This window comes from Pyrus communis, chromosome 9, assembly GCF_963583255.1.
Source record: "Pyrus communis chromosome 9, drPyrComm1.1, whole genome shotgun sequence".
In the NCBI taxonomy this organism is placed as follows: Eukaryota; Viridiplantae; Streptophyta; class Magnoliopsida; order Rosales; family Rosaceae; genus Pyrus; species Pyrus communis.
In genome coordinates, this window is record NC_084811.1 from 16534016 (window position 1) to 16606104 (window position 72089).

Here is a 72089-nt window from a genome sequence, read left to right on the forward strand (position 1 = left end):
ATAAACCAAAGAGCATATCAAACTACAACTAAGCATCGTTTTTGTAAGCCGGGAAGATGACATGGTTTCCCATAGATAAGCCGAAATGGGGACACTCCAATTGGTGTTTTGTAGGCCGTATGATACGCCCACAATACATCATTCAAACGTAAGCTCTAATCTTTTCAGTTTAGCCCAACGGTCTTCTCCAAAATGTATTTGATTTCCCAATTAGAAACTTCGGCTTGCCCACTTGTTTGAGGATGATAAGTTGTGGCCACCTTATGCGTGACATTATACTTCTTGAGCAACGCCTCAATGGTTCAATTGCTAAAATGGGAACCCCCATCACTTATAAGAACCCTTAGCATTCCAAATCTTGCAAATATGTTAGTTCTCACAAAATCTGCAACTCGGCTTGCCCACTTGTTTGAGGATGATAAGCTGTGGCCACCTTATGCGTGACATTATACTTCTTGAGCAACGCCTCAATGGTTCAATTGCTAAAATGGGAACCCCCATCACTTATAAGAACCCTTAGCATTCCAAATCTTGCAAATATGTTAGTTCTCACAAAATCTGCAACCACTTTAGAATCATTAGTACGGGTGGCCTTTGCTTCCACCCATTTCGAAACATAATCAACCACAAGTAAAATATAAACAAAACCATAAGATGAAGAAAAAGGACCTGTAAAATCAATACCCCAAACATCAAAAATTTCGACAACAAAGATGGGATTTTGCGGAATTTGGTCCTTTGCACCTATATTGCCCATTCTTTGACAACGATCACAAATCACACAAAAAGTTCTAGCATCCTTAAATATAGTAGGCCAATAAAATCCACATTCTAAAACTTTATGTGCTGTTCTTTGAGTGCAAAAATGACCCCCATTTGCATAAGTGTGACAAAAAGTTAAAATTGAATTAAACTCCGATTCATGCACACACCTATGTAGAATCTGATCAGGGTAATATTTCCATAAATATGGGTCATCCCATACATTTTATCACGTTGGTGCTTATTTAGAGTGCTTGGAACTTGTTTAGACACCAAATAATTCACTAAATCGACATACCATGGCACACTTACCTCGATGGACAGCAACTACTCATCTGGGAATGTCTCTGGGATAGGCACGACATCCTCTTCATGCACCATACGACTCAAGTGGTCAACCACCACGTTTTCACTTCCTTTCTTGTCTCGGCTTTCGATATCGAACTCTTTGAGAAGAAGCATCCAATGAATAAGCCTTGGTTTGGCCTCCTTCTTCGTAAGTAAGTACTTCAACGTTGCATGATCAGAGTAGATTATAACTTTAGTGCCAAGTGAATAAGAGCAAAACTTATCTAAAGCAAAAACAACAGCAAAAAGATCTTTTTCTGTTGTGGAGTAGTTCAAGTAAGCATCATTCAAAGTCCGGGATGCATAATATATGACATGTGGCTGCTTGTTCTTCCTTTAGCCTAAAACAGCTCCTAATGCATAATACGAGGCATCACACATAAGCTCAAAAGGAAGACTCCAATCTGGTGGAACATGATAGGAGCATATTTATGTGACTTTGTTAGTTTAATTCCTTGCACTTACTTAGTTAGTTCTTAGTTATTTTAGTATTTTAAGCTATTTTCGTGTGTTTGTAGGTCCCATTGACTAAAGTGGCAAGAAAGTGCATTTTGGTGCATTTTGGAGTAGTTTTGGGCTTAGATTGGATAACATATGCTTGGAGCAAGATGGATGGACGAAATTGAAGTCCAAAGAAGCCTAGGAATCTGCTAAGGAGTTGGAAGAAATTAATTCAAGACTTGGAAGAAAAGGAATCAACTACAAAGAACGAAAATTAAGTCAAACTTCCTTATTTTGACTTAGTCAATCCTAATTTTTTCCTACTTAATTCCCAGCTGCAAAGAGGGTTCCTAATTGATTTGGGACACTTAAATATATGTTCTAGAAGCCTTAATCCCAGTCCAAGATGGAGCCGCACCCTTCTTACCCTTTTCTTCCAAAATCTGCCACATATCTTCTTTTCCCTTTTCTCCTAGTCAATGCTGCACCTTTTTCGTCCCTTTTCTGTTGAGATTCTGATTTGTTACCCTTTTTCCTTGAGGATTTGGAGCCCAATTCTTTCCCAAAACATTTAATTAATACTTTGCCCTTTCTTCCAATATATTACATAATCTGCCACACATATTAGGGATCCAAGACATCCATACTCATTATTCATCACTCTCCATTCATTCAGCCGTCATCCACCCCCTACCACCATCCAACCTATCCATCCACCACCATAATTCATACCCAAACACTCTTGTGCCACAGCAAAGAAGGAGAAAGAAGAAAGGAGAAGCCCTGGACGTTTTGGCCATTCAAGCTTGGATTGTTGGAGCGTTTCTAGGTGTAATCTATCTTAGTTTTTAATGTTTAATTTAAGTTTTCTTTGTTTTGCTATAAACATGAGGAACTAATTTCGTTTTGGCTAGAGGAGACTTCAAAAGCATGATTATATTTGCAATATGAATTGATTACTTCTAGTTGTGGTTTCATAAATCGTGAATGCAATTTGCTTAACTGTTGGGATTAAGAACTTATTATTGTATGTTCATTAAAGGTGCACACTTAATTTGCATGCATGAATTTGATGCTAGAATATAAAGGAGTTTCACTTAATCGTTATGAACTTATATTCACAAGTAATGGAGGTTGCTTATAAATGATCGCGTTAGGTAAATTCCTGGCAGGAGTATCATGTTGTTCATAGTTACGAATGCCTTGTCAATGCTTATGGTTTTCACAAAGCTTAATAATTTGGGTTGACGATGCGTATCCCATCCAATTCAACGACCAAAGGAAAATATGAGGTTAATTAGTGATGTCATGGTTAATCTGGGGTGTTGAGGTTCATGGTTTATTGAAAAAGCAACTGGAAATCAATTAGTGTTCAAGTGTGTCACGTGTGGAAAAGGACCCTGTAGCTAGCTTATCACCCATAGTTTTCCCCAAATTCGTCCAAACTTTGTTTAAGTCTTTAAATTCGTCAAAACCAATTCCCCCTTTAATTAAGTGTGTTAGATTAGTTAGAAACGCGTTATAATCTGTCCAATTTAGTGTTTTGAGTCTTATTAGTTTAGAATTCGTTCAAATAACTCCTTAGAGTCTGTTTGAGTCTTTTTGGTTTGTTTTGAGTCATATAAGTTTAGTTAAGAGTCTTTGAGTTTATTTAAGTGTTTTTAAGCTTAGTTTTTTATTCTTGAGTCAGTTTTTATTAGATTAGCAATCCCTCCTAATCCCCAGCCTAGAACGATCCCTACTTACATCTTTACTACAATTGTCAATAAGAGGGTTTAATTTGTGTGCTATTATTTATCACATCAGAACAATGATGGGGGTCGAAGTGAGCATCTCCTTAAGGTGTTTGAAGGCTTTCTCACATGCTTCATCAAACTTGAAAGGTACATCTTTTTGGAGAAGTCGGCATAGGGGTTGGGAAATCTTAGAAAAATCTTTGATGAATCGTCTATAAAATCATACATGTCTAAGAAAAGAACGAACCTCTCTCACTGAAGTAGGAGAGGGTAAGTAACGTACAAGATCTATTTTCGATTTATCAACCTCAATACCCTTCCCCGAAACAATGTGACCTAAAACTATGCCTTGTTTTACCATGAAATGACATTTTTCCCAATTTAAAACAAGGTTAGTTTCAATGCATCCTTTCAAGATTAAAGTGAGATTATGTAAACAATCATCAAATGAATCACCAAAAACACTAAAATCATCCATGAAAACTTCAATAATTTTCTCCAAAAAATCTAAAAAGATACTTACCATGCATCTTTGAAAAGTGGCTGGTGCATTACATAAACCAAATGGCATTCGACGATAAGCAAAAGTACCAAATGGACAAGTAAAAGTAGTCTTTTATTGATCATCTGGAGCTATAACAATTTGATTATATCCCGAATAAACATCAAGAAAACAATAAAAAGAATGACCGGCTAACCTTTCAAGTATTTGATCAATAAATGGCAAAAGGAAGTGATCTTTCCTTGTGGTGGCGTTGAGCTTCCTATAATCAATGCAAACTCTCCAACCTATTTGGATACGGGTTAGCACAAGCTCATTCTTGGCATTTTTCACCACTGCAAACTCCCGATTTGTTTGGAACAACTTGAACCGGCGAAACCCAATGGCTATCCGAGATAGGACAAATCACTCAAGCTTGATAATTTCCTTCTTCACAACTTCCATCATTGGAAGGTTAAGTCGGCGTTGAGCCTTTCAAGTTGGTTTAGCCCCCTCCTCTAGAAGTATGCGATGCATGCATGTTGTAGGGCTAATTCCCTGAATGTCGGCCAAAGTCCATCCAATGGTTGTTTTGTAATCTTTTAACACCCGCACCAACTTCTCCTCCTCCATTGTCGTGAGGGATGAAGAAACAATAATGGGCAACATCTCTTTTTCTCCCAAATAGACATACTTCAAATGATCCGGCAATGGTTTAAGCTCAAGAATGGGTGCCTGAATCACCGAAGGTAACAACTTGTTAGTAAAAACGGGAATTGGAATTGGGATTGGAGGGTGACCAAGGTGTTGTGGCAATGACTCAAGTGTAGCAACCATCTGGCCTCTTCTTCACATGTAGGCACGGCAAGGACTTCCTTATGCATGCCGTGAGTGTGGTCCTTTCCTGCCCCTTTGTTTTTAAGTGCCATTCCTTTTGTAATGGTCCTTTCAAGGGGATCCCTCTCCAAAGAGTCAAGATAATCCTGCGCCAATGAATCAAATACATCACTAGAAAAACAAGAATAATCATCTTTAGGATATTTTATAGTTTCAGAAAGATTGAAATCAATAACTTCCCCATCAAATTCCATTGTTAACGTCCCCTTGAACACATCTATCTTGGTGCGGGTTGTTGATAGGAGCATATTTATGCAACTTTGTTAGCTTGTTTCTTTGCATTTAGTAAGTTAGTTTCTATTTATTATAGTGATTTAAGCTATTTTCGTGTGTTTGTAGGTTTAAATGGCAAAAGAGGCAAGAAAGTGCACTTTGGTGCATTTTAGAGCAGTTTTGGGCTTGGAATGGATTGCACATGCATGGAGCAAGGTGGATGACGAATTTGAAGATCAAGAAAGGTTAGGAATGTGCTTAATATCTGGAGAAACAAATTTGGAAGCATTGAAGATAAGGAATCAGCTACAAAGAAGGAACATTATCTAAACAACCTTATCTTATCCAAACCTTATCCAATCTGATCTTATCTTATCCTATCCTAATCTTTTCCTACCTTAATTCCAGCTACAAAGAGGACTCATTTTCACATTAAATCACCTAAATATCAGGTTCTAGAAGCCCTATTTTCGTGCCCTAAGTTTGTGCCACGTATCTTATCCCTTGTCCTTCTAGAAACCTGTCACAAAACCTCTTTCTAGAAGCCTAAGAACCTGCCGCACCTCTTTCTCCTTTTCCTCTTTGGTTTTTTCCATATAGTTGACCTTTTCCTTATGGATTTGTGGTGCTAAAATCCTTTTCCTAAGCTACATTGGTGCCGCATCCCTGCCCTATAAATATATGATGCCACACCCATTATTTAGCACCACCCTCTACAATCAGATCACCACACCATCCACCACACCTGAAGAGCTTAAATTCAAAAAATCCCCATTATGCCTCAGCAAGGAAGGAAGGAGGAGCCACCTGGAGCCGTGCTTGCCATTCAAGACATTGGATTGTTGGAGCATTTATAGGTGTATTCTATCTTTGTTTTCAATGTTTAAATTTAATTATCTTTGTTTAATTGCGAACATGAGGAGCTAAACTCGTTTTAGCAAGAGGAGACTTTGAGACCATGATTATATTTGCAATAAGAATTGATTACTTTTAGTTGTGATTTCATATATCGTGAATACAATTTACTTAACTGTTTGATTAAGAACTTATTCTTGTGTGTTGATTAAGAGGGCCAGCTTAGTTTGCATGCATGAATTTGATGCTGGAATATAAGGGAGTTTCACCTAATCGTTATGAACTTATATTCATAAGTAGTGGAGGTTGCTAGTCACAATCGTATCAAGTAAATTCTTGGCAAGAGTATCATGTTGTTCATAGTTACGAATGCCTTGTCAAGGCTTATGATTTTCACAAAGCTTAATGATCTTTGATTGTATCTCTATTATGTTGTTCATGTAGGGAACTATTGAAGAATAATTTGGTTGCTGATGTGTATTCCATCCAATTCAATGACTTAAGGAAAATCTAAGGGTTAATTAGTATTGTTCATGGTTAATCTAGGGCGTTGAGGTTCATGGTTTATTGGAAAAACAACTGGAAATGAATTTGTATGCAAGTGTGTCATGTGTGGAGAAGGACCCTCTAGCTAGCCATTCACCCATATTTCACCCAATTTCGTCGAAATTGTTTAGAGTCTTTAAATTTGTTTGTTTTTACTTTAATTTTGTCCAAATCAATCTCCCCTTTAATGAAGTGTGTTAGATTAGCTAGAAACGTGTTCAAATCTGTCCAATTTAGTGTTTTGAGTCTTACTAGTCTAAAATTCATCCAAATAACTTCTTAGAGTCTATGTCAAGTCAATTTAACTTAGTTTGTGTGTTTTGAGTCTATTTAGTTTGTTTTAAGTCACTAGAGTCTAGTTAAGTGTTTTTAAGCTTAGTTTAGTGTTTTTGAGTCAGTTTTAAGTAGATTGGCGTCCCTTCTAATCCCCGGCCTAAAATGATCCCTACTTACATATACTACAATTATAGGGTTTAATTTATGTGTTAGAATATATCACATCAACTGTTTTCATGAAAGGTTTCCCAAGTAGGATCGACAATGGGGTAGATTGGGCTGAATCTTCCATGTCAAGCACGTAAAAGTCCGCTGGAAAGATCAAATTATTAACCTGCACCAAAACATCTTCCAAAACTCATTTTGGATATGCATTAGAACGATCGGCCAGTTGAATAATCACACCATCGTTTTTGAACTCTCCTAAGTTCATAGATGCATAAATTAAGTAAGGCATGACATTAATTGAAGCTCCTAAGTCTAACATAGCATGTTCAAACTTAGTACTGGCAATAACACAAGGAATTGTAATACTATCCGAATCTTTGCATTTTGGTGGTAGTTTCCTTTGTAACACTGTAGAAACATTCTCACTTACCGGGACCACTTCCTTGTTCGAAATTCTCTTCCTTGTTGTGAAAAGGTCTTTCAAGAATTTGGCATACTTAGGAACTTGCTTGATTGCATCAAGGAGCGGGATATTGACTTGAACTTTCCTAAAGGTTTCCAAAATGTCCTTCTCATTCTCTTCTTTCTTTGATTGCTTAAACCTGCTAGGAAAGGGCACATTTAGTGGAATAGAACTAGAAAAATTCGAATTTGGACTTACCTTGGTGGTTTGGGACGGTTTTGGGGCCTTAGGGGGCTGCGACAAAGATTGGTCTTCCCTTGCCGTGGCCCTTGCTTTCTGTTCTTCTCCTTGCAGCAGTTTTTCCTCCTCGTTAAGGCCTTGTTTGGATGGTTTTGGGTGATTTCCAAGCTCTTTGCCACTTCTCAACGTAATGGCCTTGGCGGTTTCAAAGCCTCATTTTGGATTCACAACGGTTGAACTAGGAAGTTTGCCTTGTTCTCGAAACTGCCCAAGGAACTCTGAAATATGCCCCATTTGCTTCTCTAATTCATCCACCTTTTTGGCTTGATTTTGCATTGCTTGGGAATGATTTTGGACTCCCTGTGCCAAAGTGGTTAATAATTGAACAATTTGATCATTATCCATGGACGAACCTGTTGTTGGTTAGGCATATTGTGGTTGGTTTTGAATTGGTGCGTATGGCTTTGGAAACATCCCAAGGGGTGGTGGACGAAATCCTTCTTGTTGTTGAGTTTGTTGAGCGTCCCTCCACTTCATATTTGGATGACTCCACCCTGGATTGTAAGTATTGGTGTATGGATCATGCCTAGGTTGATTTTGGCCTTAATAACCCACGACATTCGCAAATTCCCATCCTCCATTTTCAATCAATTGAGGGCATTGCTCCGAGGGGTGTCATTGCATGGTGCACACGCCACATACATTAGCTTTTTCCACTTTGAATCCATCAACAGCCTGTGACACAAGAACAGTGAGATTAGCGAATTGAGATTGAATTTCAGAAATTGCACTTACCTCATTCACTTGTTGTTGCTGTGGGGGCTCTCTTTGTCCAACTCCCTCTTATTGTTGTGCATTCAAGGCTCGATTTGCAATTAAGATCTTGGCAGCCACCGGTGTTTTGTCAACCAAAACACCCCCTACTGAGGCATCTAGCATTTGCCTCTCAATTGGAAGGAGTTCCTCATAGAAATATTGAATTAAAAGTTCTTCCTTCATTTGATGTTGAGGGCACGATGCAACTAGAGTCTTGAAATGCTCATAGTACGCTGGCAAAAACTCCTCTTGGTTTTGTTGGATTCCACTAATTCTCTTCCTTAAGAAAATGACTCTCGAGGTTGGGAAAAACTTCTCTAAGAATGCTTGTTTCATGCTTTCCCAAAAGGTGACGGTTCCGGGTGCCAATTCGTATAGCCAATATTTAGCCTTTTCCAAAAGAGATAATGGAAAGGCCTTCATCTTCAAAATGTTCCCATCGACATTGATGGGTGTCATGCTCAAACATACCACTTCAAACTCCTTAAGATGCTTGTTTGGATCTTCCATGGACAACCCACGGTATTTGGGAATATGATGCAGCAAGCTAGACTTCAATTCGAACTCATCGATCTTGCCTTGAGCTGCCTTAGGATATTGAATGCATAAGGGCACGACATTGTCTAATCCCGAGGTTGAAAGTTCCTTGATTGTTCAATTATCCGTAGCCATGGCTTGTTCTTCCTCTTCCACTTCTTCTTCTTCAGATTCGGCCTCAGAACTAGGTGGACTAGGTTCTGGATGCCTTTTCTTTCTTCTCAACTTTCGTTCAAAGTCGTCGTCAAACTCCAATATATGCTCACGAACAGGTTGAGAACTACGAGTCATAAACTAGTACCTAAAACAAAGCAAACAAAACAAAATAAAATCAGAAAACAAAACAAAAACACACAGAGAGAAACAAAGAGGAACACACGACACTAACTAAGGGAAGATTAGCAATTTTGCTAATCCCCGGCAACGGCGCCAAAATTTGATGTGAAAATTAACTTGACACACAAATTAAACCCTAATGTTGACAATTGCAGTATATATGTAAGTAGGGATCGTTCTAAACCGGGGATTAACTAGGGATGCTAACCAACACAAACAAGACTTAAAAACACTAAACTAGACCCTAAGAACTCAAAACAAGCTAAATAGACTCAAAACACATAAACTAAGTTGAATTGACTCAAAACAGGTCTTAGAAAGTGATTTGGGTGAAAATTGAACCAAAAAGACTCAAAACACTCAATATGGACAGATTCTGACGAATTGAAACTAAACTAACACAAATAAGAACTAAAAGGGTATTTAGACGAATTTTAGACATTGCTTGACTCAAAACACTAATATAACTAAACTTAAACAGATTCTAACTAAGTTCAAACACAAAATATTAAAGGGGGATTGGTTTTGATGAATTTAAGACTTAAACAATCAAATTGCATAGATAAACTAAAAGGTACGAAATTAAGGTGAATGAATGGGTGAAAGGCTAGTTAAAGGGTCCTTCTCCACACATGACATATGCATACAAACCAATTTCCGGTTACTATTTCTTTAGACTATGAATGACAATGCCCCAAATTAATCGTGAAAAGCACCAATTAACTCTCAGATTTTCCTAACTCATTGAATTGGACGGAATACGCGTCGCTACCAAATTATCCTTATCAAGTTCCCTAACTATGAAAAGCATGACAGAAAGACATATCAAAGGTCATTAAGTTCTTTGAAAACCATAAGCATTGACTAGGCCTTCGTAACTATGAAAAGCATGATACTCATACCAAGGATTTACTTAACACAATCATGATTAGTGACTTCCACTACTTGTGAATATAAGTTCATAACTATTAGGTGAAACTCCCTTATACTCTAGCATCAAATTCATGCATGCAAATTAAGTGTCGATCCTTAATCAACATACATAAACAAGTTTTGATAACTCAGATAAACAAATCACATTCAAGACTTAAGAAACAATAACTGGATGTAATCAATTCATAGAAAACATATAATCATGGCTTCGAATTCACCTCCAACTATAAAGAAATTAGTTCCTCATGTTCATCATAATTGAAAACCAAATTAAAATAAACATTGAACTAAAACTAAGGATAGAAAGAACCTAGAAGCAGTCCACACTCCAATGGCAGGGACAACACTCCCTTGGATGATGGCAAGCATGGCACAAGTGCTCTTCTCCTTCCTTCCTTGTTACGGCACTAGGGTGAATTAGGTGTATGTGGTGTGAATTATAGTGTGAGATGGCTGAATGTATGAATGAATGAGTGAATGAATGAATGGGGGGGATGGTTTTCTGCGGCATAAGCAAGTATATATATAGGTATCATGCATGGCAAACCCTAGGGAAGTCAAACTAGGGTTCGAAGTTAGCAGAAATAAAGGATTAAGGCCTTAAGGTGCGGCACAAGACTTGGGCCTCAAGAAAAGGCTCAAAACCTAATTAATTTCTTAAAAGGCTTTACACAATCCAAATCCACAAGGAAAAAGGCTAATTCAATTCAGAATCCAACAGGGAAAAGGGCCATAAGGTGCGGCACAACCCTTGGATTTAGGAATAGGTCTTCTAGAAAGGGTATTTGATAGGAGAATATTTATGCTACTTAGTTATGTTGTTTCTTTGCATTTAGTGAGTTAATTACTATTTATTTTAGTCTTTTAAGCTATTTTCGTATGTTTTTAGGTCCTAATGGCAAAAGGAGCAAGAAAGGGCATTTTGAAGCTAAATGGAGCAGTTTTGGGCATGGATTGGATAGCTTAACTATGAAGCATAGAGGATGGACGAAACTGAAGTCAAGAAGGGCTAGGAAAGGCTACAAATCTGGTGGAGGAAGTCCTAATGCAAGGAAGATAAGGAAATAGCAAGAAATAAGGAACCTTATCCAACCTTATCCTTTCCTAACTCTAACATTATCCTATCTTATCCTATCCAAATCAGGTTAGGACTTAAATCTAGCTAATTAGAGGGGATTAATTACACATTTAAACACCTATTTCAATTTCTAGAAGCCTTATCCATTTGTTTGCCGCATATGGACCATTCCTTGTAGGTTTAGGAGTTGCAATCCTTCCTCTACACCTATATCATGAGTCCTTATCCATTTAGGTCCAGAAATCTACCCTTTACCCCTTCTAGAAGTCTAAAGTCTGCCAAAAAATACCTAGTTTCTAGAAGCCCTTAATTTCTGGCGAAAATTACCTATCCCATTCCCCTTTGGTTTCTACCTAGACTTAACCCTTTTTCCATGGGATTGTACAATCCTTGTCCTTCACTAAGTGTGCATAATTAGCCTATATAAACAGCCAATGCCTCACCATTTAATCCATCCATTCACTCATTCATTCATTCATACTTTCAGCCATCAAACACCACCATTCACCCTACACCACCCTAGTGCCGCAAACAAGGAAGGAAGGAGAAGAAGACTTGTGCAATCTGCCATCCAATGAGGGTTTGAAATCTGCCATTGGAGTGTGGAGAGTTTCTAGGTGTATTCTATCCTTTGTCTTAATTCAATGTTTAAATTTAATTATCTTTGTTTTGCGAACATGAGGAACTAATTTCTTTTAGTTGGAGGTGAATTCTAAGGCATGTTACTACATTCAAAATCATGTTTTAATTGATTAAATGGGAGTTAGTGTGTGGTAACTATGGTAACGTATATGCTCGAGGGTAGGGATAACTAAAATCTATGTATGTGGTGTTCTTTAATGTGCCAAGTTCATTGGAAATCCCTGAGGTACATGCTGGAAGGTCTAGATTGTGTTTTGTTTATTTCGTTTTGCTCGAGGACTAGCAAAGGCTAAGTGTGGGGGAATTTGGTTCCGTTGCCGAGAATTAGCAAAATCGCTAATCCTTTTTGTTTGTGTCGTGTCAAAGTGAGTCTTAAGGTCAAGTGTGCCACATGTTTTCTTTTCTTTTGTGTCTTTTTGTGGTGTTTGCCGTGCCTTTTAAAGTGGTTACTGATTTGTTTTTGTTATTTGTCTCAGGTACTAGTTTATGACTCGTCGTTCTCAACCCATTCGTGCAAACATATTGGAATTTGACGACGATTTTGAACGAACTTTGAGAAGAAAGAGAAAGCAACCAGAACCTAATCCACCTAGTTCGAGTTCAGAGTCCGAATCTGAATTTGAAGAAGAAGAAAACATGGCGGTGGACAATCGAACAATCAAAGAACTTTCAGCCTCGGGGTTGGACAATGCCGTGCCTATTTGCATTCAATATCCTAGGGCAGCCCCGGACAAGACCGATGAGTTTGAATTAAAGTCAAGCTTGCTGCATCATATTCTTAAATACCATGGGTTGTCCATGGAAGATCCAAACAAGCATTTGAAGGAGTTTGAAGTTGTATGCTCAAGCATGACACCCATTAACGTGGATGGGAATATTTTGAAGATGAAAGCCTTTCATTCTCTCTTTTGGAAAAGGCTAAAGATTGGCTATACGAATTGGCACCCGAAACAGTTACTTCTTGGGAAAGTATGAAACGAGCGTTCTTGGAGAAATTCTTTCCAACTTCAAGAGTAATTCTTTTGAGAAAGAAAATTAGTGGCATTCAACAAAACCAAGGGGAGTTTTTTCCAGCATATTATGAGCGTTTCAAAGCCCTTGTTGCATCTTGCCCACAACACCAAATGAAGGAAGAGCTTCTAATTCAATACTTTTACGAATGACTCCTTCCAATTGAGAGACAAATGCTAGATGCTTCAGCGGGAGGTGCTTTGGTTGACAAAACACCGGTGGCTGCCAAGGTCCTAATTGCAAATCGAGCCTTGAATGCACAACAATACGAGGGAGTTGAACAAAGAGACCCCCCATAACAACAAGTGAATGAGGTAAGTGCAATTTCTGAAATTCAATCTCAATTAGCTAATCTCACTATGCTTGTGTCTTAGGTTGTTGAAGGATCCAAAATGCAAGGTGCGGCCATATGTGGAGTGTGCTCTATGCAAGGACATCTCAATGATCAATGTCCTCAATTGATAGAGAATGGAGGATGGGAAAGTGCCCATGTCGTGGGGTACCAAAGTCAAAACCAACCAAGGAATGATCCATACTCAAATACATACAATCCGGGATGGAGAGATCACCCAAATTTCAAGTGGAGGGAGCCTTAACAACCTCAACAACAAGGAGGAATTCGACAGCCACCCCCAGGGATATATTAGAGGCCATTTGCACAATCTCAACCTCAATCACAAACTGCCCAACAAAACTCAGGTTCGCTAATTGATAATGATCAAACTTTTCAATTACTAACTTCTATATCGCAGGGATTACAAAATCAAAATAATAGAATAGCGAACCAAGAAAAAGAGATGAGTGACGTAAAGAAGCAAATAGGGCAGATTTCAGAGTTCCTTAGGCAGTTTAGAGAACAAGGCAAACTTCCAAGTTCAACCATTGTGAATCCAAAGGGAAGCTTTGAAACCGCCAAAGCCATTACGTTGAGAAGTGGTAAGGAGCTTGGAAGTCATCCAAAACCATCCGAACAAGGCCTTAATGAGGAGGAAAAACTGCTGCAAGAAGAAGAACATGGAGTAAAGGCCACGGCAAGGGAAGCCAAAACCTTGCCGCAACCCTCTAGTGCACCAAAACCATCCCAAGCCACCAAGGTGAGTCCAAATTCGAATTTGTCTAGTTCTATTCCACTAAATGTGCCCTTTCCTATCAGGTTTATGCAATCTAAGACAGATGAGGATGAAAAAGACATCCTGGAGGCGTTTAGGAAGGTGCATGTCAATATCCTGCTCCTTGATGCAATAAAGCAAATTCCGAAGTACGCTAAGTTTTTGAGGAAGATTTGTACAACAAGGAAATGGATTCGGGAGAAAGACCACACATGTAAGTGAGAATGTCTCTGCAATGTTGCAAAGAGAGCTGCCACCTAAATGCAAAGATCCAGGTAGTTTCACTATCCCTTGTGTAATTGGTAATACAAGGTTCGAACATGTTATGCTAGATTTAGGTGCATCAATTAATGTCATGCCATACTCTGTTTATGCGTCTATGAATCTAGGAGAGCTTAAAAATGATGGTGTTATTATTCAATTAGCCGATTGATCTAATGCATACCCGAGAGGAGTTTTGGAAGATGTTTTGGTGCAGGTAGACCACTTGATTTTTCTTGCAGATTTCTATGTGCTTGACATGGAGGATTCAACCCACTCTCCACCATCGCCACTCTTACTTGGACGACCTTTTGATAGGAGCATATTTAGGCGACTTACTTAGCTTGTTTTCATGCATTTATATTGTTAATTCATAGTTGTTTTAGTAGTTTAAGCCATTTTCGTGTGTTTTTAGGTTCATATGGCTAAGGAAGCAAAAAAATGCATTTTGGAGCATTTTGGAGCAAAATTGGACTTGGAATGGATAGCTTATGTTTGGAGCAAAAGGAATGGACGAAATTGAAGGATTCCTAATCCATTGCAGTCACATGCACCCATAATCATTCACACCTTGCAGCCACATGCATTCACTCTTCATAAATCAGCCACATGCACATTCAATCATTCACACCACAACCTTGCACATGCTTTCCCATTTCATTATTCATTCACTTTGCACCACCAATTCAGCCACATGCACTTATTCCTTCATTATTTCACCCACATGCTCTCCCATTTCAGATTGCATTCACCCTTTAATCCATTGCAGCCACATGCACTCCCATTTTCTCCCAAAACATTGCACATGCATTTTCAGCTTTCCACCAAGTTCCTAGCTGTCATATTCCCTCTTCTTCACCTATAAATAAGCATCCATTGCAGCCACAATTCACACACACTTCCATATTCAGAAAATCATCTCTCATACACATTCATTCACGCCAGAAATTCATTCCCTCTCTCTAACACTGCCATACTTCACCATTCTTCATATTTTCTGCCCAAAAACACTCCTTGCCTTCCCCTACATCCATCCCTACCCTAAACACATCATTCTACATCATCCATAACCCCCAAAACTCACCAAAACCCCTTGTGTTGCAGCAACTAGAGGAGAAGAGGCCTAAACGTTCATACAATTCAAGATTGAGTTGTTGGGATTTTTAGGTGTTCTTCGTTCTTGTTTTCAATGTTTACTTTGTTATTACTCTCTAAGTTTGTTGTAATCATGAGTGGCTAAACCCCTAATTAGTTAGGGGAAAGTTTGAAGCCATGGACATATGTTGGTTATGATTTGATTTACTCCAGTTATGAATTCATGAACTTTAGATGTGGTTTACTTTTCTGTTTTGATTAAGAACTTGTTTATGTATGTGGGTTGAGGGTCGACACTTAATTTGCATGCCTAAACTTGATGCTAGGATATAAGGGAATTTCACCTAATCGTTATGAACTTATATTCATGAGTAGTAAAAATCGCTAGTCACGATTGTGTTTAGTAACCCTAGGCTGGATTAACATGCGTATTCCATAGTTATGAATGCCTAGTCGATGTTTATGATTTCCGTTGAACTTAATGATCCTTGTTGAATGTCTCTATCATGCGTATTCCATAGTTAGGGACTTTGATTAGGAATAATTTGGTTGTAATGCGTATTCCATTCAATCCAATGAATCTAGGGAAATCTGAAAGTTAATTTAAGCGGACCTAATTAACTTGGAGCATTGTCATTCATCGTTTGTTGAAGTCATAACTGGGAATCAAATTATATGCATATGTTCATGTGTGGATAAGGAACCCTCTAACTAGTTTCTCATCATTCTATTTCATCAATTTCGTTTTTACAATCTGCCCTTAATTAGAATCTGTGCATTTAATTTAATTTCGTCAAAACCTTAATCCCCCTTTACTTTAGTGTCCAACTTAGTTAGAAAGTGTCTTAGTTTGTGTTTATAAGTGTTTTGATTCAATTTGTTACACAAATTCGTCCAAATTCACCAAAGTGTTCAAAACTGCCCAGAAAGTGTTTTTAAGGCAGTTTTGAGTGTTTTGGGTGATGTTTGAGTCTTTTAGTTTGTTTGAGTATTTTAAATTTTAGGTTTGCATTCATTAAGTCTAGTTTAGTGTTCTAAATATTGTTTTTACGTTTTTGAGTCAATTTCACATTGGTTAGCATCCCTAGTTAATCCTCGGTCTAGAACGATCCCTATTTGCTCATATACTACAATTGTCATCCATAGGGTTTAATTTGTGTGTCAAGTTAATTTTCATATCAAATTTTGGCGCCGTTGCCGGGGATTAGCAAAATTGCTAATCCCTTGTGTTTTTGCCGTATGTTTTTAGTGTAATTTACCTAGTTTTCTTATTTTGTTTTGTTTTCTTGGTTTAGGTACTAGTGCATGACGCGGAGTTCTCAAACTGTGCATGCACATATCTTGGACTTTAACGACGATTTTGAACGTGATTTGAGAAGAAAGAGGAGGCATCCCGAACCTAGTGAACCTAGTTCAAGTTCAGAGGCCGAATCTGAGTTTGAAAGTGTGGAAGAAGAAGTTATGGCAGCGGACAATCGGACCATTAAAGAGCTTTCGGCCTCGGGGTTGGCCAATGCCGCACCATTATACATTCAATACCCCGCGGCTGCCCAAGGCAAGACCGATGAATTCGAGTTGAAGTCAAGCTTGTTGCACCACATTCCAAAGTACCATGGGCTGTCCATGGACGATCCAAACAAGCATTTGAAGGAGTTTGAAGTTGTATGCTCAAGCATGACACCCATTAACGTTGATGGGAATATTATGAAGATGAAAGCTTTTCCATTCTCTCTTGTGGAAAAGGCTAAGGATTGGCTTTATGAATTGGCACCCGGGACCGTTACTTCTTGGGAGAGCATGAAGCGAGCATTCTTGGAGAAGTTCTTCCCTACTTCAAGAGTCATTCTCTTGAGGAAGAAAATTAGCGGAATCCAACAAAGTCAAGGAGAATCTTTTCCGGCATACTACGAGCGTTTTAAAGCCCTTGTTGCATCATGTCCTCAACATCAAATGAAGGAGGAGCTTCTCCTTTAATATTTCTATGAGGGCCTTCTTCCCATTGAAAGGCAAATGCTCGATGCTTCGGCGGGAGGTGCATTGGTGGACAAAACTCCTATGGCAGCCAAGACCCTAATTGCAAACCGTGCTCTAAATGCACAACAATATGAAGGACTTGGGCAAAGGGACCCCCCACGACAACACTTGAATGAGGTAAGTTCTCAATCTGATATTCAATCTCAGTTAGCTAATCTTACTTCTATTATGTCTCAGATGGCCGAAGGAATGAAGATACAAGGACCGATTGTATGTGGTGTATGTTCTATCCAAGGACACCCTTCGGAAAGATGCCCTCAATTGATTGAGAATGGGGGATGGGAGAGTGCAAATGCCATTGGATTTCCGAGCCACAATCAACCAAGGAATGATCAATATTCCAACACATACAATCCAGGTTGGAAAGACCATCCAAACTTCAAGTGGAGGGAGCCTCAACAACCTCACCAACAAGGAGGTTTTAGACAACAACCCCCGGGGTTCTACACCAAGCCATTCGGCCAAGACCAAACCCAACCCCAATCCGCCCAAAACCATCAAGGTACGTCTTTAGATAATGCTACTATTCTTAAGTTGCTTACTAGTTTGTCTCAGGGGCAAGAGAATCAAACCAAAGCCATGCAAAACCAAGACAAAAGGGTGGATCACTTGGAGAAACAAATTGGGCAGATTGCGGAGTTTGTAGGACAATTCCGAGACAAAGGCAAGCTCCCTAGCTCAACCATTGTCAATCCAAAGGGAGGGTTCGAATCTGCCAAGGCAATCATGTTGAGAAGTGGTAAGGAGGTCGGAACCACCTCAAGGCCGTCCAAAACAAGTCAAGAATAGGACATGTTGCTGCAAGAAGAGGAGGAACAAGGAATAAAGGCCACGGCAAGGGTGAAAGAAACTTTGCCGCAGCCCCCTATTGTGCCAAAACCGTCCAACACACCTAAGGTAAGTCCAAACTCGACTTTGACAAGTTCTATTCCACTAAACGTGCCCTTTCCTGGCAGGTTTAGGCAATCAAATAAGGAAGAAGCCGAGAAGGACATTCTAGAGACCTTTCGGAAAGTTCAAGTCAATATCCCGCTCCTAGATGCCATAAAGCAAGTGCCCAAATACGCTAAGTTCTTGAAGGAATTGTGCACTACAAGGAAGAGGGCGTCACATAAAGAGGTAGTAAGGGTAAGTGAGAACGTTTCCGCTGTTTTACAAAGAAAGTTACCACCAAAGTGCAAAGATCCAGGTAGCTTTACAATCCCTTGTATTATTGGTCAAACTAAGTTCGAACATGCTATGTTAGACTTAGGAGCTTCAATTAACGTCATGCCATACTCTATTTATGCTTCAATGAACCTTGGTGAATTGAAAAATGATGGTGTGATTATTCAGTTGGCCGATAGATCTAATGCCTATCCAAAGGGCGTATTGGAAGATGTCTTAGTGCAGGTGAATGATTTGATCTTCCCGGCGGATTTCTATGTCCTTGAAATGGAGGAAACCACCCATGCTCCATCCTTGCCGATTCTTCTTGGGAGGCCATTCATGAAGACGGCCCGAACTAAGATAGACGTGTTTAAAGGCACTTTAACAATGGAATTCGATGGGGAAGTGATTGATTTTAATATTTCTGAAACTATGAGATTTCCTAACGATGATCACTCATGTTTCTCTATTGATATTCTTGATTCTTTGGCGCAGGCACACTTTGATCAATTACATGGCGATGCACTTGAAACGGTCATTACAAATGGCATAGAAATGAAGGATCACATGGATGTCACCATAACAAACCACGGCACACAATTGAACACCCATGCCGAGGCCTTTGATGAAGATGTAATTGAGACCGTGGCAGCCCTAGAGTCATTGCCACGGCTCCAAGGTAAGTTCCCTAGTCCAATTTCAATTCCAATTTCAACTAATAAGTTGCTTCCTTCTATAGAACAACCACCTACACTTGAGCTCAAACCGTTGCCAAATCACTTGAAGTATGTGTTTTTGGGCGAGCAAGACACATTGCCCGTCATTATAGCTTCATCACTCACGGCACAAGAGGAGGAGAAGTTGGTGAGGGTTCTCAAAGAGCACAAGACGGCCATAGGGTGGACTTTGGCCGACATTAAGGGTATAAGTCCTACCACGTGCATGCATCGAATTCTCATGGAAGAAGGCGCCAAACCATCAAGGGAAGCCCAACGTCGACTCAACCCACCAATGATGGAAGTAGTGAAGAAGGAAATCATCAAATTGCTTGATTGTGGCGTCATCTATCCCATCTCGGATAGTTGTTGGGTTTCACCGGTCCAAGTGGTTCCCAAGAAGTCCGGAGTCACGGTGGTGAAAAATGAAGAAGATGAACTTGTGCCTACATGCATTCAAACCGGTTGGAGGGTGTGCATTGACTATAGGAAGCTAAATGCGGCAACAAGGAAAGATCACTTCCCTTTGCCATTCATCGATCAAATGCTTGAAAGGTTAGCCGGTCATTCTTTTTATTGCTTTCTTGATGGTTATTCGGGATATAATCAAATTGTCATAGCGCCGGATGATTAAGAAAAGACCACCTTTACTTGTCCATTTGGTACTTTTGCATATCGTCGTATGCCATTTGGTTTGTGCAATGCACCGGCCACTTTCCAACGATGCATGGTAAGTATCTTCTCTGATTACGTTGAAAAGATAATTGAAGTATTTATGGACGATTTTAGTGTGTTTGGAGACTCATTTGATGCTTGTTTGCATAATCTCACTTTAATCTTGAAAAGATGCATGGAAACTAACCTTGTTTTGAATTGGGAAAAATGTCATTTTATGGTTAAACAAGGTATAGTTTTGGGTTATATCATCTCTGAAAAAGGAATTGAAGTTGATAAGTCTAAAATAGATCTTGTACGTCACTTACCCTCTCCTACTTCGGTTAGAGAGGTTCGTTCTTTTCTTGGCCATGCAGGATTCTATCGTAGGTTTATCAAGGATTTCTCGAAGGTTGCACAACCTCTTTGCCGTCTCCTACAAAAAGACGTGACGTTTGAATTCACCAAGGAGTGCACGGCATCATTCAACCTACTTAAGGAGTTGTTGACCACGGCACCCATCATTGTTCCACCGGATTGGAGCCTACCTTTCGAGCTTATGTGCGATGCTTCCGATTATGCATTAGGAGCTGTTTTGGGGCAAAGGAAGGAAAAAAGGCCGCATGTTATCTATTATGCCTCTCGGACTTTAAATGATGCACAATTGAATTATTCTACCACTGAAAAAGAACTTCTTGCTGTTGTGTTTGCTTTAGATAAATTCCGTTCTTATTTGCTTGGTACTAAAGTTATTATTTATACTGACCATGCAGCATTGAAGTATTTGTTCACCAAGAAGGAGGCCAAACCACGACTCATTCGTTGGATGCTTCTTCTCCAAGAGTTCGATATCGAAATCCGGGACAAGAAGGGAAGTGAAAACGTGGTGGCTGACCACTTGAGCCGTATGGTGCATGAGGAGGATGCCGTGCCTATCATAGAGACATTCCCAGATGAGCAACTGATGTCCGTCAAGGTAAGTGAACCGTGGTATGCTGATTTGGTGAATTATTTGGTGTCTAAACATGTTCCTAGTGAATTACTTAAACACCAATGTGATAAATTAAAGAAAGAGGCACGATTTTATGTGTGGGATGACCCGTATTTATGGAAATATTGCCCTGACCAAGTTATACGTAGGTGTGTGCACGATTCTGAGTTTAATGCTATTCTAACCTTTTGTCACACTTATGCTTGTGGGGGACACTTTGGCACTCAAAGAACAGCACTTAAGGTGTTAGAATGTGGTTTCTATTGGCCTACCATCTTTAGGGATGCTAGAACATTTTGCATGTCTTGTGATAGATGCCAAAGAACGGGCAATATTGGTCCTAAACAACAAATGCCGCAAACCCCCATTTTTAGTGTTGAAATCTTTGATGTTTGGGGTATTGATTTTATGGGTCCCTTTCCTTTGTCACATGGGTTTCTTTATATATTGCTTGCTGTGGACTATGTGTCGAAATGGGTGGAAGCAAAAGCCACCCGAACTAATGATTCTCAAGTGGTTGCAGATTTTGTGAAAACTAACATTTTTGCAAGGTTTGGAATGCCACGAGTTCTAATCAGTGATGGAGGTTCCCATTTTTGTAGTCGAACCATCGAGGCGTTGCTCAAGAAATACAATGTCACGCATAAGGTGGCCACACCTTATCATCCTCAAACGAGTGGGCAAGCCGAGGTTTCGAATAGGGAAATCAAGCAAATTCTTGAGAAGACCGTGGGGCCTACAAGGAAGGATTGGAGTTTGCGCTTAAACGATGCATTGTGGGCGTATCGCACTGCCTACAAAACTCCCATTGGGATGTCACCTTTTCGGCTCATCTATGGGAAGCCATGCCATCTTCCCGTCGAACTAGAGCATCGTGCACATTGGGCCGTCAAAACGTTCAATATGGACCTTGATGCCGCAGGTTTACATAGGAAGCTTCAATTGTGTGAGCTTGATGAAATCCGAAATGAAGCATATGAGAATGCTCGGATTTACAAGGAGAAAACGAAGGCATTCCATGACAAGATGATTCGTGCCAAGACGTTCTCTATTGGGCAGAAAGTGTTGTTCAATTCTCGCCTTCGGTTGTTTCCAGGTAAGTTGCGTTCCAAATGGGTTGGTCCTTTTATTGTCACTAATGTTTTCCCTCATGGTGCAGTGCAAATCAAAAGTTCAAGGACGCAGCAAGAATTCAAAGTGAATGGGCATCGATTGAAGCCCTATTACGAGACATTTGAGGAGCATGTCGTGGAGGAGGTACCCCTCCATGCCGTGGAACCTAGTCAAGCTTAAACGGAGGTACCGTCCGGCTGGAAGACGTTAAAGCAAGCGCTTCTTGGGAGGCAACCCATGTGTTGAAACACGAGAAGAACGAACTTTCACTCCAAACCCAGATTTGCGTCCCTAACCTATCTCTTTATTGCTATTACTTTGCCATTTGTGTTATGTTTGCTAGTTGTGTTAGTTGATTGTTTTTGTGTTAATCTAAGTTTGAAACATTGAGGACAATGTTTGGTTTAAGTGTGGGGGGGGTAAACAAGCTGTTTTTGCATGAAATTCGTGGGATTTTATCACCTATCACTTCACATGTTGTTTCTCACCGTTTTAAAGTGTTTTTAGTGTGTTTTGATGTGTTTTAGTGTCATATAACAGAAAACCTTAGAAAAATTCGAAAAAGTTTGAAAAATACCAAAAAGAGTCGTTTTTGAGTCATTTTTGTGTTTTAGGGTACCTTCCAACACAATGATGAGGATTTGGTTTTAAATTACATGACTATTATAGAATGTTGTAAACATGGCTGGAAGTTGATTTATGCTTTGGTTTATGCTTGGTTATGGTTATAGCTTATGAATTCACATGTAATTACAAAGAGAAAATCTGTTTTTGTAACATGCTTGAACGAAGGAACTTAAACTAAAGCTACATCCTTGTGAGACTTGAGCCTATAACGTTCTTTGGAGAGTATAAATCTGTGATTTCTTGTTTTCTAAAGTCGTTGCATGATCTCATCATTCTTTGCTTGGTTGCTACTTGGAATGCATTTCATTATAGTTCCAAATACTAGAACTCATGCCCAATTCATTCAAAGCATGATATTGATTGCATAACATACAATAAGATGAAGTTGTTAGTCAAGCCAAAGCCAAAAAGCCTATCCCTTTTCACATGTATTGTAGGATTACCCCTTTTGAGCATTTTCAAGCTTATTTTCTTTGTTAACCACATTATCCTCACCTAGCTTAGATTAGAACTTTCCATACCCTTGTTCTTAAAGGATAGTGAAGCATGACTTAGAATGAACTCCTTTTGATCAATATATTGCAGAAAATAAGTGTGGGGGAAGATAATAGGGCACGGCCAAAGAATGAAATAAAGAAAAAAAAAAAAAAAAAAAAAAAAAAAAGAGTTGAAAAATAAAAAGAAATTAGAAAAGTGTTGAAAAGAAAAAAAAAAGAGTTGAAAAATAAGTGAGAATGATCTCACAAGTATTGGTTATTGAAGGAAGGGTCCAAAAGAGTGAATTTGACCCTAATTGTGCATGAATCTTCCCTTGTGTTTAAAAGTTGATTTCTGCCATTAAAAGTGAGTTTAAGTGTCAATTTCATTACTTTGCTTCCTATTGCTTTAAGAACCTTTGTTTGTCCTTTGCTTTTCCTTGTTAGCCATTACCCTTAGCCCCGTTACAACGCTCAACTTCTATCTTGATGTTATGTATTCAATATGTGGAGTTTGAATTTGGTATGAGCATATGGAATCACTGGTTCTCGTTCTAAGTAGTAGCATTCCATTCATGAGATCATATTCATGTCATTGTCGTAAATCCAGAAAATGCTTTCTTTGATATTGATAGGAGCATATTCATGCAACTTAAATGGCTTGTTCTCGTGCATTTACGTTATGTTTCTCTCGTTATTTTAGTCCTTTATGCTTCTTTTGTGTGTTTTCAGGTTCTAAGGGCCTAGGGAGCAAGAAAGTGCATTTTGAGGCCATTTGGAGCATTTTTGGGCATGGATTGGATAGCTTATCCATGGAGCCAAGAGGATGGACGAATTTGAAGGCCTTGTATGCACTTGAAGACACAAAACAATGGCTCTAGCCCAATCAAACACATTATGCCATACAAACCAACCTATTTTAGGCCCATTCTATGTACTTAAACCCTAGCCCTTTAAACTAATTCATTTATCACTTATCAAACCATTCACTTATCACTCACCACATATCATTCACTTATCACTTAACATATCATTCATTTATTTCACTTCCATACTCCTCTTAATTCCACATGCATTCTCACACATGCACATCATTCACTCACATTTCCACCATTCATTCTTTATTCCTTTCCAAACATCTCACATGCATTTCCACCTTCCTACTTCATCATTTCACCACATTCTCCCTCTTTAACTCACATGCATTCATCATAATTCACAACACAAAACAACTTCATTGCCATGGGTTCCCATTTCCTTTCCAAACATCTCACATGCATTTCTTCATTATTTCCTAACCCTACATGCATTATTTATTGCATCTTCACATGCATTCACACACACTTTACACATTCAAACCGTGAGCTCCCATTCCTATATGCCATTTTCAGATTTCCACCCACTAACCTAGTCATCAACACATGCACTTCCACCTTTCATCCACAATGATTCATGATTCATTCACTTTGCATCCTTTAAATCACATACTTTTCCATCATTAATTAGCCACTTGCATCTTAAACAAACAACCATATGTTCCCTCCACTACTCCTATAAATACCCTTGCATTCATTCATTCAATTCATATCTCATATTTCCATTCACAACACTTCACACAACACAAATACACATCCATTGCCGCAATTCCCCTTCCATTTTCTGTGCAGTTTTTCTCCTTCATTGCAGCCACTATCCAACCACTTCCCATCCCTCCAAAACACTTCACATAATCCCCAAAGCTCACCTTAGACCTTGTGCTACAACAACGAGGAAGAAAAGAGTGCTTAAACGTTCATACAATTCAAGTTTGAGTTGTTGGAATGTTTAGGTGTTTCTTTGATTTCAAAGTTTAAATTTAATTCTCTTTGTTTTGTACGTATGAGAAGGGAAGAGAAGAGTGCCTAAACGTTCATACAATTCACGTTTGAGTTGTTGGAATGTTTAGGTGTTTCTTTAATTTCAAAGTTATGAGGAACTAAACCCCCTTTAGCTAGGGGGTGATTCGAAACTATGTTTATATTTGCAATTTGAATTGATTACGTTTGGTTGGAATTTCATAAGTTGTGGATTCAATTCGTTTAACTGTTTGATTGATAACTTATTTATGTTTGTTCATTGAGATTGCAAGCTTAATTTTCATGCATAAATATGACGCTAGAATATAAGTGAATTTCACCTAATCGCTATGAACTTATATTCACAAGTAGTGGAGGTTGCTTATAAACAATCGCGTTAAACGAATTCTTGGCATAAGTTTCATGCGTATTCCATAGTAACGAATGCCTCGTCGATGTTTATGATTTCCGTTGAACTTAATGATCTTTGTTGAATGTCTCTATCATGCGTATTCCATAGTTAGGGACTTTGATTAAGAATAATTTGGTTGTAATGCGTATTCCATTCAATCCAACGAATTTAGGGAAATCTGAAAGTTAATCTAAGTGGATCTAATTAACTTGGAGCATTGAGTTTCACAACTTATCGAAAGACCAACTGAGAATCAATTTTGTTTTGCAAGTGTAACATGTGTGGAGAAGAACCCCTTGGCTATTCCATCATCCATATTTTTATCACATTCATATTTACATTTTGCCTTTAATTATATTCTGTCTTTTTAATTTAATATCGTCCAACCACAATTCCCCCCCTATTTTGTTAAGTCTTAATCATTCGTATTTGTTTTATTTTTGTATCTTTAAGCTTTTGGAGTCATAAACAATTGCAAATTCGTCTAAATCAAGTTCTAGCTTCTATTTGAGTCAATTTGATTGTTTTAGACAATTTGAGTTTTTCAAAGCCTTTCTGAGTCATAGTAGTCTTGTTAAGAGTATTTTAATTTAGTTTTTATGTTTTTAAGTCAATTTAGAAGGTTTTAGCAAGCCCTCCTAATCCCCGGTCTAGAACGATCCCTCACTTATCCATTCTACTACAATTGTCAAACGAGGGTTTAATTTGAGTGTCAAGTAAATCTCGCATCAAATTTTGGCGCCGTTGCCGGGGATTAGAAAATTTGCTAATCCCTTGGATTGTTTTATTTTCGTTTGTTTTTATTTTATTCCAGATTCTTAATCTTGTTTTGTTTCTTGTTTTAGGTACTTGTTTATGACTCGGAGTTCTCATCCGATTCGTGAACATATCCTGGAGTGATTGGGTTCTTCGTCCGGCTGTGATGCGAGAATTATACGCACACAAATTAAACCCTCTTTTTATCAATTGTAGTGAAGAATGTTCTAAGGGCAAAGTATGCAAAAGGATGCCTTTTGGAGCCTTTTGGAGCAAATTAGAGATTGGAATGGATATCATATGCTTGGAGCCAAGAGGATGGACGAAATTGAAGGATTCCTCCTCCATTGCAGCCACATGCACATTCAATCATTCACACCAAAACCTTGCACATGCTTTCCCATTTCATTATTCATTCACCTTGCAGCCACTCCACATGCATTTCTAGCTTTTCCTTTGCATTCCCCCTTTAATCAACACATACATCCATTCACCACAGAAATAAGGCCTTTGTGCCAGAAATTCACCCATTCCAAACACTCTTCCATAAACTCATCCATTGCAGAAATGTAGACCATCAAACTCCCTTGTGCCGTGCTCTCCCTTACAATCCAAACACCATCCTTCCATTTCCACCACTCCCCAAACCATTCACACCATCAAACTATCCCTAGACCTTGTGCTACAACGAAGAGGAAGAGAAGAGTGCCTAAACATTCATACAATTCAAGTTTGAGTTGTTGGAATGTTTAGGTGTTTCTTTGATTTCAACGTTTAATTTCAATACTCTTTGTTTTGTACGAATGAGGAATGGAAGATAAGAGGGCCTAAACGTTCATACAATTCAAGTTTGAGTTGTTGGAATGTTTAGGTGTTTCTTTGATTCTCTTTGTTTTGTACCATGAGGAACTAAACCCCCCTTGGTTAGGGGGTGATTCAAATATATGTTTATGCTTGCATTTTGATTTGATTACATCTAATTGCGTTTCATAAGTTGTGGATTCAATTTGTTTAACCGTTTGATTGATAACTTATTCATGTATGTTTATTGAGAATGCGCGCTTAATTTTCATGCATGAATATGACGCTAGAATATAAGTAAGTTTCACCTAATCGTTATGAACTTATATTCACAAGTAGTGGAGGTTGCTTATAAACAATCGCGTTAAACAAATTCTTGGCATAAGTTTCATGCAATCCATAGTAACGAATGCCTCGTCAACACTTATAATTTTCATAGAGCGTAATGATTCTTGCTTGTATCTCTTCTATGCATTCATGTTGAGGACTTGTGGGGAATGTTTTGAATTGTTGTATGCGCTAACCCATCCAATTCAATAACGTTAGGAAGATTTGAAGGTTAATTAGTGCATCACGGTTAACCCGGGGTGTTGAGTTTCATGGTTTATTGAAATGCAATTGGAAATCATTTTATTATGCAAGTATAACATGTATGGAGATGAACCCCTTAGCCATTCTATCATCCATTCATTCCATTCCATCAAATTCGTTTTACAAGCTGTTTAGTTTATTAACTTGTTTTGTTATTTCAATTTTCATATAAATCTAAATCCCCCTTTACTTTAATGTCCAATTTAGTTAGAAATCAATTTAGTTTGTGCTTTTAAGTGTTTTGATTCATTTTATTTCCCAATTTCGTCCAAATTCACCAAAGTGCTCAAAACTGCCCAGAAAGTGATTTTAAGGCAGTTTTGAGTGTTTTGGGTGATGTTTGAGTCTTTTGGTTTGTTTTAATGTTTTAAGTGTTTAGTTTTACATTCTTTGAGTTAGTTTAGTGTTTTATATTGTGTTTTTACGTTCTTGATTCATTTTATTACTTAATTTCGTCCAAATTTGTGTTTGTGCTCAAATCTGCCCAGAAAGTGGTTTTTAGGCAGATTTGAGTGTGTTTGTGTTGTTTTGAGTCTTTTGGTTTGTCTTAGAGTTTTAAAGTTTAGTTTTGCATTCTTTGAGTCTAGTATAGTGTTTCATATTGTTATTTTACGTTTTTGAGTCAAATCCAAGTGGTTAACAATCCCTCCTAATCCCCGGTCCAGAACGATCCCTACTTATACATATACTACAATTTGACGAAAAGAGGGTTTAATTTGTGTGCGTATAATTCTCGCATCAAATTTTGGCGCCGTTGCCGGGGATTAGCAACTTTGCTAATCCTTTGTCTTTATTTTTATATTTTGTTTTTCGTGCATTCTTATTTCAAATTCTTAGTTTGTTTGTTTCCTTGTTTTTTTTTAGGTACTGTGTATGACTCGTAGCTCTCGGCCTATTATAGAGAACATCTCCGACTTTGACGGTGATTTTGAACGCACTTTGAGGAGAACGAGGAGTCAACAAGAGCCACCACAACCTCCACCACAACCTGGGCTTGAAGAAGACGAAGTAGGTGTAGAAGAAAAGCCCACGGATCAGATTTTTGAAGAAGAACAAGCCATGGCAGCAGATAATAGAACCATCAAGGAGCTTTCGGCCTCGGGTTTGGATAATGCATTGCCTCTTTGTATCCAATACCCCACGGCTGCAGAGGGGAAGACTGAGGAATTTGAACTCAAATCCAGTTTATTACACCATATTCCGAAGTTCCATGGCTTGTCTATGGAAGACCCCAACAAACACTTGAAGGAGTTCGAGGTGGTTTGTTCGAGCATGACCCCCGTCAATGTGGATGGGAGTATATTGAAGATGAAGGCCTTTCCATTTTCACTTATGGACAAGGCCAAAGATTGGCTCTACGAACTAGCCCCGGGAACTGTGACTTCGTGGGAGAGTATGAAGCGTGCTTTCTTGGAGAAATTCTTCCCTACTTCGAGAGTGATTCTCCTACGGAAGAAAATTAGTGGTATTCAACAGAATCATGGCGAGACATTCCCGGCTTATTATGAGCGCTTCAAGGGCCTTGTAGCTTCATGTCCTCAACATCAAATGAAGGAGGAACTTCTCCTTCAATATTTCTATGAGGGCCTCCTTCCTATCGAACGTCAAATGCTTGATGCATCAGCGGGAGGAGCATTGGTGGACAAAACACCAAGGGATGCCAAGATTCTTATAGCCAACCGAGCGCTCAACGCTCAACAATATGAAGGAGTGGGTCAAAGGGAAGCCCCACGACAACAAAGTGTAAATGAGGTGAGTGCTATTTCTGAAATTCAATCACAACTTGCTAATCTTACTTCTCTTGTTTCTCAGGTTGTGATTGGTCCAAAAGCACAAGAACACCAAGTTTGTGGCGTGTGCTCAATTCAAGGGCATCCATCCGACAAGTGCCCTCAACTAATCGAGAATGGTGGGTGGGAATCTGCCAATGCAATTGGCTTCCAAGGACAAAATCAAAACAACCCATACTCGAACACTTACAATGCCGGATGGAGGGACCATCCAAACTTCAAATGGAGGGAGCCACAACAAGCTGCCCAACAAGGAGGATTTAGGCCAAACCCCCCTGGTTTTTATTCCAAGCCGTATGCACCCCAACAACCCCAACAACCCCAACAACCTTCGACATCATCTCATTCAGGTACGTCCTTGGAAAGTGATCAAGCTATGCAATTACTAACCTCTATTTCGCAGGGGTTGCAAAATCAAAACAACCGGATAGCAAATAACGAGAAGGAAATGACGGATATGAAGAAACAAATAGGGCAGATTTCTGAGTTCCTTGGACAGATTAGAGAGCAAGGAAAGCTTCCTAGCTCAACCACAGTCAATCCAAAGGGAGGATTCGAATCCGCCAAGGCCATCACCCTAAGGGGTGGAAAAGAAGTTGGGACCGAGCCAAACAATCCCAAATCTGCCCAGAAAGTAGATGAAGAGACGACACAACCTGAGGCAGATCACCCTAACTCGGCCAAATCAGGTAATTTAAGTTCAAATTCATGTACTTCACGTCCTAATCTGCCCAATGTACCTTTTCCTCGCAGGTTCATGCAAGAAAAAAAGGAAGAAAGCGAGAAGGACATTCTTGAAACGTTCCGGAAAGTGCAAGTGAACATACCGTTTCTCGATGCAATCAAACAGGTTCCAAAGTATGCTAAATTCCTCAAGGACCTATGCAATACAAAGAGAAGAAGGGCAAACAAAGAGGTAGTGAAGGTAAGCGAGAATGTGTCCGCTGTTTTGCAACGTAAGCTGCCTACCAAGTGCAAAGACCCCGGTAGTTTCACGATTCCTTGTGTGATTGGACATAATCGTTTTGAACATGCCATGCTTGATTTAGGTGCATCCATAAATGTCATGCCTTATTCTATTTATGCATCTATGAATTTGGGTGAATTAAAACAAGATGGTGTAATTATACAATTGGCCGATCGTTCTAACGCGTATCCAAAAGGAGTTTTGGAAGATGTGCTTGTGCAGGTGAACCATTTAATTTTTCCGGCTGATTTCTACGTCCTAGACATGGAGGATTCAGCCCATTCTACATCTTTGCCGATTCTCCTTGGTAGGCCATTCATGAAGACGGCCCGAACGAAGATTGATGTATATAAAGGCACCTTGACAATGGAATTCGATGGGGAAGTGATTGATTTTAATATTTCTGAAACTATGAGATATCCTGTTGATGACCATTCTTGTTTTTCCATTGATGTTATCGATTCTTTGGCGCAGGTATACCTTGAAGAATTGAACGAGGACGCCCTGGAAACAACCATCACTAAGGCCATAGAGCGCAAAAATGAAGGATTTGGGCCAATGCAAGGCCACGGCAAGGAGGAGGAATTCTTTGCAATGGGTTCTAGTGAAGAAATAATTGAGGTTGTGGCAGCCCTTGAGTCATTGCCACAACAATATGGTAAGGTTCCACTCTCACTTTCAAATTCAGTTTCCACTAAGATGCTACCTTCTGTTGTTCAGGCACCATCGCTTGAACTTAAGCCGTTGCCGGACCATTTGAAGTATGTGTTTTTGGGAAAAGGCGAAACATTGCCCGTCATCATTTCATCAAGTCTCACGGCAATGGAGGAGGAGAAGCTTGTGAGGGTGCTGCGAGAGCACAAAACGGCCATAGGGTGGACTTTGGCCGACATTAAAGGAATAAGCCCTACCACATGCATGCACCGTATACTTCTTGAGGAGGGGGCTAAACCAACTCGAGAGGCTCAACGCCGTCTCAACCCTCCGATGATGGAAGTGGTGAAGAAGGAAATAATCAAACTTTTGGATTGCGGAGTGATCTACCCTATCTCCGATAGCCGTTGGGTCTCTCCAGTTCAAGTCGTTCCCAAGAAGTCCGGAGTAACTGTTATCAAGAATGATGAGAATGAGCTCGTGCCTACACGCATTCAGACTGGATGGCGGGTATGTATCGATTACCGGAAGCTAAATGCCATGACTAGGAAAGATCACTTTCCTTTGCCATTCATCGACCAGATGCTCGAAAGGTTAGCCGGTCATGCTTTTTACTGTTTTCTTGATGGATACTCTGGATATAACCAAATTGTGATAGCCCCGGATGATCAAGAGAAGACCACATTCACATGTCCCTTTGGAACATTTGCTTTTCGTCGCATGCCATTTGGCTTATGCAACGCACCGGCCACTTTCCAAAGGTGTATGGTAAGTATATTTTCCGATTTTGTTGAAAAGATCATTGAGGTTTTCATGGATGATTTCAGTGTATTTGGGAGTTCATTTGATAATTGCTTGGATAATCTGACCTTAATTTTGAAACGATGTGCTGAAACTAACCTTGTCTTGAATTGGGAGAAATGTCACTTTATGGTGAAACAAGGTATAGTTTTAGGACATATTGTTTCAGAAAAAGGAATTGAAGTAGATAAATCGAAAATAGACCTTGTACGTCACTTACCCTCTCCTACTTCGGTTAGAGAGGTACGTTCGTTTCTTGGCCATGCAGGGTTCTATAGGCGTTTTATCAAGGACTTCTCCAAGATGTCCAACCCTCTTTGCCGATTGCTTCAAAAAGATGTGCCATTCAAGTTTGATGAAGAGTGTAATTCGGCATTTAACCAACTCAAGGAGAAGCTAGTCTCGGCCCCCATTATTGTACCTCCAGATTGGAGCCTTCCGTTCGAGCTCATGTGCGATGCATCCGACTATGCATTAGGAGCTGTTCTAGGACAAAGAAGAGACAAGCGGCCGCATGTCATATACTATGCCTCTCGGACACTTGCAAAACAAAATTGATTCTCAGTTGGTCTTTCGATAAGTTGTGAAACTCAATGCTCCAAGTTAATTAGATCCACTTAGATTAACTTTCAGATTTCCCTAAATTCGTTGGATTGAATGGAATACGCATTACAACCAAATTATTCTTAATCAAAGTCCCTAACTATGGAATACGCATGATAGAGACATTCAACAAAGATCATTAAGTTCAACGGAAATCATAAACATCGACGAGGCATTCGTTACTATGGAATACGCATGAAACTTATGCCAAGAATTCGTTTAACGCGATTGTTTATAAGCAACCTCCACTACTTGTGAATATAAGTTCATAGCGATTAGGTGAAATTCACTTATATTCTAGCGTCATATTTATGCATGAAAATTAAGCTTGCAATCTCAATGAACAAACATAAATAAGTTATCAATCAAACAGTTAAACGAATTGAATCCACAACTTATGAAATTCCAACCAAACGTAATCAATTCAAATTGCAAATATAAACATAGTTTCGAATCACCCCCTAGCTAAAGGGGGTTTAGTTCCTCATAACTTTGAAATTAAAGAAACACCTAAACATTCCAACAACTCAAACGTGAATTGTATGAACGTTTAGGCACTCTTCTCTTCCCTTCTCATACGTACAAAACAAAGAGAATTAAATTTAAACTTTGAAATCAAAGAAACACCTAAACATTCCAACAACTCAAACTTGAATTGTATGAACGTTTAAGCACTCTTTTCTTCCTCGTTGTTGTAGCACAAGGTCTAAGGTGAGCTTTGGGGATTATGTGAAGTGTTTTGGAGGGATGGGAAGTGGTTGGATAGTGGCTGCAATGAAGGAGAAAAACTGCACAGAAAATGGAAGGGGAATTGCGGCAATGGATGTGTATTTGTGTTGTGTGAAGTGTTGTGAATGGAAATATGAGATATGAATTGAATGAATGAATGCAAGGGTATTTATAGGAGTAGTGGAGGGAACATATGGTTGTTTGTTTAAGATGCAAGTGGCTAATTAATGATGGAAAAGTATGTGATTTAAAGGATGCAAAGTGAATGAATCATGAATCATTGTGGATGAAAGGTGGAAGTGCATGTGTTGATGACTAGGTTAGTGGGTGGAAATCTGAAAATGGCATATAGGAATGGGAGCTCACGGTTTGAATGTGTAAAGTGTGTGTGAATGCATGTGAAGATGCAATAAATAATGCATGTAGGGTTAGGAAATAATGAAGAAATGCATGTGAGATGTTTGGAAAGGAAATGGGAACCCATGGCAATGAAGTTGTTTTGTGTTGTGAATTATGATGAATGCATGTGAGTTAAAGAGGGAGAATGTGGTGAAATGATGAAGTAGGAAGGTGGAAATGCATGTGAGATGTTTGGAAAGGAATAAAGAATGAATGGTGGAAATGTGAGTGAATGATGTGCATGTGTGAGAATGCATGTGGAATTAAGAGGAGTATGGAAGTGAAATAAATGAATGATATGTTAAGTGATAAGTGAATGATATGTGGTGAGTGATAAGTGAATGGTTTGATAAGTGATAAATGAATTAGTTTAAAGGGCTAGGGTTTAAGTACATAGAATGGGCCTAAAATAGGTTGGTTTGTATGGCATAATGTGTTTGATTGGGCTAGAGCCATTGTTTTGTGTCTTCAAGTGCATACAAGGCCTTCAAATTCGTCCATCCTCTTGGCTCCATGGATAAGCTATCCAATCCATGCCCAAAAATGCTCCAAATGGCCTCAAAATGCACTTTCTTGCTCCCTAGGCCCTTAGAACCTGAAAACACACAAAAGAAGCATAAAGGACTAAAATAACGAGAGAAACATAACGTAAATGCACGAGAACAAGCCATTTAAGTCGCATGAATATGCTCCTATCAAATACCCCCACACTTAGCTTTTGCTAGTCCTCGAGCAAAACAGAATAAAAACAAATAAACAAAACGACACTAAACACGTAAAACACAACCTAAACCTTCCAACAACCGTCTTAGGGATTTCCAATGCACATGACAAGTTAAAAATCATCATTCTCACAGATTTTAGTCATCTTCACATTTAAGTACATTCTTAATCATAGTCACCATATACTAGTTCACAATTAAGCATTTAAAACCATGTTTTGAATGTAGTAACATGCCTTAGAGAATTTGCTCAATTCCTTTCAAGATATGCACTCAATTTTTACTCAGATTTTCTAACTACACACCCTAATCTAGTCATATGTGAGAAGATTGATGTAAACATGAAAACGACACTCACATATATGTATCACAAAGAACGCAAATTCTGGAGTTAATAATCAATTTTAGATATGATCTCATGAATAGAATGCTACTACTTAGACGCGAGAACCAGTGACACCATAAGCTCATACCAAGTTCAAACTCCACAAATTGAAATACACAACACTCAAGATAGAAGTCAAGGGTTGTAACGGGGCTTGGGGTATGTGGATAAAGAAGGGATATGGAAAACAAAGGTTCTTAAAGAAATAGTGAGCAAAGCATTTTAATCAACTTAGAATTCACTTTTGAATGAAAACTCAACTTTTGAACAAAAAGGGAGAATTTAGACAATTTACGCCCAGAATTGGTGTTTTGGAACCTTTCTTCAATCACTTATTTTTTTTTTTTTTTTTTTTTTTCTTTTGAATCTCAAAACAAAAACACTTAAACATTCTCTCCCCCACACTTATTTTCTTTCATAATGTAACTCAAAAGGAATTCAATTAAGTCATGCTCACTATCTTTTAAGAACAAGGGTAAGGACGGTCATATTCTAGGTTAGGTGAAGATAAAGTGGGTAAACAAAGAACATGGGTTAACATGGCTCAACGGGGGTAAAACTTACAACATATACGAAATATGGGAAGCGAGGCTATTTGGCTATGGTGGCAACTACACAACTTCATCTTGATATATGTTATGCAAATCAATAACATGCTTTGAATGAAATGGGCATGAGTTCTAGCATTTGGAACTATATGATGAAACGCCTTCTAAGTAGTAACCAAGCAAAGAATAATGAGATCATGCAACGATTTTAGAAAACAAGAAATCACAGATTATACTCTCCAAAGAACGTTATAGGCTCAAGTCTCTCAGGGTTGTAGCATTTGTTTGAGTTCCTTCCTTCAGGCATGTTACAAAAACTAAATTTTCTTTTATGATTGCATGTGAAGTTATACATTATAACCATAACCAAGCATATACCAAGAGTAAATCAAACTTTTCTCTATGTTAATAACTCTTTTTAACAGTCATGCAATTACAAACCAAATCCTTATCATTGTGTTGGAAGGTATCCTAAGACACAAACACACACACAAAAACAACTTTAAAACAACTCTTTTTGGGTTTTTCAAAACAATTTTTCAAATTTTTATGGGATTTTCGAATTTTTAAGACAAAACACACTAAAACAGTTTTAAAACAGTGAGAAACAACATGTGAAGTGATAGGTGATAAAATCCAACGAATTTGCATCAAATATACTTAGTTACTCCCCCACACTTAAATCAAACATTGTCCTCAATGTTTTAAGCATAGATTCACACAAAGCATAAGTAAATACACAAAAAGCACTTAAACATACTAAACATGGCATAATGTAATTAACAAAGAGAAGAGTTTAGAGACGCAAATCTGGTTATAGAGTGTAAATTCCATCTTCTCTTTGTTGATTGCATTGAGGCTTGATCTTGATGATTCCACAGGCTTACTCTTGAACTGGTTTCTGCCCATCGTTGATTTTCCTTTGTGCTACTTCTTGAACTGGGCAGCAGGATGGTTCTTTTGGTCTCCCCCGAAGGTCTGAGCTTATCCCTTTTATCTGTTTCTTTGTTCAATCTTTCCAATTCGTATTGAAAAGGGTTGGAGGATAACTCAGCCTATGTTTGTCTCCACATGCTTCAATGTATCATTTGCACTTGCCTTACTCGCTCCCCTTTGCAGAAGTGGTCCCTTCTCCGGAAGTGTATCAACCGTTGAAGATGACTACTCGAGAGCAACGCTAGGTAAGCAATCAGGAATAGATTCCAGACAGTTGGCTCCAGAACGGAAGACTGACTCCAAGTGCCGGCTGATTGCTTGTTTTACTTTGCCATGCGAGTAAGAACAAGGACAAAGAAAAAGACAGGGAAAGAGCATGATATGAGATACTTTTGCTTTTGACCTTGATGATATGAGATACCTTTGCTTTTGAAGAAGCGGTGAATGAATCAGCACATGTATTTGTTGTGCTGTTTCCTCCTGGGTCATATGTACTCCAGGCATCTGGTATCATCTTTGGGGAAGAAGAAAGAATTGAGTCTTTCGAAAGGCTTTGCTGGGAGTACGCCCTCAGAGGTGAGGGAGAGTTGGGCATTTTTCTTCAGGTTTGCCCTGCCATAAAAGACGAAGGTCGACATATATAGAGATAATATCAAGTGGTGGTACTTGTTACCTTTGTCGACAAACGTTTTGATCCCGCAAATCTGGCTTTTTGAAATAGTGGCGCCTCTTCGATCTCTGAACACGCCTCTTCGATTTCTGAGCAGGCGCCCCTTCGATTTCTGAACGACGCCCCTTCGCTTTCTGAACGACACCCCTTCGCTTTCTGAACGACACGTGGTAGTGCAGATGCGGCTCCTTTTGACAAAGCTGCACGCGTCTTCCGAAAAGCAGAGAAAGCGTCGCCGAACTTTGCGCTTGTCGGCTAAAGATGTGTAGTTGTGATGATGGCCTCCACGTGTTGTCTGAAAAGAAGAAATCTTTTGACAAAGTTGAACGCGCCTTCTGAAAAGCCGAGAAAGCGTCGCCTAAATTACGCCGGAGATTCCGGCTTTTTTTTTTTTTTTTTTTGAATTGGTGGACGCGTCGCCTTGGCTTTTTTATTGAGCTATCAATCACCACAACAAACACACTCTGCAGATTTCCCATTCTTGAAAATCGACTCCGGCCCTTTGAAATTTAACTCCATCCCTTTTCTTTGAACACTTTTGAAAAAATGGCAAACTCATCGAACCTTAGCTTGGAATTGAGCCTTAGCAGTGATACGGGCGCGCCGCGTCAAGGTAACATATGGCGCCCTTCTTTCTTTTCTTCTAACGGTCCTCTTTCAGGTGAAGACTCTGTGATGCAGGACGCCACAACAGCTACAATAGTAGCTAGGAACCTCCTCACTCCAAAAGATAGTAGGCTGCTGTCAGGACGGTCCGATGAGTTGGCCGTTCAAGAGTCCCTCGCACTTAGTGTTCAGTGTGCGAGTTCTGTGTCCAACATGGGCCAACGCCTGCTTGCCCGCTCCCGTCAGGTGGAATCATTGATGGCAGAGGTGGAAAGTCTCAAGCAGGAGATCCAGCAGCTGAAGTATGAGAATAGAAGTTTGCACGTGTTTGCAAACAACTATTCGACGGGCATGAAGAGGAAGCTTGATGAGCTGCAAGAGTCTGAAGGTCGGATTCACAGTGACCGTGAAAGGTTCTCGTCTTTCCTCCAGAGGCACCTTTTTCCTGGCTCATCCAGCGCTTGGCCAAGTATTGAGGCCTGGAATGCTCTATCTTCGATGCCTCCCGCTCCGATGCCTTCTGTTCCTACGCCTTCCGCTCCGATGCCTTCTGTTCCTACGCCTTCCGTTCCTACGCCTTCCGCTTCAAGAGTAAAGCCACGTAGTGGGGCCTCAAGCAAACAACCTTTATGAAGCATCATCTTTCTTTGTTTAGCACTGCCTATCAATAAATCAAACATTTTCTCAATGTTACAATCATAGACTCACACAATTAATAAACAAACAAACAATAACAACTAAACAACCTAACAAGGCAGAAACGAAATAGCAACAAAGAAAAGAATTTTTTTTTTTTTTCTTTTTTTTTTTTTTTTTTTCTTTTTTTTAAATTTTTATCAAATTTTCGGAGTTTTATACCAAGACACTATAAAACACACTAAAACACTCTAAAAACGCTTAAAACAGCAAGAAACCACATTCTAAGTGAAAGGTGAATAAATCCCACGAAATTCATGCAAATACAAATTGTTTACCCCCCCCACACTTAAATCAAACTTTGTCCTCAATGTTTTAAGCAGAAAGTCACAACAGAGCAAGCAAATAAACAAATACGAGAAAGAAAGCAAAGTAAAGGCAGTAAAGAAAAAGAAAGGAATAAAAATAAGTCTCTTAAAGGGGTTTCCAAGTTCTTCTCTATTCGGATGCATGGGTTGCCTCCCACGAAGCGTTTTCTTTTACGTCTTGCAGCCGGACGGTACCTCCGTTTAAGCTTGACTAGGTTCCACGGCATGGAGGGGTACCTCCTCCACGACATGCTCCTCAAACATCTCGTAATAGGGCTTCAATCGATGCCCATTCACTTTGAATTCTTGCTGCGTCCTTGAACTTTTGATTTGCACTGCACCATGAGGGAAAACATTAGTAACAACAAACGGGCCAATCCATTTAGAACGCAACTTACCAGGAAACAAACGTAGGCGAGAGTTGAAAAGTAACACTTTCTGCCCAACTGTGAAGGTCTTGGTTCGAATCATTTTATCATGGAATGCTTTGGTCTTGGCTTTGTACATTCGGGCATTCTCATAGGCTTCATTCCGAATCTCCTCAAGTTCATTCAATTGGAGCTTCCTATGAACTCCCGCTGCATCTATGTCCATGTTGAAAGTCTTCACGGCCCAATGTGCCTTGTGCTCTAACTCTACGGGCAAATGACATGGCTTACCATAGATGAGCCGAAAATGTGACATCCCAATGGGTGTTTTGTATGCCGTACGATATGCCCACAGTGCATCATCTAAACGTAAGCTCCAATCCCTCCTTGTTGGTCCAACGGTCTTCTCCAAAATTTGTTTGATTTCTCGGTTAGACACCTCGGCTTGGCCATTTGTTTGAGGATGGTAAGGTGTGGAGACCTTATGGTTGACATGGTACTTTCTTAGCAACGCCTCAATGGTCCGATTGCAAAAGTGAGACCCTCCATCACCACTCCCCAAACCATTCACACCATCAAACTATCCCTAGACCTTGTGCTACAACGAAGAGGAAGAGAAAAGTGCCTAAACATTCATACAATTCAAGTTTGAGTTGTTGGAATGTTTAGGTGTTTCTTTGATTTCAACGTTTAATTTCAATACTCTTTGTTTTGTACGAATGAGGAATGGAAGATAAGAGGGCCTAAACGTTCATACAATTCAAGTTTGAGTTGTTGGAATGTTTAGGTGTTTCTTTGATTCTCTTTGTTTTGTACCATGAGGAACTAAACCCCCCTTGGTTAGGGGGTGATTCAAATATATGTTTATGCTTGCATTTTGATTTGATTACATCTAATTGCGTTTCATAAGATGTGGATTCAATTTGTTTAACCGTTTGATTGATAACTTATTTATGTATGTTTATTGAGAATGCGCGCTTAATTTTCATGCATGAATATGACGCTAGAATATAAGTAAGTTTCACCTAATCGTTATGAACTTATATTCACAAGTAGTGGAGGTTGCTTATAAACAATCGCGTTAAACAAATTCTTGGCATAAGTTTCATGCAATCCATAGTAACGAATGTCTCGTCAACACTTATAATTTTCATAGAGCGTAATGATTCTTGCTTGTATCTCTTCTATGCATTCATGTTGAGGACTTGTGGGGAATGTTTTGAATGGTTGTAATGCGTATTCCATTCAATCCAACGAATTTAGGGAAATCTGAAAGTTAATCTAAGTGGATCTAATTAACTTGGAGCATTGAGTTTCACAACTTATCGAAAGACCAACTGAGAATCAATTTTGTTTTGCAAGTGTAACATGTGTGGAGAAGAACCCCTTGGCTATTCCATCATCCATATTTTTATCACATTCATATTTACATTTTGCCTTTAATTATATTCTGTCTTTTTAATTTAATATCGTCCAACCACAATTCCCCCCCCCCTATTTTGTTAAGTCTTAATCATTCGTATTTGTTTTATTTTTGTATCTTTAAGCTTTTGGAGTCATAAACAATTGCAAATTCGTCTAAATCAAGTTCTAGCTTCTATTTGAGTCAATTTGATTGTTTTAGACAATTTGAGTTTTTCAAAGCCTTTCTGAGTCATAGTAGTCTTGTTAAGAGTATTTTAATTTAGTTTTTATGTTTTTAAGTCAATTTAGAAGGTTTTAGCAAGCCCTCCTAATCCCCGGTCTAGAACGATCCCTCACTTATCCATTCTACTACAATTGTCAAACGAGGGTTTAATTTGAGTGTCAAGTAAATCTCGCATCAAATTTTGGCGCCGTTGCCGGGGATTAGAAAATTTGCTAATCCCTTGGATTGTTTTATTTTCGTTTGTTTTTATTTTATTCCAGATTCTTAATCTTGTTTTGTTTCTTGTTTTAGGTACTTGTTTATGACTCGGAGTTCTCATCCGATTCGTGAACATATCCTGGAGTGATTGGGTTCTTCGTCCGGCTGTGATGCGAGAATTATACGCACACAAATTAAACCCTCTTTTTATCAATTGTAGTGAAGAATGTTCTAAGGGCAAAGTATGCAAAAGGATGCCTTTTGGAGCCTTTTGGAGCAAATTAGAGATTGGAATGGATATCATATGCTTGGAGCCAAGAGGATGGACGAAATTGAAGGATTCCTCCTCCATTGCAGCCACATGCACATTCAATCATTCACACCAAAACCTTGCACATGCTTTCCCATTTCATTATTCATTCACCTTGCAGCCACTCCACATGCATTTCTAGCTTTTCCTTTGCATTCCCCCTTTAATCAACACATACATCCATTCACCACAGAAATAAGGCCTTTGTGCCAGAAATTCACCCATTCCAAACACTCTTCCATAAACTCATCCATTGCAGAAATGTAGACCATCAAACTCCCTTGTGCCGTGCTCTCCCTTACAATCCAAACACCATCCTTCCATTTCCACCACTCCCCAAACCATTCACACCATCAAACTATCCCTAGACCTTGTGCTACAACGAAGAGGAAGAGAAGAGTGCCTAAACATTCATACAATTCAAGTTTGAGTTGTTGGAATGTTTAGGTGTTTCTTTGATTTCAACGTTTAATTTCAATACTCTTTGTTTTGTACGAATGAGGAATGGAAGATAAGAGGGCCTAAACGTTCATACAATTCAAGTTTGAGTTGTTGGAATGTTTAGGTGTTTCTTTGATTCTCTTTGTTTTGTACCATGAGGAACTAAACCCCCCTTGGTTAGGGGGTGATTCAAATATATGTTTATGCTTGCATTTTGATTTGATTACATCTAATTGCGTTTCATAAGTTGTGGATTCAATTTGTTTAACCGTTTGATTGATAACTTATTTATGTATGTTTATTGAGAATGCGCGCTTAATTTTCATGCATGAATATGACGCTAGAATATAAGTAAGTTTCACCTAATCGTTATGAACTTATATTCACAAGTAGTGGAGGTTGCTTATAAACAATCGCGTTAAACAAATTCTTGGCATAAGTTTCATGCAATCCATAGTAACGAATGCCTCGTCAACACTTATAATTTTCATAGAGCGTAATGATTCTTGCTTGTATCTCTTCTATGCATTCATGTTGAGGACTTGTGGGGAATGTTTTGAATTGTTGTATGCGCTAACCCATCCAATTCAATAACGTTAGGAAGATTTGAAGGTTAATTAGTGCATCACGGTTAACCCGGGGTGTTGAGTTTCATGGTTTATTGAAATGCAATTGGAAATCATTTTATTATGCAAGTATAACATGTATGGAGATGAACCCCTTAGCCATTCTATCATCCATTCATTCTATTCCATCAAATTCGTTTTACAAGCTGTTTAGTTTATTAACTTGTTTTGTTATTTCAATTTTCGTATAAATCTAAATCCCCCTTTACTTTAATGTCCAATTTAGTTAGAAATCAATTTAGTTTGTGCTTTTAAGTGTTTTGATTCATTTTATTTCCCAATTTCGTCCAAATTCACCAAAGTGCTCAAAACTGCCCAGAAAGTGATTTTAAGGCAGTTTTGAGTGTTTTGGGTGATGTTTGAGTCTTTTGGTTTGTTTTAATGTTTTAAGTGTTTAGTTTTACATTCTTTGAGTTAGTTTAGTGTTTTATATTGTGTTTTTACGTTCTTGATTCATTTTATTACTTAATTTCGTCCAAATTTGTGTTTGTGCTCAAATCTGCCCAGAAAGTGGTTTTTAGGCAGATTTGAGTGTGTTTGTGTTGTTTTGAGTCTTTTGGTTTGTCTTAGTGTTTTAAAGTTTAGTTTTGCATTCTTTGAGTCTAGTATAGTGTTTCATATTGTTATTTTACGTTTTTGAGTCAAATCCAAGTGGTTAACAATCCCTCCTAATCCCCGGTCCAGAACGATCCCTACTTATACATATACTACAATTTGACGAAAAGAGGGTTTAATTTGTGTGCGTATAATTCTCGCATCAAATTTTGGCGCCGTTGCCGGGGATTAGCAACTTTGCTAATCCTTTGTCTTTATTTTTATATTTTGTTTTTCGTGCATTCTTATTTCAAATTCTTAGTTTGTTTGTTTCCTTGTTTTTTTTTAGGTACTGTGTATGACTCGTAGCTCTCGGCCTATTATAGAGAACATCTCCGACTTTGACGGTGATTTTGAACGCACTTTGAGGAGAACGAGGAGTCAACAAGAGCCACCACAACCACCACCACAACCTGGGCTTGAAGAAGACGAAGTAGGTGTAGAAGAAAAGCCCACGGATCAAATTTTTGAAGAAGAACAAGCCATGGCAGCAGATAATAGAACCATCAAGGAGCTTTCGGCCTCGGGTTTGGATAATGCATTGCCTCTTTGTATCCAATACCCCACGGCTGCAGAGGGGAAGATTGAGGAATTTGAACTCAAATCCAGTTTGTTACACCATATTCCGAAGTTCCATGGCTTGTCTATGGAAGACCCCAACAAACACTTGAAGGAGTTCGAGGTGGTTTGTTCGAGCATGACCCCCGTCAATGTGGATGGGAGTATATTGAAGATGAAGGCCTTTCCATTTTCACTTATGGACAAGGCCAAAGATTGGCTCTACGAACTAGCCCCGGGAACTGTGACTTCGTGGGAGAGTATGAAGCGTGCTTTCTTGGAGAAATTCTTCCCTACTTCGAGAGTGATTCTCCTACGGAAGAAAATTAGTGGTATTCAACAGAATCATGGCGAGACATTCCCGGCTTATTATGAGCGCTTCAAGGGCCTTGTAGCTTCATGTCCTCAACATCAAATGAAGGAGGAACTTCTCCTTCAATATTTCTATGAGGGCCTCCTTCCTATCGAACGTCAAATGCTTGATGCATCAGCGGGAGGAGCATTGGTGGACAAAACACCAAGGGATGCCAAGATTCTCATAGCCAACCGAGCGCTCAACGCTCAACAATATGAAGGAGTGGGTCAAAGGGAAGCCCCACGACAACAAAGTGTAAATGAGGTGAGTGCTATTTCTGAAATTCAATCACAACTTGCTAATCTTACTTCTCTTGTTTCTCAGGTTGTGATTGGTCCAAAAGCACAAGAACACCAAGTTTGTGGCGTGTGCTCAATTCAAGGGCATCCATCCGACAATGCCCTCAACTAATCGAGAATGGTGGGTGGGAATCTGCCAATCCAATTGGTTTCCAAGGACAAAATCAAAACAACCCATACTCGAACACTTACAATGCCGGATGAAGGGACCATCCAAACTTCAAATGGAGGGAGCCACAACAAGCTGCCCAACAAGGAGGATTTAGGCCAAACCCCCCTGGTTTTTATTCCAAGCCGTATGCACCCCAACAACCCCAACAACCCCAACAACCTTCGACATCATCTCATTCAGGTACGTCCTTGGAAAGTGATCAAGCTATGCAATTACTAACCTCTATTTCGCAGGGGTTGCAAAATCAAAACAACCGGATAGCAAATAACGAGAAGGAAATGACGGATATGAAGAAACAAATAGGGCAGATTTCTGAGTTCCTTGGACAGATTAGAGAGCAAGGAAAGCTTCCTAGCTCAACCACAGTCAATCCAAAGGGAGGATTCGAATCCGCCAAGGCCATCACCCTAAGGGGTGGAAAAGAAGTTGGGACCGAGCCAAACAATCCCAAATCTGCCCAGAAAGTAGATGAAGAGACGACACAACCTGAGGCAGATCACCCTAACTCGGCCAAATCAGGTAATTTAAGTTCAAATTCATGTACTTCACGTCCTAATCTGCCCAATGTACCTTTTCCTCGCAGGTTCATGCAAGAAAAAAAGGAAGAAAGCGAGAAGGACATTCTTGAAACGTTCCGGAAAGTGCAAGTGAACATACCGCTTCTCGATGCAATCAAACAGGTTCCAAAGTATGCTAAATTCCTCAAGGACCTATGCAATACAAAGAGAAGAAGGGCAAACAAAGAGGTAGTGAAGGTAAGCGAGAATGTGTCCGCTGTTTTGCAACGTAAACTGCCTACCAAGTGCAAAGACCCCGGTAGTTTCACGATTCCTTGTGTGATTGGACATAATCGTTTTGAACATGCCATGCTTGATTTAGGTGCATCCATAAATGTCATGCCTTATTCTATTTATGCATCTATGAATTTGGGTGAATTAAAACAAGATGGTGTAATTATACAATTGGCCGATCGTTCTAACGCGTATCCAAAAGGAGTTTTGGAAGATGTGCTTGTGCAGGTGAACCATTTAATTTTTCCGGCTGATTTCTACGTCCTAGACATGGAGGATTCAGCCCATTCTACATCTTTGCCGATTCTCCTTGGTAGGCCATTCATGAAGACGGCCCGAACGAAGATTGATGTATACAAAGGCACGTTGACAATGGAATTCGATGGGGAAGTGATTGATTTTAATATTTCTGAAACTATGAGATATCCTGTTGATGACCATTCTTGTTTTTCCATTGATGTTATCGATTCTTTGGCGCAGGTATACCTTGAAGAATTGAACGAGGACGCCCTGGAAACAACCATCACTAAGGCCATAGAGCGCAAAAATGAAGGATTTGGGCCAATGCAAGGCCACGGCAAGGAGGAGGAATTCTTTGCAATGGGTTCTAGTGAAGAAATAATTGAGGTTGTGGCAGCCCTTGAGTCATTGCCACAACAATATGGTAAGGTTCCACTCTCACTTTCAAATTCAGTTTCCACTAAGATGCTACCTTCTGTTGTTCAGGCACCATCGCTTGAACTTAAGCCGTTGCCGGACCATTTGAAGTATGTGTTTTTGGGAAAAGGCGAAACATTGCCCGTCATCATTTCATCAAGTCTCACGGCAATGGAGGAGGAGAAGCTTGTGAGGGTGCTGCGAGAGCACAAAACGGCCATAGGGTGGACTTTGGCCGACATTAAAGGAATAAGCCCTACCACATGCATGCACCGTATACTTCTTGAGGAGGGGGCTAAACCAACTCGAGAGGCTCAACGCCGTCTCAACCCTCCGATGATGGAAGTGGTGAAGAAGGAAATAATCAAACTTTTGGATTGCGGAGTGATCTACCCTATCTCCGATAGCCGTTGGGTCTCTCCAGTTCAAGTCGTTCCCAAGAAGTCCGGAGTAACTGTTATCAAGAATGATGAGAATGAGCTCGTGCCTACACGCATTCAGACTGGATGGCGGGTATGTATCGATTACCGGAAGCTAAATGCCATGACTAGGAAAGATCACTTTCCTTTGCCATTCATCGACCAGATGCTCGAAAGGTTAGCCGGTCATGCTTTTTACTGTTTTCTTGATGGATACTCTGGATATAACCAAATTGTGATAGCCCCGGATGATCAAGAGAAGACCACATTCACATGTCCCTTTGGAACATTTGCTTTTCGTCGCATGCCATTTGGCTTATGCAACGCACCGGCCACTTTCCAAAGGTGTATGGTAAGTATATTTTCCGATTTTGTTGAAAAGATCATTGAGGTTTTCATGGATGATTTCAGTGTATTTGGGAGTTCATTTGATAATTGCTTGGATAATCTGACCTTAATTTTGAAACGATGTGCTGAAACTAACCTTGTCTTGAATTGGGAGAAATGTCACTTTATGGTGAAACAAGGTATAGTTTTAGGACATATTGTTTCAGAAAAAGGAATTGAAGTAGATAAATCGAAAATAGACCTTGTACGTCACTTACCCTCTCCTACTTCGGTTAGAGAGGTACGTTCGTTTCTTGGCCATGCAGGGTTCTATAGGCGTTTTATCAAGGACTTCTCCAAGATGTCCAACCCTCTTTGCCGATTGCTTCAAAAAGATGTGCCATTCAAGTTTGATGAAGAGTGTAATTCGGCATTTAACCAACTCAAGGAGAAGCTAGTCTCGGCCCCCATTATTGTACCTCCAGATTGGAGCCTTCCGTTCGAGCTCATGTGCGATGCATCCGACTATGCATTAGGAGCTGTTCTAGGACAAAGAAGAGACAAGCGGCCGCATGTCATATACTATGCCTCTCGGACACTTGCAAAACAAAATTGATTCTCAGTTGGTCTTTCGATAAGTTGTGAAACTCAATGCTCCAAGTTAATTAGATCCACTTAGATTAACTTTCAGATTTCCCTAAATTCGTTGGATTGAATGGAATACGCATTACAACCAAATTATTCTTAATCAAAGTCCCTAACTATGGAATACGCATGATAGAGACATTCAACAAAGATCATTAAGTTCAACGGAAATCATAAACATCGACGAGGCATTCGTTACTATGGAATACGCATGAAACTTATGCCAAGAATTCGTTTAACGCGATTGTTTATAAGCAACCTCCACTACTTGTGAATATAAGTTCATAGCGATTAGGTGAAATTCACTTATATTCTAGCGTCATATTTATGCATGAAAATTAAGCTTGCAATCTCAATGAACAAACATAAATAAGTTATCAATCAAACAGTTAAACGAATTGAATCCACAACTTATGAAATTCCAACCAAACGTAATCAATTCAAATTGCAAATATAAACATAGTTTCGAATCACCCCCTAGCTAAAGGGGGTTTAGTTCCTCATAACTTTGAAATTAAAGAAACACCTAAACATTCCAACAACTCAAACGTGAATTGTATGAACGTTTAGGCACTCTTCTCTTCCCTTCTCATACGTACAAAACAAAGAGAATTAAATTTAAACTTTGAAATCAAAGAAACACCTAAACATTCCAACAACTCAAACTTGAATTGTATGAACGTTTAAGCACTCTTTTCTTCCTCGTTGTTGTAGCACAAGGTCTAAGGTGAGCTTTGGGGATTATGTGAAGTGTTTTGGAGGGATGGGAAGTGGTTGGATAGTGGCTGCAATGAAGGAGAAAAACTGCACAGAAAATGGAAGGGGAATTGCGGCAATGGATGTGTATTTGTGTTGTGTGAAGTGTTGTGAATGGAAATATGAGATATGAATTGAATGAATGAATGCAAGGGTATTTATAGGAGTAGTGGAGGGAACATATGGTTGTTTGTTTAAGATGCAAGTGGCTAATTAATGATGGAAAAGTATGTGATTTAAAGGATGCAAAGTGAATGAATCATGAATCATTGTGGATGAAAGGTGGAAGTGCATGTGTTGATGACTAGGTTAGTGGGTGGAAATCTGAAAATGGCATATAGGAATGGGAGCTCACGGTTTGAATGTGTAAAGTGTGTGTGAATGCATGTGAAGATGCAATAAATAATGCATGTAGGGTTAGGAAATAATGAAGAAATGCATGTGAGATGTTTGGAAAGGAAATGGGAACCCATGGCAATGAAGTTGTTTTGTGTTGTGAATTATGATGAATGCATGTGAGTTAAAGAGGGAGAATGTGGTGAAATGATGAAGTAGGAAGGTGGAAATGCATGTGAGATGTTTGGAAAGGAATAAAGAATGAATGGTGGAAATGTGAGTGAATGATGTGCATGTGTGAGAATGCATGTGGAATTAAGAGGAGTATGGAAGTGAAATAAATGAATGATATGTTAAGTGATAAGTGAATGATATGTGGTGAGTGATAAGTGAATGGTTTGATAAGTGATAAATGAATTAGTTTAAAGGGCTAGGGTTTAAGTACATAGAATGGGCCTAAAATAGGTTGGTTTGTATGGCATAATGTGTTTGATTGGGCTAGAGCCATTGTTTTGTGTCTTCAAGTGCATACAAGGCCTTCAAATTCGTCCATCCTCTTGGCTCCATGGATAAGCTATCCAATCCATGCCCAAAAATGCTCCAAATGGCCTCAAAATGCACTTTCTTGCTCCCTAGGCCCTTAGAACCTGAAAACACACAAAAGAAGCATAAAGGACTAAAATAACGAGAGAAACATAACGTAAATGCACGAGAACAAGCCATTTAAGTCGCATGAATATGCTCCTATCAAATACCCCCACACTTAGCTTTTGCTAGTCCTCGAGCAAAACAGAATAAAAACAAATAAACAAAACGACACTAAACACGTAAAACACAACCTAAACCTTCCAACAACCGTCTTAGGGATTTCCAATGCACATGACAAGTTAAAAATCATCATTCTCACAGATTTTAGTCATCTTCACATTTAAGTACATTCTTAATCATAGTCACCATATACTAGTTCACAATTAAGCATTTAAAACCATGTTTTGAATGTAGTAACATGCCTTAGAGAATTTGCTCAATTCCTTTCAAGATATGCACTCAATTTTTACTCAGATTTTCTAACTACACACCCTAATCTAGTCATATGTGAGAAGATTGATGTAAACATGAAAACGACACTCACATATATGTATCACAAAGAACGCAAATTCTGGAGTTAATAATCAATTTTAGATATGATCTCATGAATAGAATGCTACTACTTAGACGCGAGAACCAGTGACACCATAAGCTCATACCAAGTTCAAACTCCACAAATTGAAATACACAACACTCAAGATAGAAGTCAAGGGTTGTAACGGGGCTTGGGGTATGTGGATAAAGAAGGGATATGGAAAACAAAGGTTCTTAAAGAAATAGTGAGCAAAGCATTTTAATCAACTTAGAATTCACTTTTGAATGAAAACTCAACTTTTGAACAAAAAGGGAGAATTTAGACAATTTACGCCCAGAATTGGTGTTTTGGAACCTTTCTTCAATCACTTATTTTTTTTTTTTTTTTTTTTTTTCTTTTGAATCTCAAAACAAAAACACTTAAACATTCTCTCCCCCACACTTATTTTCTTTCATAATGTAACTCAAAAGGAATTCAATTAAGTCATGCTCACTATCTTTTAAGAACAAGGGTAAGGACGGTCATATTCTAGGTTAGGTGAAGATAAAGTGGGTAAACAAAGAACATGGGTTAACATGGCTCAACGGGGGTAAAACTTACAACATATACGAAATATGGGAAGCGAGGCTATTTGGCTATGGTGGCAACTACACAACTTCATCTTGATATATGTTATGCAAATCAATAACATGCTTTGAATGAAATGGGCATGAGTTCTAGCATTTGGAACTATATGATGAAACGCCTTCTAAGTAGTAACCAAGCAAAGAATAATGAGATCATGCAACGATTTTAGAAAACAAGAAATCACAGATTATACTCTCCAAAGAACGTTATAGGCTCAAGTCTCTCAGGGTTGTAGCATTTGTTTGAGTTCCTTCCTTCAGGCATGTTACAAAAACTAAATTTTCTTTTATGATTGCATGTGAAGTTATACATTATAACCATAACCAAGCATATACCAAGAGTAAATCAAACTTTTCTCTATGTTAATAACTCTTTTTAACAGTCATGCAATTACAAACCAAATCCTTATCATTGTGTTGGAAGGTATCCTAAGACACAAACACACACACAAAAACAACTTTAAAACAACTCTTTTTGGGTTTTTCAAAACAATTTTTCAAATTTTTATGGGATTTTCGAATTTTTAAGACAAAACACACTAAAACAGTTTTAAAACAGTGAGAAACAACATGTGAAGTGATAGGTGATAAAATCCAACGAATTTGCATCAAATATACTTAGTTACTCCCCCACACTTAAATCAAACATTGTCCTCAATGTTTTAAGCATAGATTCACACAAAGCATAAGTAAATACACAAAAAGCACTTAAACATACTAAACATGGCATAATGTAATTAACAAAGAGAAGAGTTTAGAGACGCAAATCTGGTTATAGAGTGTAAATTCCATCTTCTCTTTGTTGATTGCATTGAGGCTTGATCTTGATGATTCCACAGGCTTACTCTTGAACTGGTTTCTGCCCATCGTTGATTTTCCTTTGTGCTACTTCTTGAACTGGGCAGCAGGATGGTTCTTTTGGTCTCCCCCGAAGGTCTGAGCTTATCCCTTTTATCTGTTTCTTTGTTCAATCTTTCCAATTCGTATTGAAAAGGGTTGGAGGATAACTCAGCCTATGTTTGTCTCCACATGCTTCAATGTATCATTTGCACTTGCCTTACTCGCTCCCCTTTGCAGAAGTGGTCCCTTCTCCGGAAGTGTATCAACCGTTGAAGATGACTACTCGAGAGCAACGCTAGGTAAGCAATCAGGAATAGATTCCAGACAGTTGGCTCCAGAACGGAAGACTGACTCCAAGTGCCGGCTGATTGCTTGTTTTACTTTGCCATGCGAGTAAGAACAAGGACAAAGAAAAAGACAGGGAAAAAGCATGATATGAGATACTTTTGCTTTTGACCTTGATGATATGAGATACCTTTGCTTTTGAAGAAGCGGTGAATGAATCAGCACATGTATTTGTTGTGCTGTTTCCTCCTGGGTCATATGTACTCCAGGCATCTGGTATCATCTTTGGGGAAGAAGAAAGAATTGAGTCTTTCGAAAGGCTTTGCTGGGAGTACGCCCTCAGAGGTGAGGGAGAGTTGGGCATTTTTCTTCAGGTTTGCCCTGCCATAAAAGACGAAGGTCCACATATATAGAGATAATATCAAGTGGTGGTACTTGTTACCTTTGTCGACAAACGTTTTGATCCCGCAAATCTGGCTTTTTGAAATAGTGGCGCCTCTTCGATCTCTGAACACGCCTCTTCGATTTCTGAGCAGGCGCCCCTTCGATTTCTGAACGACGCCCCTTCGCTTTCTGAACGACACCCCTTCGCTTTCTGAACGACACGTGGTAGTGCAGATGCGGCTCCTTTTGACAAAGCTGCACGCGTCTTCCGAAAAGCAGAGAAAGCGTCGCCGAACTTTGCGCTTGTCGGCTAAAGATGTGTAGTTGTGATGATGGCCTCCACGTGTTGTCTGAAAAGAAGAAATCTTTTGACAAAGTTGAACGCGCCTTTTGAAAAGCCGAGAAAGCATCGCCTAAATTACGCCGGAGATTCCGGCTTTTTTTTTTTTTTTTTTTGAATTGGTGGACGCGTCGCCTTGGCTTTTTTATTGAGCTATCAATCACCACAACAAACACACTCTGCAGATTTCCCATTCTTGAAAATCGACTCCGGCCCTTTGAAATTTAACTCCATCCCTTTTCTTTGAACACTTTTGAAAAAATGGCAAACTCATCGAACCTTAGCTTGGAATTGAGCCTTAGCAGTGATACGGGCGCGCCGCGTCAAGGTAACATATGGCGCCCTTCTTTCTTTTCTTCTAACGGTCCTCTTTCAGGTGAAGACTCTGTGATGCAGGACGCCACAACAGCTACAATAGTAGCTAGGAACCTCCTCACTCCAAAAGATAGTAGGCTGCTGTCAGGACGGTCCGATGAGTTGGCCGTTCAAGAGTCCCTCGCACTTAGTGTTCAGTGTGCGAGTTCTGTGTCCAACATGGGCCAACGCCTGCTTGCCCACTCCCGTCAGGTGGAATCATTGATGGCAGAGGTGGAAAGTCTCAAGCAGGAGATCCAGCAGCTGAAGTATGAGAATAGAAGTTTGCACGTGTTTGCAAACAACTATTCGACGGGCATGAAGAGGAAGCTTGATGAGCTGCAAGAGTCTGAAGGTCGGATTCACAGTGACCGTGAAAGGTTCTCGTCTTTCCTCCAGAGGCACCTTTTTCCTGGCTCATCCAGCGCTTGGCCAAGTATTGAGGCCTGGAATGCTCTATCTTCGATGCCTCCCGCTCCGATGCCTTCTGTTCCTACGCCTTCCGCTCCGATGCCTTCTGTTCCTACGCCTTCCGTTCCTACGCCTTCCGCTTCAAGAGTAAAGCCACGTAGTGGGGCCTCAAGCAAACAACCTTTATGAAGCATCATCTTTCTTTGTTTAGCACTGCCTATCAATAAATCAAACATTTTCTCAATGTTACAATCATAGACTCACACAATTAATAAACAAACAAACAATAACAACTAAACAACCTAACAAGGCAGAAACGAAATAGCAACAAAGAAAAGAATTTTTTTTTTTTTCTTTTTTTTTTTTTTTTTTTTTTTTTTTTTAATTTTTATCAAATTTTCGGAGTTTTATACCAAGACACTATAAAACACACTAAAACACTCTAAAAACGCTTAAAACAACAAGAAACCACATTCTAAGTGAAAGGTGAATAAATCCCACGAAATTCATGCAAATACAAATTGTTTACCCCCCCCACACTTAAATCAAACTTTGTCCTCAATGTTTTAAGCAGAAAGTCACAACAGAGCAAGCAAATAAACAAATACGAGAAAGCAAAGTAAAGGCAGTAAAGAAAAAGAAAGGAATAAAAATAAGTCTCTTAAAGGGGTTTCCAAGTTCTTCTCTATTCGGATGCATGGGTTGCCTCCCACGAAGCGCTTTCTTTTACGTCTTGCAGCCGGACGGTACCTCCGTTTAAGCTTGACTAGGTTCCACGGCATGGAGGGGTACCTCCTCCACGACATGCTCCTCAAACATCTCGTAATAGGGCTTCAATCGATGCCCATTCACTTTGAATTCTTGCTGCGTCCTTGAACTTTTGATTTGCACTGCACCATGAGGGAAAACATTAGTAACAACAAACGGGCCAATCCATTTAGAACGCAACTTACCAGGAAACAAACGTAGGCGAGAGTTGAAAAGTAACACTTTCTGCCCAACTGTGAAGGTCTTGGTTCGAATCATTTTATCATGGAATGCTTTGGTCTTGGCTTTGTACATTCGGGCATTCTCATAGGCTTCATTCCGAATCTCCTCAAGTTCATTCAATTGGAGCTTCCTATGAACTCCCGCTGCATCTATGTCCATGTTGAAAGTCTTCACGGCCCAATGTGCCTTGTGCTCTAACTCTACGGGCAAATGACATGGCTTACCATAGACGAGCCGAAAAGGTGACATCCCAATGGGTGTTTTGTATGCCGTACGATATGCCCACAGTGCATCATCTAAACGTAAGCTCCAATCCCTCCTTGTTGGTCCAACGGTCTTCTCCAAAATTTGTTTGATTTCTCGGTTAGACACCTCGGCTTGGCCATTTGTTTGAGGATGGTAAGGTGTGGAGACCTTATGGTTGACATGGTACTTTCTTAGCAACGCCTCAATGGTCCGATTGCAAAAGTGAGACCCTCCATCACCACTCCCCAAACCATTCACACCATCAAACTATCCCTAGACCTTGTGCTACAACGAAGAGGAAGAGAAGAGTGCCTAAACATTCATACAATTCAAGTTTGAGTTGTTGGAATGTTTAGGTGTTTCTTTGATTTCAACGTTTAATTTCAATACTCTTTGTTTTGTACGAATGAGGAATGGAAGATAAGAGGGCCTAAACGTTCATACAATTCAAGTTTGAGTTGTTGGAATGTTTAGGTGTTTCTTTGATTCTCTTTGTTTTGTACCATGAGGAACTAAACCCCCCTTGGTTAGGGGGTGATTCAAATATATGTTTATGCTTGCATTTTGATTTGATTACATCTAATTGCGTTTCATAAGTTGTGGATTCAATTTGTTTAACCGTTTGATTGATAACTTATTTATGTATGTTTATTGAGAATGCGCGCTTAATTTTCATGCATGAATATGACGCTAGAATATAAGTAAGTTTCACCTAATCGTTATGAACTTATATTCACAAGTAGTGGAGGTTGCTTATAAACAATCGCGTTAAACAAATTCTTGGCATAAGTTTCATGCAATCCATAGTAACGAATGCCTCGTCAACACTTATAATTTTCATAGAGCGTAATGATTCTTGCTTGTATCTCTTCTATGCATTCATGTTGAGGACTTGTGGGGAATGTTTTGAATGGTTGTAATGCGTATTCCATTCAATCCAACGAATTTAGGGAAATCTGAAAGTTAATCTAAGTGGATCTAATTAACTTGGAGCATTGAGTTTCACAACTTATCGAAAGACCAACTGAGAATCAATTTTGTTTTGCAAGTGTAACATGTGTGGAGAAGAACCCCTTGGCTATTCCATCATCCATATTTTTATCACATTCATATTTACATTTTGCCTTTAATTATATTCTGTCTTTTTAATTTAATATCGTCCAACCACAATTCCCCCCCCTATTTTGTTAAGTCTTAATCATTCGTATTTGTTTTATTTTTGTATCTTTAAGCTTTTGGAGTCATAAACAATTGCAAATTCGTCTAAATCAAGTTCTAGCTTCTATTTGAGTCAATTTGATTGTTTTAGACAATTTGAGTTTTTCAAAGCCTTTCTGAGTCATAGTAGTCTTGTTAAGAGTATTTTAATTTAGTTTTTATGTTTTTAAGTCAATTTAGAAGGTTTTAGCAAGCCCTCCTAATCCCCGGTCTAGAACGATCCCTCACTTATCCATTCTACTACAATTGTCAAACGAGGGTTTAATTTGAGTGTCAAGTAAATCTCGCATCAAATTTTGGCGCCGTTGCCGGGGATTAGAAAATTTGCTAATCCCTTGGATTGTTTTATTTTCGTTTGTTTTTATTTTATTCCAGATTCTTAATCTTGTTTTGTTTCTTGTTTTAGGTACTTGTTTATGACTCAGAGTTCTCATCCGATTCGTGAACATATCCTGGAGTGATTGGGTTCTTCGTCCGGCTGTGATGCGAGAATTATACGCACACAAATTAAACCCTCTTTTTATCAATTGTAGTGAAGAATGTTCTAAGGGCAAAGTATGCAAAAGGATGCCTTTTGGAGCCTTTTGGAGCAAATTAGAGATTGGAATGGATATCATATGCTTGGAGCCAAGAGGATGGACGAAATTGAAGGATTCCTCCTCCATTGCAGCCACATGCACATTCAATCATTCACACCAAAACCTTGCACATGCTTTCCCATTTCATTATTCATTCACCTTGCAGCCACTCCACATGCATTTCTAGCTTTTCCTTTGCATTCCCCCTTTAATCAACACATACATCCATTCACCACAGAAATAAGGCCTTTGTGCCAGAAATTCACCCATTCCAAACACTCTTCCATAAACTCATCCATTGCAGAAATGTAGACCATCAAACTCCCTTGTGCCGTGCTCTCCCTTACAATCCAAACACCATCCTTCCATTTCCACCACTCCCCAAACCATTCACACCATCAAACTATCCCTAGACCTTGTGCTACAACGAAGAGGAAGAGAAGAGTGCCTAAACATTCATACAATTCAAGTTTGAGTTGTTGGAATGTTTAGGTGTTTCTTTGATTTCAACGTTTAATTTCAATACTCTTTGTTTTGTACGAATGAGGAATGGAAGATAAGAGGGCCTAAACGTTCATACAATTCAAGTTTGAGTTGTTGGAATGTTTAGGTGTTTCTTTGATTCTCTTTGTTTTGTACCATGAGGAACTAAACCCCCCTTGGTTAGGGGGTGATTCAAATATATGTTTATGCTTGCATTTTGATTTGATTACATCTAATTGCGTTTCATAAGTTGTGGATTCAATTTGTTTAACCGTTTGATTGATAACTTATTTATGTATGTTTATTGAGAATGCGCGCTTAATTTTCATGCATGAATATGACGCTAGAATATAAGTAAGTTTCACCTAATCGTTATGAACTTATATTCACAAGTAGTGGAGGTTGCTTATAAACAATCGCGTTAAACAAATTCTTGGCATAAGTTTCATGCAATCCATAGTAACGAATGCCTCGTCAACACTTATAATTTTCATAGAGCGTAATGATTCTTGCTTGTATCTCTTCTATGCATTCATGTTGAGGACTTGTGGGGAATGTTTTGAATTGTTGTATGCGCTAACCCATCCAATTCAATAACGTTAGGAAGATTTGAAGGTTAATTAGTGCATCACGGTTAACCCGGGGTGTTGAGTTTCATGGTTTATTGAAATGCAATTGGAAATCATTTTATTATGCAAGTATAACATGTATGGAGATGAACCCCTTAGCCATTCTATCATCCATTCATTCCATTCCATCAAATTCGTTTTACAAGCTGTTTAGTTTATTAACTTGTTTTGTTATTTCAATTTTCGTATAAATCTAAATCCCCCTTTACTTTAATGTCCAATTTAGTTAGAAATCAATTTAGTTTGTGCTTTTAAGTGTTTTGATTCATTTTATTTCCCAATTTCGTCCAAATTCACCAAAGTGCTCAAAACTGCCCAGAAAGTGATTTTAAGGCAGTTTTGAGTGTTTTGGGTGATGTTTGAGTCTTTTGGTTTGTTTTAATGTTTTAAGTGTTTAGTTTTACATTCTTTGAGTTAGTTTAGTGTTTTATATTGTGTTTTTACGTTCTTGATTCATTTTATTACTTAATTTCGTCCAAATTTGTGTTTGTGCTCAAATCTGCCCAGAAAGTGGTTTTTAGGCAGATTTGAGTGTGTTTGTGTTGTTTTGAGTCTTTTGGTTTGTCTTAGTGTTTTAAAGTTTAGTTTTGCATTCTTTGAGTCTAGTATAGTGTTTCATATTGTTATTTTACGTTTTTGAGTCAAATCCAAGTGGTTAACAATCCCTCATAATCCCCGGTCCAGAACGATCCCTACTTATACATATACTACAATTTGACGAAAAGAGGGTTTAATTTGTGTGCGTATAATTCTCGCATCAGATATAACATATGTGAGTGTTAGAATTCATATTTACATCAATCTCCTCACATATACCTAGTGTAGGATGTGGAGTTAGAAAATCTGTGTGAAAATTGAGTGCATTCTAGTAAGGAATTGAGGGAATTCTCTAAGGCATGTTACTACATTCAAAATGATGTTTTAATTGATTAAATGTGAACTAGTGAATGGTAACTATGATTAAGTGTTTGTTGAAGTGTAAAGAAAGCTAAATGTTGTGGGAATGATGTTCTATATTGTGTCATGTTCGTTTGAAATCCCTGAGATACATGTTGGAAGGTTTAGATTGTGTTTTGTTTTGTTTTTGGTTTCTTTTGTTTTGTTTTGCTCGAGGACTAGCAAAAGCTAAGTGTGGGGGAATTTGATAGGAGCATATTTAGGCGACTTACTTAGCTTGTTTTCATGCATTTATATTGTTAATTCATAGTTGTTTTAGTAGTTTAAGCCATTTTCGTGTGTTTTTAGGTTCATATGGCTAAGGAAGCAAAAAAATGCATTTTGGAGCATTTTGGAGCAAAATTGGACTTGGAATGGATAGCTTATGTTTGGAGCAAAAGGAATGGACGAAATTGAAGGATTCCTAATCCATTGCAGCCACATGCACCCATAATCATTCACACCTTGCAGCCACATGCATTCACTCTTCATAAATCAGCCACATGCACATTCAATCATTCACACCACAACCTTGCACATGCTTTCCCATTTCATTATTCATTCACTTTGCACCACCAATTCAGCCACATGCACTTATTCCTTCATTATTTCACCCACATGCTCTCCCATTTCAGATTGCATTCACCCTTTAATCCATTGCAGCCACATGCACTCCCATTTTCTCCCAAAACATTGCACATGCATTTTCAGCTTTCCACCAAGTTCCTAGCTGTCATATTCCCTCTTCTTCACCTATAAATAAGCATCCATTGCAGCCACAATTCACACACACTTCCATATTCAGAAAATCATCTCTCATACACATTCATTCACGCCAGAAATTCATTCCCTCTCTCTAACACTGCCATACTTCACCATTCTTCATATTTTCTGCCCAAAAACACTCCTTGCCTTCCCCTACATCCATCCCTACCCTAAACACATCATTCTACATTATCCATAACCCCCAAAACTCACCAAAACCCCTTGTGTTGCAGCAACTAGAGGAGAAGAGGCCTAAACGTTCATACAATTCAAGATTGAGTTGTTGGGATTTTTAGGTGTTCTTCGTTCTTGTTTTCAATGTTTACTTTGTTATTACTCTCTAAGTTTGTTGTAATCATGAGTGGCTAAACCCCTAATTAGTTAGGGGAAAGTTTGAAGCCATGGACATATGTTGGTTATGATTTGATTTACTCCAGTTATGAATTCATGAACTTTAGATGTGGTTTACTTTTCTGTTTTGATTAAGAACTTGTTTATGTATGTGGGTTGAGGGTCGACACTTAATTTGCATGCCTAAACTTGATGCTAGGATATAAGGGAATTTCACCTAATCGTTATGAACTTATATTCATGAGTAGTAAAAATCGCTAGTCACGATTGTGTTTAGTAACCCTAGGCTGGATTAACATGCGTATTCCATAGTTATGAATGCCTAGTCGATGTTTATGATTTCCGTTGAACTTAATGATCCTTGTTGAATGTCTCTATCATGCGTATTCCATAGTTAGGGACTTTGATTAGGAATAATTTGGTTGTAATGCGTATTCCATTCAATCCAATGAATCTAGGGAAATCTGAAAGTTAATTTAAGCGGACCTAATTAACTTGGAGCATTGTCATTCATCGTTTGTTGAAGTCATAACTGGGAATCAAATTATATGCATATGTTCATGTGTGGATAAGGAACCCTCTAACTAGTTTCTCATCATTCTATTTCATCAATTTCGTTTTTACAATCTGCCCTTAATTAGAATCTGTGCATTTAATTTAATTTCGTCAAAACCTTAATCCCCCTTTACTTTAGTGTCCAACTTAGTTAGAAAGTGTCTTAGTTTGTGTTTATAAGTGTTTTGATTCAATTTGTTACACAAATTCGTCCAAATTCACCAAAGTGTTCAAAACTGCCCAGAAAGTGTTTTTAAGGCAGTTTTGAGTGTTTTGGGTGATGTTTGAGTCTTTTAGTTTGTTTGAGTATTTTAAATTTTAGGTTTGCATTCATTAAGTCTAGTTTAGTGTTCTAAATATTGTTTTTACGTTTTTGAGTCAATTTCACATTGGTTAGCATCCCTAGTTAATCCTCGGTCTAGAACGATCCCTATTTGCTCATATACTACAATTGTCATCCATAGGGTTTAATTTGTGTGTCAAGTTAATTTTCATATCACCTTTCATGAAAACAACCCACACCAAGATTGACGTGGCCAAGGGAGCCTTAACTATGGAGTTTGGTGGTGATATGATTAACTTTAAAGTTTTTGAATCCATTGAGAATCCTAATGATGTTCGTTCTTGTTTTGCCATTGGTATAATTAAAAATATAGGGCAGGAACGTTCAACACCAATCAAGAAGGATGCGTCTAGAACCATCATCGAGGAAGGAATTGGAGGAGAGCACAAGGAGCACGCCACTACCCTACAAACACCCAATCTGGCCGTGCCTAAGGATAAAATTGGCGAGATGGTGGCTGCCCTAGGGGCATTGCCACAACATCCTAGTAAGTCTCCAATCCCAATTCCAATTCCTATTTCAACTAATAGGTTGTTACCTTCTTTGGTGCAGGTTCCAAATCGATTTCAAGGTGGTAGGGGTGTCTACATGGACTATAGGAACCAAACCACCAGAATCAAGGAGGATCACTATCCCCTCCCATTCATTGAGCCATAATATGAGAACTTTGAAGTGCATGTCGTGGGCCCAAATGAAGCTTAAAAGGAAGGATCGTCCGGCTAGAAGACGTTAAAGCAAGCGCTTCTTGGGGGGCAACCCATGCGTTCAAATAAAGAAGACCTAGGAATCTCCGGCTCTACAACCAGATTTGCATTCCTAAACCCTACTCTTTATTGCTTTTATTTTGCCATGTTTGTCGTGTTTGTTAGTTGTGTTATTGGGTTGTTTATTTGTGAGTCTATGCTTAAAACATTGAGGACAATGTTTGGTTTAAGTGTGGGGGGGGGGTAAACAAAGTGTTTTTCATGCAAATTCGTGGGATTTTATCACCTATCATTTCTAAAGTTGTTTTTCACTGTTTTTAAGTGTTTTTAGTGTGTTTTGAAGTGTTTTCATGTGTCTTAAACTGAAAATCCGAAAATTTGAAAAAAAAAATCGAAAAAGAGTGTTTTAAAAACCCAAAAAGAGTTGTTTTTAGAGTCATATTTGCTTTTATGTCTGTTTGTGTCTTAGGATACCTTCCAACACAATGATGAGGATTTGGTTTGTAATTGCATGACTATTACAGAAAGTTACAAACATGGATGGAAGTTTGATATGCTCTTTGGTTTATGCTTGGTTATAGTTGACATGTACAAATTCACATGTAATCACAAAGGAAAAAAAATCAGTTTTTGTAACATGCTTGAAGGAAGAAACTCAAACTAATGCTACAACCCTGAGAGACTTGAGCCAAAACTTTATTTGGAGAGTTATTAATCTTGATTTTTTGTTTTCTAAAGTCGTTGCATGATCTCATTATTCTTTGCTTGGTTGCTACTTAGAATGCGTTTCATCACTATAGTTCCACATACTAGAACTCATGCCCATTTCATTCAAATCATAAAATTGAGTGCATAACATAAAACAAGATGAAGTTGTTTAGTTAAACCAGAGCCAAAAAGCCTTACCCTTTGCATATGTATTGTATGTCAACCCCTTTGAGCCTTTGTTAGCCTATTGTCTTTGTTAGCCCACATTATCCCTACCTAACCTAGAATAGGACTATCCATACCCTTGTTCTTAAAGTATAGTGAAGCATGACTTAGAAGGAATTCCTTTTGATCTAAAAATTGCAGAAAAACAAGTGTGGGGGAAGGATTTTCGTGGGAATCCATGAAGTTGTATGATTGATGTGCCAAAGAAAAAGATTAGGGCACGGGAAAAAAAAAATCCTAAAAAAGAAAGAAAAAAGAAGGGAAAGTTGAAGAATAGAAAGAAAAAGAGTTGAAAATAAGTGAGAATGAACTCACAAGTGTTGATTGTTGAAGAAAGGGTCCAAAAGTTTGAATTTGACCCTAAGTTATGTGTGAATCTTCCCTTCATGTTTAAAGTTGATTTCTGCATTGAAAAGTGAATTCTAAGTGTTTATTTCATTACTTTGCTTACTATTACTTTAAGAACTTTTGTTTATCCTTACCCTTCTTTGTTAGCCAATACCTTAGCCCCATTACAACCCTTTGACTTCGATCTTGATTGTTATGTGTTTCAATATGTGGAGTTTAAAATTGGTTTGAGCATATGGTATCCCTGGTTCTCGCGTCTAAGTAGTGGCATTCCATTCATGAGATCATATACAAGTCAATAATTCTGGAAATTGCCTTCTTTGTTATGACATATGTGAGTATTAGTTTACATATTTACATCAATCTTCTCACACATACCTAGTGTAGGGAGTCTAGTCAGAAAATCTGTGTGAAAATAGAGAGTATATCTTGTGAGGAATTGGGGGATTCTCTAAGGCAGTATTGTGGCAAATTTCTAGAAGGAAATGCATAAGGGGTGCGGCATCCTCTTAGGAGAAGGATAGGGCTTCTAGAACCATATATTTAGGTGTTCTAATGTGAAAGTAAGTCCTCATTGCTGCAGGAATTAAGGTAGCAAAAGATTAGGATAAGATAAGATAGGATAGGGTTCGGATAAGATAAGGTTGTTTGGATAATGTTCCATGTTTCTTGCTCTTTCCTTAACTTCTTTGTCTTGAACTTGTTTCTCCAGATTTGTAGCATGTTCCTAGCCTCTTTTGTCTTCAAATTCGTCCATCCACCTTGCTCCATATGCGAGCTATCCATTCTATGCCCAAAACTGCTCCAAATAGCTCCAAAATGCACTTTCTTGCCTCTTTTGCCATTAGGACCTACAAACACACGAAAATAGCTTAAAACACTATAATAAATGGAAACTAACTATATAAATGCAAGAAAACAAGCTAACTAAGTCGCATAAATATGCTCCTATCATTTACAGCATCTTTACTACAATTGTTAATAAGAGGGTTTAATTTGAGTGCTATTATATACCACATCACTTTTAGTATTGGAGTAATTGAAAACTAGCTGTTATCAGAATTTGTAACTGAACAGCTCCTCTTTATTCTGTTATAAATTCTTATCAAAACCTCCAAATCACAAGCTATAAAGATATCAGAAAGAAGACATCCAGGGCTTTTCGACCATATATGGCCCATTTTCTAATTCGTTTTGAGCACTTCGGGGCAATGCTTGCAAGCTGGCTGTTCTGCAAGGGCCTTTTCTGGCGGATCTTGGGCTACTTGTTACAATATTCAAAATAAGATGATTTCTTCAAGTCCTTACTTTCATCCTGAAATACAATACAAACAACAAAATACCTTGTGATGCATAGAGATTTTAAGTAAAAAACCTAAGTAAAAGAGGGCATATAAATATAATTTTATGCACTCAACACTTCTATCAAATTCCCCCACACTTAGCTTTTGCTAGTCCCTGAGCAAAACAAAGAAAACAAAACAAAACCTAAATCTTCCAACAATCACCTCAAGGATTTCCAATGAAACACGACATATTAAAAATCACTACTCACATAGATTTTAGCCATCCTTACTCTTGAGCTTATACTTAACCACAATAACTACTCACTAGCTTGCATTTAATCAATTAAAACAACATTTGAAAGTAGTAACATGCCTTAGAGATTTCAATCAATTCCTCACCGGATATACTCTCTATTTTTACACAGATTTTCTGACTACACTCCGTATACTAAGTATATGTGAGAAGATTGATGCAAATATGTAGACTAGCACTCACATATGTTATAACAAAGAAGGCACTATCTGGAATTATAAATACAAACATGTATACGATCTCATGAATGGAATGCCACTACTTAGAAGCGAGAACCAGGGATTCTATATGCTCGTACCAATTTCAAACTCCACATATTTAATAACATAACAATCAAGATAAAAGGGCTAAGGTATTGGCTAACAAAGAAAGGTTAAGGATAAACAAAGGTTCTTAAAGTGATAGTAAGCAAAGTAATGAAATCAACACTTAGAATTCAACTTTTGATTGCAGCATCCAACTTTAAATACAAGGGGGAGATTCGTACAACTTTAGGGTCAAATTCACTTTTTTGGATGCTTCTTCAACAACCAATGATAGGAGCATATTCATGCGACTTAAATGGCTTGTTCTCGTACATTTACGTTATGTTTCTTTAGTTATTTTAGTCCTTTATGCTTCTTTTGTGTGTTTTCAGGATCATAAGACGTGTTTGACTAAAAGATGTATTGTGGAGTGTTTTGGGGCCTTTTGGAGCACTATTGGGCTAAGGATGGATAACTTATGCTTGGAGCCCAAGTGTTGGATAAAATTGAAGGCCTTGTATGCACTTAAGGACACAAAACAATGGCCCTAACCCAATTACATAACACCTTGCCATGGGCTTAACACAAACACCATTCCTTGCCATGCAAGGGGGAGCAATTTGGGTCCATTTTATGCACTTAAACCCTAGCCCAATTACACACCATTGCAGCCAAATCCATTCTTTGCCATGCACATTCACCACCAATTCAACCACATGCACTTATTCCTCCATCATTACACAACATTGCAGCCACATGCACCAAAATCCATCCATGCCGTGCACTTCCCTTGCCATTTTCAGCCATCACACTTCATCATTACAGCCACCATTCACCCTAGTTGTCAATCACATACTTTCCCATTGTATAATTCATCCACATGCATCTTTAACCAACAAACAAATCAGCCACAACACACAAAAACAACCCATGTCGTGGCCACCCTTGCAATTCCAGCATTCCACCAAGTTTTCCTAGCTGTTTTTCACATGCATTCATTCATAATCATTCACTCACCTTGCAGCCACATTTCCACCCACCTCCTAGCTGTCATGTTCCCTCTTATTTACCTATAAATAAGCATCCATTGCAGCCACAATTGATGGATTCCATTCACCACACAACACACAACACAAACACACATCCCTTGCCGTGTATCCCCTTCCATTTTGTGCAGTTTTTCTCCTCCATTGCAGCCATTATCCAACCACTTCCCATCCCTCCAAAACACTTCACACCATCACACAACCTATCCTTAAACCTTGTGCTACAACAACGAGGAAGAGAAGAGTGCCTAAACGTTCATACAATTCAAGTTTGAGTTGTTGGAATGTTTAGGTGTTTCTTTGATTTCAATGTTTAATTTCAATTCTCTTTGTTTTGTACGTATGAGGAATGGAAAAGAAGAGTGCCTAAACGTTCATACAATTCAAGTTTGAGTTGTTGGAATGTTTAGGTGTTTCTTTGATTTCAAAGTTATGACGAACTAAACCCCCTTTAGCTAGGGGGTGATTCGAAACTATGTTTATATTTGCAATATGAATTGATTAACTTTCGTTGGAATTTCATAAGTTGTGGATTCAATTTGTTTAACCGTTTGATTGATAACTTATTTATGTATGTTTATTAAGAATGCGCGCTTAATTTTCATGCATGAATATGACGCTAGAATATAAGTGAGTTTCACCTAATCGTTACGAACTTATATTCACAAGTAGTGGAGGTTGCTTATAAACAATCGCGTTAAATGAATTCTTGGCACGAGTTTCATGCTCATCATAGTAATGAATGCCTCGTCAACACTTATAGTTTTCATAATGCTTAATGATCTTTGATTGTATCTTTATTGTGCTGTTCACGTAAAGGACTTTTGGAGAATGTTGTGAATTGCGTTGCGCAAACCCATCCAATTCATTAACTTAAGGAAAACTTGACGGTTAATTTAAGTGGACCTAATTAACCCGGAGTGTTGAGTTTCATAATTTATCGAAAGACCAACTGAGAATCAATCTTGTATGCAAGTGTAACATGTGTGGAGAAGAACCCCTTTGCTATTCCATCATCCATATTTTCATCACATTCATATTTACGTTTTGCCTTTAATTACAATTTGTGCATTTTAGTTAATTTCGTCAAAAACTCATCCCCCCCCCCATCTTTTGTTAAGTCTTAATCATTCGTATTTGTTTTATTTTTGTGTTTTCAAGTATTTGAAGTCTTGTGTACTTGTTTTGAGTTCTTGTTAAGTAAGTTAAGTGTTTTAAAAGTTAGTTTTATTTATTTGAATCAAGTGTTTAGCACCCCTAGTTAATCCCCGGTTAGAACGATCCCTACTTACATCATTACTACAATTGTCACAAATAGGGTTTAGTTTGTGTGCGTATAAATCTCGCATCAAATTTTGGCACCGTTGCCGGGGATTGGCAAAGTTGCTAATCTCTTGTCTTGAGTCTTGTTTAAATTGTTTAGTTTCTGTTTTGTTTTAATTTTTGCACCGTGTGTATGTGTTTTGTTTTTGTGCCGTGTGTGGCAACTTGTTTTCTTACTTGTGCCAAGTCTATTAAGTTGGTTACTTATCTTGTTTACTTTTGTGTGTAGGTACTAGTTTATGACCCGTAGCTCACATCCTGTTCGTAAGCATATCTCCGACTTTGACGGTGATTTCGAGAGGACTTTGAGAAGGAACAAGAAATTGCAAGAGTCTAATCCTCCTAGTCCCGAACCTGAAGTAGAAGAGGAAACCACGGATTGGGTTAAAGAGGAAGTACCAACCATGGCCGTGGACAATCGAACCATCAAAGAGCTTTCTGCCTCGGGTTTGGCCAATGCAGCCCCTCTTTGCATTCAATACCCCGCGGCTGCCCAAGGCAAGACCGATGAATTCGAGTTGAAGTCAAGCTTGTTGCACCACATTCCGAAATACCATGGGCTTTCCATGGAAGATCCCAATAAGCATCTCAAGGAGTTCGAGGTTGTTTGTTCGAGCATGACACCCATAAATGTCGATGGGAACATTCTGATGATAAAAGCTTTTCCATTCTCTCTTGTGGAAAAGGCTAAGGATTGGCTTTATGAATTGGCACCCGGGACCGTTACTTCTTGGGAAAGCATGAAGAGAGCGTTCTTGGAAAAGTTCTTCCCTACTTCAAAAATCATTCTCTTGAGGAAGAAAATTAGTGGAATCCAACAAAGTCAAGGAGAATCTTTTCCGGCATACTACGAGCGTTTTAAAGCCCTTGTTGCATCATGTCCTCAACATCAAATGAAGGAGGAGCTTCTCCTTCAATACTTTTACGAAGGTCTTCTACCACTTGAACGACAAATGTTGGATGCATCCGCGGGAGGAGCTCTAGTGGACAAGACACCTAGGGATGCCAAAACTCTCATTGCTAATCGAGCACTTAATGCACAACAATATGAAGGTGTTGGGCAGAGAGACACCCCACGGCCACATCATGTAAATGAGGTAAGTTCTATTTCTGAGTTACAATCCCAAATGGCTAACCTTACATCTATGTTGTCGCAGTTTGTGGAGGGCCCCAAAGCGCAAGGAGCTACAATTTGTGGTGTATGCTCCATTCAAGGACACCAATCTGATCAATGCCCTCAATTAATTGAGAACGGAGGATGGGAATCTGCCAATGCCATGGGCTATGGGAATCAAAACCAACCGAGGAACGATCCATATTCTAACACTTATAATCCAGGTTGGAGAGACCACCCAAATTTCAGATGGAGAGATGCACAACAACCTGCCCAACAAAGTGGATTCCGACAACCCCCAGGTTTCTCTCCAAGGCCAATGGCACCACAACCACCTCATCAAGCACAATCATCCCAAACCAACTCAGGTACGTCTACGAATGACGATAAAACATATCAGTTACTAACCACAATGGTGCAGGGAATGCAGAACCAAGCAAAGGAGGTTAATGAGCTAAAGAAGCAAATGGGCGAAATGGGCGAAATGGCCGAATTTTTGGGACAATTCCGTGAAAATGGTAAGTTACCAAGCACTACGGTAGTCAATCCAAAAGGTGGTTTCGAAACCGCCAATGCAATCACCTTAAGAAGTGGCAAGGAAGTTGGAACCACCTCACAACCACCAAAATCCAGCCAAGAAGAGGATGAAAGGTTGCTGAAAGAGGAAGAGAGCAAGGGCAAAGCCACGGCAAAGGTAGGTCCAAACTCAATTGTTTCTAATGTGATTCCACCAAACGTGCCTTTTCCTGGCAGGTTTATGCAAACAAAGAAGGAGGAGCAGGAGAAAGACATTCTGGAAACCTTTAGGAAAGTTCAAGTCAACATTCCGCTCCTTGATGCAATCAAGCAAGTCCCTAAGTATGCCAAGTTCTTAAAAGAGCTTTGCACAACGAGGAAGAGGATTTCAAACAAGGAGGTGGTAAGGGTAAGTGAGAACGTTTCCGCTATTTTACAACGAAAGTTACCACCAAAGTGCAAAGATCCAAGTAGCTTTACAATCCCTTGTATTATTGGTCAAACTATGTTCGAACATGCTATGTTAGACTTAGGAGCTTCAATTAACGTCATGCCATACTCTATTTATGCCTCAATGAACCTTGGTGAATTGAAAAATGATGGTGTGATTATTCAGTTGGCCGATAGATCTAATGCCTATCCAAAGGGCGTATTGGAAGATGTCTTACTGCAGGTGAATAATTTGATCTTCCCGGCGGATTTCTATGTCCTTGAAATGGAGGAAACCACCCATGCTCCATCCTTGCCGATTCTTCTTGGGAGGCCATTCATGAAGATGGCCCGAACTAAGATAGACGTGTTTAAAGGCACTTTAACAATGGAATTCGATGGGGAAGTGATTGATTTTAATATTTCTGAAACTATGAGATTTCCTAATGATGATCACTCATGTTTCTCTATTGATATTCTTGATTCTTTGGCGCAGGCACACATTGATCAATTACATGGCGATGCACTTGAAACGGTCATTACAAATGGCATAGAAATGAAGGATCATGTTATGGAGGAGATCCCATTGCATGCTGTGGGCTCTAAGTGAGAAATGAAGGTTTCGTCCGGCTGCAAGACGTAAAAGAAAGTGCTACTTGGGAGGCAACCCAATACACTGAATAAAATAAAGCTGTCCATTGATCTCCGATTGGATTAAAAAAAAAAAAAAATGGCAGAATGATGGAGCCTTAACAAAAGTTGTTTACGTGAAGCCCCACTACGAGGCATCGGAGCAGGAGGCATCGGAGCGGAAGGCATGGAAGTAGGAGGCATCGAGGCGGAAGACATCAAGGCGGGAGGCATCGAAGCTAGATCATTTGAGGCCACAATACTTGGTGGAACGCTGGATAACCCAGGAAAAAGGTGCCTCTGGAGATAAGCCGCAAGCCTTTGATGGTCACTTTGAATTCGACCTTCAGATTCTTGCAGCTCATCATGTTTCCTCTTCATGCCCGTCGAATAATTGTTGGCAAGCACGTGCAAACTTCTATTCTCGTGCTTAAGCTGTTTGATCTCCTGCTTAAGACTTTCCACCTCTGCCATCAACGATTCAACCTGATGGGAGCGAGCAAGTAGGCGTTGGCCCATGTTGGACACAGAGCTTGCACACTGAACACTGAGAGCGAGGGACTCTTGAACGGCCAACTCATCGGACCGTCCTGAAAGCAGCCTACTATCCTTAGGAGTGAGGAGGTTCCTAGCTACTATTGTAGTTGTTGTTGCATCCGTCATCATGGAGTCTTCACCTGAAAGAGGACCATTAGAAGATAAAAAAGAAGGGCGCCATACATTACCTTGACGGGGCGCAACCGGATCGCTGCTGAGACTCAAATCTAAGCAAAGGTTCGATGAGTTAATCATTTTTTCTAAGGTGTTCAAAGAGAAGGGGTGGATGGAGTTAACTCTTAAAGGGCCGGAGTCGATTTTTAAGAATGGGCAATCTTCAGAGTGTGTTTGTTGGGGTGATCGATACCTCTATAAAAAGCCAAGGCGCCACGACCACCGATTCAAAGAGCCGGATTTTCCTGCGTAAATTTCGGCGACGATCTCTCGGCTTTTCAGAAAACGCGTTCAACTTTGTCAAAAGATCTCTGACAAAGCTGAAGACACGTGGAGGCCATCATCGCAACTACACACTTTTGCCGACAAGCGCAAAGTTCGGCGACGCTTTCTCTGCTTTTCAGAAAACACGTGCAGCTTTGTCAAAAGGAGCCGCATCCGCACTACTACGTGTCATTCAGAAAGCGAAGGGGCGCCTGCTCAGAAATCGAAGAGGCGTCATTCAGAAATCGAAGAGGCGTCGTTCAGAAATTGAAGAGACGTTTGTCGACAGGGGTAAAAGAACAGTACCACCACTTGCTATTGAGAAATCCCTATATATGTCGACCTTCATCTCTTATGGCAAGGCAGACCTGAAGAAAATGCCTAACTCTTCCTCACCTCTGAGGGCGCACTCCCAGCAAAGCCTTTCGAAATACTCATTTTTTTCTTCTTCCCCAAAGATGATACCAGATGCCTGGAGTACAGATGACCCAGGAGGAAATGATAGATTGAAGCATGTGCTGATTCATTCACCGTTTCTTCAAAAGCAAAGGTATCTCATATCATCAAGGTCAAAAGCAAAAGTATCTCATATTATGCTCTTTCCCTGTCTTTTTCCTTGTCCTTGTTCTTACTCGCATGGCAAAGTAAAAGAAGCAATCAGCCGGCACTTGGAGTCAGTCTTTCGATCTGGAGCCAACTGCCTGGAATCTATTCCTGGTTGCTTACCTAGCGTTGCTCTCGAGTAGTCATCTTCAACGGAGCAAGTAAGGCAAGTGAAAATGATACATTGAAGCATGTGGAGACAAGCAATAACTGCATATGCTGAGCTATCCTCTAACCCTCTTCAATACAAATTGGAAAGATTGAACAAAGAAACAGATAAAAGGAGGAAGCTCAGACCTTCGGGGGAGACCAAAAGAATCCTGCTGCCCAGTTCAAGAGTAGCACAAAGGAAAATCAACGAGTGGAGGAGACCAAAAGAATCCTCCAGCCCAGTTCAAGAGTAGCCTGTGGAAAATCAACGATGGGAGAAAACTAGTTCAAGATTAAGCCTGTGGAATCACCAAGATCAGGCCTCAATGCAATCACCAAGGAGAAGAGGGAATTTACACTCCATAACCAGATTTGCGTCCCTAAACTCTTCTCTTTGTTAAGTTACATTCTGCCATGTTTAGTATGTTTAGTTGCTTTTTGTGTGTTTACTTATGTTTTGTGTGAATCTATGCTTAAAACATTGAGGACAATGTTTGATTTAAGTGTAGGGGGGGGTAACTAAGTATATTTAATGCAAATTCGTGGGATTTTATCACCCATAACTTCAAATGTTGTTCCTTACTGTTTTAAGGTGTTTTTAAGTTGTTTTAGAGTGTTTTAGTATGTTTTGTTTTTAAACTCCGAAAATCACATAAAAATTTGAAAAACATATTTTGAAAAGCCTAAAAAGAGTGTTTTGAGTCGTTTTTGTGTGTTTGTGTCTTAGGGTACCTTCCAACACAATGATAAGGATTTGGTTTGTAATTGCATGACTGTTAAAAAGAGTTATAAACATAGAGAAAAGTTTGATTTACTCTTGGTATATGCTTGGTTATGGTTATAATGTATGACTTCACATGCAATCATAAAAGAAAAATTCGTTTTTGTAACATGCTTGAAGGAAGGAACTCAAAACAAACGCTACAACCCTGTGAGACTCGAGCCATTACCTTCTTTGGAGAGTTATAATCTGTGATTCTTTGTTTTCTAAAGTTGTTGCATGATCTCATTATTCCTTGCTTGGTTGCTACTTAGAATGCAATTGTATCATGATAGAACTAAATGCTAGAACTTATATCCGTTTCATTCAAAGCATGACATTGAATTGCATAACATATATCAAGATGAAGTTGTGTAGTTGCCACCATAGCCAAATATCCTTACTTCCCATATTTCGTATATATTGTAAGTTTTAACCCCGTTGAGCCTCGTTTAGCCTATTTTCTTTGCTAACCACATCACCCCTTACCTAGCTTAGATTAGGACCATCCGTACCCTTGTTCTTGAAGCATAGTAAGCATGACGGAAAATGAATTCCTTTTGAGTTACATTATGCAAGAAAATGAGTGTGGGGGAGTAAAAGTTTGTTCTTAAGTTTATATGTATGTTTTGAGATTCAAAAGAAAAAAAGAAGAAGAAAAGAAAGAAAAGGAGTGAAAATAAGTAAGAATGAACTCACGAGCGTTGATGGTTGAAGAAAGGGTCAAAAAAAGTTGAATATGGCCCTAAGTTTTGTGTAACTTCCCCTTGGGTGTTCAAAGTTGATTTTTGCGTTCTAAAGGGAATTCTAAATGTCTAATTCATTACTTTGCTCACTATTGCTTAAAGAACCTTTGTTTTCCATACTCCTTCTTTGTTATCCAAACACCCCAAGCCCCATTATAACCCGTGACTTCAATCTTGAGTGTTATGTATTTCAATTGTGGAGTTTGAACTTGGTATGAGCATATGGTGTCACTGGTTCTCGCATCTAAGTAGTAGCATTCCATTCATGAGATCATACCTAAACATGCTTATTAACTCCAGAAATTGCTCTCTTTATGATACATATATGTGAGTGTTCATTTTCATGTTTACATCAATCTTCTCACATGTAACTAGTTTAGGGTGTGTAGTTAGATAATCTGAGTGAAAATTGAGTGCATATCTTGTAAGGAATTGAGCAATTCTCTAAGGCATGTTACTACATTCAAAACATAGTTTTAAATGCTTAATTGTGAACTAATATGTGGTGACTATGATTAAGTATGTACTTAAGTGTAAAGATAACCAAAATCTTTGGGAATGATCATTTTTAACTTGTCATGTGCATAGGAAATCCCTGAGGAAACGTTGGAAGGTTTAAGATTGTCTTTGGTTTGTTTCGTTTCGTTTTGTTTTGTTTTTCTGTTTTGCTCGAGGACTAGCAAAAGCTAAGTGTGGGGGTATTTGATAGGAGCATATTCATGCGACTTAAATGGCTTGTTCTCGTACATTTACATTATGTTTCTTTAGTTATTTTAGTCCTTTATGCTTCTTTTGTGTGTTTTCAGGATCATAAGACGTGTTTGACGAAATGATGCATTGTGGAGTGTTTTGGGGCCT

At 39.0% G+C, this 72089-nt stretch overlaps 1 protein-coding gene across 1 annotated transcript; it reads left to right on the top strand.

Moving 5' to 3' along the window:
* Nucleotides 1-13187: 13187 nt before the first annotated feature.
* Nucleotides 13188-46274, top strand: LOC137744432 (uncharacterized; the record flags this gene model as incomplete). The annotated part of the gene is made up of 4 exons (XM_068484248.1): nucleotides 13188-13418; nucleotides 13472-13813; nucleotides 31102-31851; nucleotides 45525-46274. Coding segments are annotated over exons 1-4 (2073 nt in total), but the record flags the coding sequence as incomplete, so codon positions are not given.
* Nucleotides 46275-72089: the final 25815 nt, after the last annotated feature.